General features: G+C 43.2%; 2 protein-coding genes and 1 non-coding gene across 3 annotated transcripts; 2 read left to right on the plus strand and 1 right to left on the minus strand.

The window, feature by feature from the left end:
* The first annotated feature begins 19,200 nt into the window (after positions 1-19,200).
* On the plus strand, positions 19,201-21,543 carry LOC111917862 (thaumatin-like protein 1). The gene is made up of 3 exons (XM_023913496.3): positions 19,201-19,416; positions 19,542-20,235; positions 20,914-21,543. Exons 1-3 carry the CDS (start codon positions 19,353-19,355, stop codon positions 21,083-21,085), a joined length of 930 nt encoding a protein of 309 aa, XP_023769264.1. The 5' UTR covers positions 19,201-19,352; the 3' UTR covers positions 21,086-21,543.
* A 5,154-nt stretch (positions 21,544-26,697) lies between these two features.
* LOC128132285 (uncharacterized) lies at positions 26,698-28,131 on the plus strand. The gene has a single exon (XM_052768798.1). The coding sequence runs from the start codon at positions 26,698-26,700 to the stop codon at positions 28,129-28,131; it is 1,434 nt and encodes a 477-aa protein (XP_052624758.1).
* On the minus strand, positions 27,037-27,143 carry LOC111917868 (small nucleolar RNA R71). The gene has a single exon (XR_002859044.1). It is a non-coding gene; the product is annotated as a small nucleolar RNA R71 (small nucleolar RNA).
* Positions 28,132-72,089: the final 43,958 nt, after the last annotated feature.

The raw sequence follows: 72,089 nt of genomic DNA on the forward strand, positions 1-72,089 counted from the left end.
CTAAATAAGATAATGGTACAGAACCGTTATCCATTCCCTAGGATTGATGATTTATTTGACTAGCTTCAGGGTGCATCTTGGTTTTCCAAGATTGATCTGCGTTCGGGTTATCACCGGATGAGGGTCAGAGAAGATGATGTGTATAAGACAGCCTTCCGGAATCGTTATGTTCGGTACGAGTTTGTGTTGATGCCCTTTGGTCTCACCAATTCTCCAACCACGTTCATGGATCTCATGAACCGCGTATGCAGGTCGATGTTGGATTGGTCTGTGATTGTGTTTATTGATGACATACTTGTCTATTCCAAGACCCAAGAGTTGCATGAGGAGCATCTGAGGGAGGTATTTGAGACTATGAGCAGGGAGACATTGTATGCGAAGATCTCCAAGTGTGAGTTTTGGTTGCGTAAGTTACAGTTTCTTGGGCGCCTTGTCAACCAGAATGGTATTTTGGTCAATCTGGCCAAGGTTGAGGCAGTGATGAGGTGGGAGGTTTCGAGGTCTCCATCTAAGATTCGGAGTTTCCTTGGATTGGCAGGATATTGTTAGAGATTCATTAATGATTTCTCTAAGATAGTGGTAGGCAGCTTTTGAGACCCTAAGATAGATATTGTGTGAGGCGCCGATTCTGACCCTGCCAGAGGGTGCTAAGGATTTTGTAGTTTATTGTGATGCATCGATCACGAGTTTGGATGTGGTTCTAATGCAGAGGGATCGCGTTATTGCTTACGCATCGAGGCAGTTGAAGCCTCGTGAGGCGAACTACCCTCCACATGATTTGAAGATGGGGGTTGTGGTGTTCGCCATCAAGATTTGGTGGCATTACCTTTATGGGGTCCGTTGTATTATATACACGGATCACAAGAGCCTGAGGTATTTGATGGATTAGTTGAATCTGAACATAAGGCAGTGTCGTTGGTTGGATGTGGTGAAGGATTATGATTGTGAGATCCTTTACCATCCAGGGAAGCCCTGTGTGGTGGCTGATGCTCTCAGTCGCAAGGAAGTCGTAGCTTCGATCAGAGATATTTGTTTGAGGATGAAAATGATTACTCCACTCTTGGAGCAGATTCAAGAGGCTCATGTTGAGGCTATGAAGGAAGATCACCTAAAGAGTGATCGTATAGTAGGTCAGGTGGCTTCTTTAGATTATGATAGTCGGGGGTTATTGAATCTCCATTGGAGGGTGTGATTACCTTACTGGAGTGGTGCGCGTCAGGTTCTGATGGAGGAGGCGCACAAGTCGAGGTTCTCTATCCATCCCGGAGCAAGAAAGATGTATAGAGATTCCATCCTAATTATTAGTGGCCCTATATAAAGCGCGATGTAGCTTGGTATGTAGAGAGGTGCTTGACTTGCAGGAAAGTCAAGGCCGACCATCAGCGACCTCACGACAAGATGCATCCGTTAGACATTCCCATTTGGAGTGGATTCGATATGAGTCATCATGGATCGATTGAACAACAGCGCGTATTTCATTCCGATTCAGGAGAGTATCTCTGCCGAGAAGTTGGCCGACACTTACATTAGGGAGGTTGTGGCACGAAATGGGGTGTCGGTTTCAGTGGTTTTACACAGGGATGTACGGTTTACTTCCATGTTTTGGAAGAGGTTTCATGAGGTGTTGGGTACTTATCTGCATTTCAGCACGACTTTCCACCCGCAGACTGATGGATAGAGTGAGCGAACTATCCAGACCTTGGAGCATATGCTTTGGGCGTGTGTATTAGATCTCGTTGGGAATTGGGATACGTATCTCCCTTTGGCGGAGTTTTCATATAAAAACAATTATCAAGCCAACATCGATCAACCTCCTTTCGAGATGCTCTATGGGAGGAAGTTGTGACAACCCGAAATTTCTATTCTGTACAACCCTTCACTTCAATAGAAGTCAGAACAGTTTCTGCTAATTTTCAAGCTTTTTGGAATAAGTTTGAGTATTTTAGGATTAGCACTTTGAGAGAAATCGGGAGAAAGGATGCCCTAGGGTTTATTGTGCATCAATAAAGTTCCAAAAACTCCAAGAGTTTGGAGTTTACGGTCCATATGGTATTAGGGTCGTAAACCCTATTGACTATATAAGTGACACTTAGTTATTTTTAGCTTTTTTTCACACTTACAAGTCTAGTACCAATTCTCTCTCAAGTATCATCCAAAGTTCTTCAAAAATCATCAAGAAAGTAAGTGTTTTCTTCCTTGTTTAGTTGATATCTATCTTAATCTAGTGATCTTACATGATTTCATCCATGAAATCATTCCAAATGTGTAGATCTTCAAGTTTCACCAAGAACACATACTAGTGTTCTTGGACTTTAAGCACCTTTTCAAGCTTCTACATAGTAAGTACTCTTACCTAGGCTTGTTATAAGACTTGTTACACTTCTAATCATCAAGAAAACACCAAGGAAAAACTAGATCAAAGGAGTTTACGGTCCAAGATGTTCTTGGACCGTAAACCCTAAAAAGGGTGCCAAAGTGTGATCTAGTCCCTCCTAAGCCTTGGAAACTTGCTTAGATCCCTTCCTTGATGAGTTAAGGGATTGAAAACATCAAAAGACCATAAACCATATGGGTTTACGGTCATAAACCTAAAGGAAAATGGTCTGAGGACCGTAAACTCCATTTTGGAGTGAAATGGTGCCCTAATACCTTCCCTAGGCTTATACTACAAGTAGAAATGCTTCTAAGGACTTATGAGGCTTCAAATCACAAAGTGGTCAAAGGAGCATGAGTTTACGGCTGTAAACTCATGGGTTTACAACCGTAAACTCAATGAGTTATGGTCACAAAACCGTAAACTCCCATATAGGGTCCTCTTGAACCCTAAACTCAATAGCCAAGTCCTACAAACCTTAGATGCAATCCTTAGGACTTATAGCACTTAAATCGAGTGTTTTACATGCCTTAGGATGTCTTACCTTGGTTAATTAGTTGTTTAATGACTAATTGAATACATATATGTGTTATTATGTGTTAATTAGGATCCTTGTGTGTGCTCAAGTCTTCACTTGACACTTAGCATCCTATTCAGTCCGTTCATCCAAACCACTCACTTCAGGTGAGTTCATACCCCTTAATTAACCTTTTAAATGTTTTGTAAATGTTTATAAATGCTTTATCGGGGGGAATACAAGTTGAATCATGTTTAGTTATTATATCAATCACATGTGATTAATAACTAGCATGCATATGGATTTACTATACGTTAACTATTTTACGAGACAGATTTCTTCAAATGACTTTCTTAAACGTTTTTATATGTTTAATACTCTTTATTAAACTGTCTTACATACTGTATGTTTCCTTTTAAACTCTTTTACAACTGAGTTTCAAACAAAGGTCTTCCTTATACTTAAACTGTCTTATCAAACAAAATACTTTCAAATCGTTTTATAAACTGACATCAAGTCATCGTTTCTTAGTATTAAACTTTTCAAAGGTTTTACAAAACTTCTTTAATGCTTCTATATTATCAAATGCATGCCCATGTATGTATAGTTATATAAGTAATGTTTAAAGGACTTAGGAAGGCTAGTTCACTTTATTTCCTTTTCCTCGTTTGGATGTTGCTTTAGGGTATCGGTTAGGTGTCCGAATGTCGTCTAAATATTAGTTATATATCATGTATACATATATAGACATAAAAGTTTCCTCAGTCAGTTCATTACCTTTGGGTAGCAAAGGCATACTTTTAGTAATACACGTACATTATTAGTAACTATTATAGGTATAGTTAGGAGATACTACTTACCATTCCAAGTACAAGGAATCACACAAGAGTCAGTTCATTCATGAGTCTATACTAGTACATTACATGTTACATGAATACGTTTACATAGATACGCTTACATAGATACACTTACATAGATATGCTTACATGAATACGTTTACATGAATACGCTTACATAAATGCGATTACAATACACGATAACAGAATAGACATAACAAGGTGCTATAGCATGGAACAATTTCAGGATCTAACTATACCAATGAATCACAATACATTGTGATAGTTATATTGGGTATACGTGATCATAGTAATGTGGATGTTCGCGGCTTGCAATCATTGCAGGGGTCACGTTTGGTTCCCATAATCTCTTGACAGGGAGCATTTAGCATGGGATCTAGCCATCACATTATGCCTTAACCCTCAATTAAGGCAAAATAGTACAAAAGTAGTCACTTATTAGAAATACTATAGTACTTACGACAATTACGAAAGGATATAAAACTCCAGTTAATATATTATTAATACCTTTACTATGTGGTATATTCACATGATCGATAAGGTAGATTAGAATAATATTAATAGTCGTACAGTCGGGGCTTGGTAGAAGGCTACTTTCAAAACAGTCGGGTCTTAGTAGAAGGCTACTTTCAAAACAGTCGGATCTTGGTAGAAGGCTACTTTCAAAACAGTTGGGTCTTGGTAGAAGGCTACTTTCAAAACAATCGGGTCTTGGTAGAAGACTACTTTCAAAACAGTTAGGTCTTGCTAGAGGATTACTTTTTATACTAGTAGGAAATATGGGATTTTCTAGGGTTTTTAAACGTTTACAATGACTTACAAACATTTCATACTTATACAAACTTTTCTTCAAACATTTACAAGTCTTTTCTTTACAAGTTTTACAAGACAAAGACACATAAATACTTATGAATTCACCAGCTTTTTGGCTGATACTCGCTTTCAAAATAACTTGTATTCTCAGGTCACAAATAGACAGGTACGACGACCAGTTTTTGTGAACGGAGCAGTCGAGACTCATCTTTTATTTTGAGCATTCATTATGTTGTTTATGATATGAAAGAACACACTTGTAATCAAAATTATACTATTAATGCAATGGATGATGTTGTTGCTTGTTTACTACTTTGCATTGTTGTGATACTTGACATGACGTCCTCCACCCCAGAACGTTTCCGCCGTTCTTGGTTTTGGGGTGTGACAGATTGGTATTAGAGCATTGTTTATAGTGAATTGAGTATATCAACTCGTAAAAGATATACTAACTATAAATACAATGGGATTAAAAATACTTTGACCAAGAGTTTATACTTTTAAATAATAAAATATTTAACTAAGTATACGTGCCTGCATTCATACTAAAATTCGTGTCATAATGACAAGAACAAAAGTATTATGATTGTTGAAAATCACAGGTAAGCTCAGGGATGTATGGTCAGTCCTGGGAGTGGCATAGCCTGATCAACTATGCTGGTCCAAGGAGTGATTAGCACATGCCCAAGAATGGTTGTGATGTGCCAACAAGTCTAAAAACTTACCAACATTACCACAATGAGAACATTATAACAGAACCTAAGTCTAAAATACTATGGGAGTATTTTGTGTTACTATAATTACTTACTTGAGAACTAAAAGTAATCTTCATTACAAAGTTGATAGTTGCTAAGTGGATACACTGAGGTTATATGTAACTAGGATGTCATAGACTTAGAATCTGTGAAATTTTTGCTTTACCCTGGTTCCTTGTGAATTTGGAGTTAAGGTCACTTATTTGAAGGCCTATCCTGTTTTGATTACATATAACTGGTATGCACTTTACAAATAGTGATGTAACTAATGAAGATTTTCTAATAATTATCTAGATAGTTTGTCTAATAAATATTTTCTTACCCTAATTCTCGCGTAGATAACATGGCTGGACTCCATCCCCACGGCAACCCGTACCTTCCGAACGAAGGCAATGCTGGATGGTTTAGAGAAGAACCCGAGAATGATCATCCAATCCCTTTAAATGATCACCATGCTGAAGACCTTTCGAATGATGATAACTCTGAACCCGAAGTTGAGAACCTACCCCTGGTAGCTCCCATTCCAAATCCTAACCCTCGTCCGGCTTTTCATGGCCCGACGCCTCCTTGGTTAGAATGCTTGGAAACATGGAGTGAATATCAAGATCAACCTATGCCGTTTAATGGAGACCGAAGCTTCTACAACGTAAACGAAGGGAGCTCAGCAGACAGAGTTCTACAAATCCTGATCCGTAGAGTTGCTCGAAACGAAATTCAGGGCAGGACGGCTCTCCAATGTATCGAAGAGGTTAATACCAATGCAAGAATGCATACCATTCGCACCAATCGCCTTGATCACACAAGTGAGAGATCTAAGAGAAACCATGAGACCCTGCTACAAGCACTAGCTGAAACCCAAGCTGAAGTCATAGAGCTCCGAGTAGGCCAGAGGGTGTACGAAAGACACCTGCTTGACATGGAACGTCAAGTGGCTAAACTAAGAGTTCACCAGAGGGATGACCGTCACCAATAGGAAATGATTTACCTTCCTTCCTTGTTAAAGGAATCGTTTTCCTGTCTATGTCCTATGTGGCATTTTTCTATGAAACTACCTTGTACTGTAAGTACTTTAGTTAGGTCTTTATGCTGTCAAAGACTTTTCTACTCCAGATGTGATGTAAGACCTACGACAAGGTCAATTTTTCCTAACTTATTACATCTTAAACATCAATGATATCGACAGTCGGCTAAATTCTGTGTCACTCCTTGTTCAAGTACTTTCATCCTACCTTCATTGGAGTCTATCTGAAACTTGCTTTAGTCAAGTCTTTGGACTATGGTAATTTAACTCCGGGATCATTTTCAATCCTCTTTCAAAGGTTGGATCATATTATCCACCAACCAATAATACCTCGGCTTGAACGACAAAACATCTTGAGACCATTCTACGAACTTACTTTTACTCTATACTAGGACTGCATCGTAGGGATGCAGGTCAAACCCCCGAGAACATACTTCTACTCCTTACATGAATGATCGAAATATATCTAAAGTCAACCTTAATCGCTCACGAACTCCTTATCTTTCATGTTACAGAATCATGTCGTCACCCGGAAATAGTCAACCGAACAACAAAACCCCTGCCTTTCCTATGGACGTCGCTATTTTCCAAGTCGCAGTTACAGCTGTCGTGGCAGCTGTCCTTGCAAACCGCAACGCTAACAACGCAAACAAGGCTAACAAAGGAATTGATAATTCCGATAGTGGTAACGATCCAGCAAATCAACAAATAGTAACAGTCGCAAACACCCAAAGCCACAACTCAGAGTTCAAGAAACGCAAGCGTCAAGCCCAAAAGGAACGCAAGCAATATGAGGGAACACTCCCGAAGTGTAACAAGTGTAGTTATCATCATAATGGAGCCTGTCGGGTATTGCAATGTATCAATTGCAATAGACTGGGACACATCGCCCATTTCTGTGGACCCACCCCCACCACCAGAGCCAGCCAGGGTTGCTATAATTATGGTGAGACTGGACACTATTAAAGGAATTGCCCGAAAAGGAAGAAAAACGAAAGCACCATCGTCCATGTAACCCCGACCCAGACGAAAGGATACTAAGGATCACTGCCGCAAAAAGGATTGTCCAATAACAAAGAACTCCGGCTCAGACGAAAGGATACTAAGGATCACTGCTGCAAGAGAGACTACTCCGGACCCTCGTTAAAGTATCCAAGGTGATCGTTGTAACAAACTTATAAACTGTTTAAAACTAGTACAACTTGAGTCTTATCTTTTGCGAGATCCCGTCAGTTAAGGGACCCTCGTGCTGCATATACTTGTCTTTTGTAGTATACCTAGTTCACAACAATAGTTTTGTAGTAAATCTATAGTACTGTAACTCTGTTAAAAGTTGCATTGTTGGGTTTTGTCTATAACGCCTTTATGATCAAGTCTAATCTCTTTGTTTCCAAGTAAGTCCGACATTATCGTACAAATTGATTCAATTCGATCCGCGCAATACCAGTGTCGTGCGCACATATCTTTCTCCGAAATCGCCTTTCTAGCGAAGACGTCATTCCAGAACTCCGAAGTACTCATGCGTAGAGTACCTCATGTTTGTTATCTATCCTGAAGAAACCTCAGAAAACCTCCCCGGAGTACCACTCGTATAGTACGTCAAGTTCAAACCAAGGACCCTTACTGTTGATCTATTGCTGAAGATTGTATACATAGGGGTAGTATATAATCAAGGTTCTACAGGTTTAGAATTGATGATTCCACTTTAACTTCTTTTCCTCATTGGGATGTGAGTTTAAAGAAGAATCATTTATTCGACTACCTTTTCAATCTTAATTATATACGACTCGTATACGCGAGACTGTGATTGATGAACCATGTATGACGTCTAATATGAACTTTAGGACGAAGACTGCCCAAGACTACGAGTAATCGCATCGTCATGCGAACAAACTTAGGACCCAGTACGACTCCTGCTACCAGATCGCCCTACAACCTAACACCTACGTAGATACAAGAACCGTCTGAACAACTTAACCTACCCCGCGAACTCAGTAATGTATGTTTTACCCTCCACGTCTCGAACTTGAAAAAGTATCAGTCCGACGAGACTCTTGTAATCCCACTCGATGAGATCGGGTCCAACGAGAGCCTCACCTTCGTAAAAGAACCGTAGTGACCATGGACAGAGAGGCCATGCGAATGATTTATATCCGTTTACCACTAGTGAAGGTTCGCTCGAATGCCAACAAAGGACCTGAATTCACTTGGGAGCACGAGAATCAATCGTTTAGGGAGTATCCCCACTTCTTGTCTCGATTATTCATGCCTACTCCTTTACCTGAATCCTAATTTCGGGACGAAATTCCTTCTAACGGAGGAAGTTGTGATAACCCGAAATTTCTATTCTGTACAACCCTTCACTTCAATAGAAGTCAGAACAGTTTCTGCTAATTTTCAAGCTTTTTGGAATAAGTTTGAGTATTTTAGGATTAGCACTTTGAGAGAAATCGGGAGAGAGGATGCCCTAGGGTTTATTGTGCATCAATAAAGTTCCAAAAACTCCAAGAGTTTGGAGTTTACGGCCCACATGGTATTAGGGTCGTAAACCCTATTGACTATATAAGTGACACTTAGTTATTTTTAGCTTTTTTTCACACTTCCAAGTCTAGTACCAATTCTCTCTCAATCATCCAAAGTTCTTCAAAAATCATCAAGAAAGTAAGTGTTTTCTTCCTTGTTTAGTTGATATCTATCTTAATCTAGTGATCTTACATGATTTCATCCATGAAATCATTCCAAATGTGTAGATCTTCAAGTTTCACCAAGAACACATACTAGTGTTCTTGGACTTTAAGCACCTTTTCAAGCTTCTACATAGTAAGTACTCTTACCTAGGCTTGTTATAAGACTTGTTACACTTCTAATCATCAAGAAAACACCAAGGAAACACTAGATCAAAGGAGTTTACGGTCCAAGATGTTCTTGGACCGTAAACCCTAAAAAGGGTGCCAAAGTGTGATCTAGTCCCTCCTAAGCCTTGGAAACTTGCTTAGATCCCTTCCTTGATGAGTTAAGGGATTGAAAACATCAAAAGACCATAAACCATATGGGTTTACGGTCATAAACCTAAAGGAAAATGGTTTGAGGACCGTAAACTCCATTTTGGAGTGAAATGGTGCCCTAATACCTTCCCTAGGCTTATACTACAAGTAGAAGTGCTTCTAAGGACTTATGAGGCTTCAAATCACAAAGTGGTCAAAGGAGCATGAGTTTACGGCTGTAAACTCATGGGTTTACAACCGTAAACTCAATGAGTTATGGTCACAAAACCGTAAACTCCCATATAGGGTCCTCTTGAACCCTAAACTCAATAGCCAAGTCCTACAAACCTTAGATGCAATCCTTAGGACTTATAGCACTTAAATCGAGTGTTTTACATGCCTTAGGATGTCTTACCTTGGTTAATTAGTTGTTTAATGACTAATTGAATACATATATGTGTTATTATGTGTTAATTAGGATCCTTGTGTGTGCTCAAGTCTTCACTTGACACTTAGCATCCTATTCAGTCCGTTCATCCAAACCACTCACTTCAGGTGAGTTCATACCCCTTAATTAACCTTTTAAATGTTTTGTAAATGTTTATAAATGCTTTATCGAGGGGAATACAAGTTGAATCATGTTTAGTTATTATATCAATCACATGTGATTAATAACTAGCATGCATATGGATTTACTATACGTTAACTATTTTACGAGACAGATTTCTTCAAATGACTTTCTTAAACGTTTTTATATGTTTAATACTCTTTATTAAACTGTCTTACATACTGTATGTTTCCTTTTAAACTCTTTTACAACTGAGTTTCAAACAAAGGTCTTCCTTATACTTAAACTGTCTTATCAAACAAAATACTTTCAAATCGTTTTATAAACTGACATCAAGTCATCGTTTCTTAGTATTAAACTTTTCAAAGGTTTTACAAAACTTCTTTTATGCTTTTATATTATGAAATGCATGCCCATATATGTATAGTTATATAAGTAATTTTTAAAGGACTTAGGAAGGCTAGTTCACTTTATTTCCTTTTCCTCGTTTGGATGTTGCTTTAGGGTATCGGTTAGGTGTCCGAATGTCGTCTAAATATTAGTTATATATCATGTATACATATATAGACATAAAAGTTTCCTCAGTCAGTTCATTACCTTTGGGTAGCAAAGGCATACTTTTAGTAATACACGTACATTATTAGTAACTATTATAGGTATAGTTAGGAGATACTACTTACCATTCCAAGTACAAGGAATCACACAAGAGTCAGTTCATTCATGAGTCTATACTAGTACATTACATGTTACATGAATACGTTTACATAGATACGCTTACATAGATACACTTACATAGATACGCTTACATGAATACGTTTACATAGATACGCTTACATGAATACGCTTACATTAATACGATTACAATACACGATAACAGAACAGACATAACAATGTGCTATAGCATGGAACAATTTCAGGATCTATCTGTACCAATGAATCACAATACATTGTGATAGTTATATTAGGTATACGTGATCATAATAATGTGGATATTCGCGGCTTGCAATCATTGCAGGGGTCGTGTTTGGTTCCCATAATCTCTTGACAGGGAGCGTTTAGCATGGGATCTAGCCATCACATTATGCCTTAACCCTCAATTAAGGCAAAATAGTACAAAAGTAGTCACTTATTACAAATACTACAGTACTTACGACAATTACAAAGGATATAAAACTCCAGTTAATATATTATTAATACCTTTACTATGTGGTATATTCACATGATCGATGAGGTAGATTAGAATAATAATAATAATAATAATAGTCGTACAGTCGGGTCTTGGTAGAAGGCTACTTTCAAAACAGTCGGGTCTTGGTAGAAGGCTACTTTCAAAACAATCGGGTATTGGTAGAACACTACTTTCAGAACAGTTAGGTCTTGCTAGAAGATTACTTTTTATACTAGTTGGAAATATGAGATTTTCTAGGGTTTTCAAACGTTTACAATTACTTACAAACATTTCATACTTATACAAACTTTTCTTCAAACATTTACAAGTCTTTTCTTTACAAGTTTTACAAGACAAAGACACATAAATACTTATGAATTCACCAGCTTTTTGGCTGATACTCGCTTTCAAAATAACTTGTATTCTCAGGTCACAAATAGACAGGTACGACGACCAGTTTTTGTGAACGGAGCAGTCGAGACTCGTCTTTTATTTTGAACATTCATTATGTTGTTTATGATATGAAAGAACACACTTGTAATCAAAATTATACTATTAATGCAATGTATGATGTTGTTGCTTGTTTACTACTTTGCATTGTTGTGATACTTGACATGACGTCCTCCACCCCAGAACGTTTCTGCCGTTCTTGGTTTTGGGGTGTGACAGAAGTGCATGACCTTGATATGAAGGGGTGAGGTCGGTCAGAGAGTCATGGGGAGTATCAAAGTGGTACTCAAGACTACCGAGTTGATTCAACAGTTTCGGGGTAGACTTCAGACAACATAGAGTTGGCAGAAGAGTTATGCCAACAAACGCCGATCAGATCTAGAGTTCCATGTTGGGGATATGGTTCTCCTGAAGGTGTCACTGTAAGTCTCAAAAATCACAACAAATTTAAACTTTTCGAAACAACCCAAAATCATGAAATGTTTACAAAATCATTGTTTCCAAAGTGTTTATCAATTTTAGAGTATCCCAGAATGATAAAGCCATAAAACAAGAGGATGTGTACGGTCACGCATTTGTCTTCCCGCGATCATCTGAAGTACCCGAAACAACAAACTAAAATTATAAGCCAAAGCTTAGTGAGCTTCCCCCAAAGTACCACCACACAAACATATGATCAAGTAGATAACGGTTCCACAACCTATCTGGTTGGATTAACCCTAGCCTATAACCTTACAGTTGGAATGCTCAACCCACAACCTTGCGGTTGGAATGCCCAATACATAACCTATCCGCAACCTCCTGGTTGGATTACCCCCAGCCCACAACCTTCCGGTTGGAATGCCCCGGCCCATAACCTTTCGGTTGGATTGCTCTGGTCTGTTCACTTACAACACAAAGCAGTACAGTCTCAACCCCAACATACCATGTCGACATGCGCATAACAAATAGCATATGTCCATCAACAAATAATCATATAACGTGTTAATAGACTAGCATGCAGATCTACATAAGGGGTTGGCATTGGTGCATTTGACCCACCAGAACAGTAAGGAAAAATCATGTCTCAATTTGAACAATAGCTGATGAGATCCTGACTCTGAATCTCAGCTCTAACCGGCACCTATCCAACCAAATAACCAATTCTCAAACACAATCCAAAATACCCAAAATACCCTTAAGTCAAACTTGTTAAACCTTAGTCAAAGTCGAAGTCGAAGTCAAACTCAACAACCAGTCGAGCCAACCCGACCGAGTTGACCAAGCTGAGTTTGTTGGGCGTACTCTTCTGTACGTAGGGCATACTCGGTGCTTGACCGACTTACGGGGCGTTGACTGCGTACGCATAGCATACCACGTGGTACGCCAAGTGTACGTGACCTATTCAACCCTTTTTCCATTAAGATCTTAATACTCCACATCTTCACGTCCAAAGTCAGATCCAATGCTAAAATATCCTTATGAGTCATAAAGTTTTGTCCATTAAGTGCTTAAAACACAAACCTTCAACATCTGAATGCATTAAGAATTTCTATAGATTGCATGGAGTGAAAATAACTCTCTAGACCACATTTTTATGACTCAAGACCCCTCATAAGGTCTGAAAGGAAAACTTATTGGGTCAAGAACATGCCATGCTCAAGAATCACCATTTTGGGACCAAAAAGTGTATTAAAAGAGGAAATGACTAGATCTACAAGATGGAGCGATCAAGATGCAAACTTTACCTTCTGGGGCTTGCTATCAAGAAGGAAATCTCAGATCCAAGGTGCTTCCCAAACTCCAAGCTCTTTTCACCACTCTCTTATTCTTCGAGAACACTTTTAAAACACTTCAAAGGCTCCACAAATGCACTCTTTCACTTAAGGTTGGCTTAGGGTCGGTTCTCGCAAAGGGAGGCTGAATAAGAATGCGATATGAGGCTATAATGAGATTTAAGTATGAGCCAAACCCTAAAAATTAGGGTTTGCATAAACCTCATGTACGCCCCGCGTACGAGGTGGACGCCTAGCATACACAACGTACGCTTAGCGTACTGCACTTGGGTGAAATTACCATATTGCCAATCTGGGCCATTTTGCAATCCTTTTTCAATCCCAAGGGCTAAAATACAATATTATTCAAACATAGGGTTAAAATTAGAAGTACCTCATCATTGGGATGTTACAATTACCTTGGAAAGGTGTCATCCGATTTAGGAAGAGTAGCAAGTTGGGCCCCAGGTACATCGATCCTTTCAGGGTTTTAGCATGTGTGGGTCGGGTTGCTTATCGCTTGGATATTCCCAAGGAGCTTAGTCAGGTCCATAGCACGTTTCATGTCTCTCAGTTGCAAAAGTGTTTTGGTGGACGATTCTGCGGTGGTTCCATTGGAGGATATTCAGGTGGATGATTACCTGAATTATATCAAGAGACTGGTGGCGATCCTTGATTGAAAGACAAAAAAACTTGAGGAACAAGGTTGTTAAGTTGGTGAAAGTCTAGTGCCAGCACCATAAGGGTTCAGAATGGACGTAGGAGCCGGAGGACAAGACGAAGGAGAATTACCCATAGTTATTTGCGGCAACGAACTTCGAGGACAAAGTCTGATTCAAGTGGGGGAGAATTGTAACATTCACAATTTATTGGTATTTTCCTTTTAACCCCTATTTGTAAATTCTTTTCATTATTGGTCCCTAGTCGAGTCCATTGAGCGTACTCTATGAGTACGTTATGTGTACTGGCTCGAAGAACGGACGCGGAGGCACCCACATACATTGGGCATATGCAGGAGTACGTTGAGCGTATGTTAAGTAGGGGAAAACCCTGTTTTTTAGGGTTTGTGCCCATTTATACAACTTAATATGCCTTTGGTGCATCTTATGGTCAACCTCCACTTCTCCAAACACTAAGAACGAAACCTTAATCTTAAGTGTTTGTGAGCCTTTGTGTGATTTTTGTGGTGTTTTTATGCCCCTTGAAGGAAGTGAAGCTTGGTGGAGAGGATTTGGTGGACTTGGAGCTTCAAGATCCAGGATCTTCATCAACTTTGCAAGCAATTTGAGGTATAAAGCTCCTAACTTGATAGTTCCTTATGCTAGATCTAGTTTAGGGCTTTAATTGTGCGCTTTTGGGTCCTTTAAGCCTTGTTTGGGAGTATGGGCTACTCCAACAGCTTGGGATTATAGATCTAGGATTTTTGAGGTCCCTTGTACATAAAAATGATAACTTGATGGGTTTAGCTCAACCATGCAATGTTGATGTTCTTCTTAATGGAGTTAAGATGCTAGAATTGAACTTTGGGGTCTTTTTAGCTATGCAAAGGCTTAAAGTCTTCAAATTTATGGTTTAGGACCTTAATATGATGTTAGTTTGTGGATTGGATGTTTAGTTCTTAAGTGATTAAGACTTTTTATCAAGAAATTGGAATCATGCCAGTACGCGGGCGTACTCCTGAGTACGTTGAGCGTACTGGGTGCGAGCCTCGTCTCCGGATCAATCGCGTACGCAAGGTGTACGAGCCTAGTACGCCGAGCGTACGCTAATTAGTGGGCCGATGGAGTTGTGGGCTTGGTTTATTTGGGCTTTGACGCTTAACTTATATGTAGGGCTGTTCACTATTTGGATAAAACCGAATTGTCTAATTGGATAATTTGGATTGGTTTTCAACAAAACCGAATTATTATTTTGAATTTCAGATTGGTTTTGGTTTATAAAATAAGAACCGAATAGTCCAAAAAAACCGAATACACATTTATTATATATATATATATATATATATATATATATATATATATATATATATATATGGCTATTTATTAATTTTGTAATTTATTTTTTCAAATAGGTTCAAAACGTTTCACCCGAAAAAAAAACATTAATATGCATTTTCTCTCAAAAGTTTTCTATCTATAAAATATTGAACTATAATATATCTTCTTAGTAATTGTTTATAAATTTCAAATCACAACTAAATAATTTGTTTTCGCTTCTTGTGTAAAGTTGCGTAATATTATAATTATATGTCGTTTTAAAATGTTTCGGTTTTTGAAAACCGAATTATAAAAACCGATCTAACCGAATTGTAATTGGATTGGATCGGATCGGATTTGAATTTAGTTTGGACTATTCGGATCCATGTTTTGAAAACCGAAATCAATTTGGATTCACTTGATTGGATCATATCAAACCGATCCATCCAAACGAACACCCCTACTTATATGGATCATTTCTGGACTTTAGGCTATTGTTGGACATTGGGCCTTCTTGGGCTCGGCCATAATGGGCTTTGGGTTCCATTTAGGATTTTAGGCTTTTGAAGCTATTGGGTTGGGCCTTAGCTATTAGGTCAAGTGAGCAAAGGGTAAAATGGTCTTTTACCCTAGGAGTTGGACTGATGAGTGAGATTCATAGCTTTGGTTTATGGCCCAAACTTATTAATTGGGTTTTATTTGATTGGTTAGCGCGGGGATTTTCCAAATCGGTAGTCCGAGCTTTTATTTAAATTATTTGGCAGCTTGAGGTCAGTTTCCTCACTATGCTTGATGTGTCGTAGGCACCAATGCTAGACCATGATTTATTATGATTAGGATGCTAGTTTTTTGTGTGACTCTTGCATGTATGTTATGTGATATGTATACCGGACGGGGTCCGATGCCAGGTGAGGTCTGATGAGTATATTGTATGTTATTTATCGTAGTGATTATTTCATGTGTTTTATGTGACTATATGTATATCGGGCGGGGCCTGATGAATGTGATGAAGCGAGGCCCATCTCATACTATTGACAGATCTGTTCCGAGCGGGGCTCGATGCCGGGCGGGGCCTAATGGTTGTTGGGCTTGGCCTAATGTATGTTTGATATGTATGGTATGAGGTATTTTGGGGAACTCACTAAGCTTCGTGCTTATGGTTTTTAGTTTCTATTTCAGGTACTTACGGATCGAAGGGGAATAGCTCGGGATGATCGCATCGCACACACCACATTGTTCCACTTGTTATTTGACTCTGATGTATCTGGATGATTATTGATATACTCTGATTTCATTATAGTTTTATGAAACGGTTTGGTTAATGGTTTTAATATTATAAAAATGAAATTTTTGGTCTTAAATTTTGGGACGTTACAATTTATGTCCCTTATGATATGACTTCTCGTTCTATAATTTCAATAGTATAAGTAGCAAAATATTGGAGATTTTAGAAAGATAAAAAGTCAGCATCGAAGTTCTAATGAGGGGTATTCAAAGTACGTCAATCGAGTAATTTACACTTTCGCTAAAGTACAACTGATAGGAAGAATACTTGTTGTCGTTATTATGAACCTGTCAAATAGATTAATCATTAATCTAGGTTTGTATATTGATTGATCTACTTACAGGTGTAGTGTCTAGGATATGCACATTGGCTTGACTGATAGATTTCAAAAAAGATATAAACCAAAATGATCCTGCCTCTTGACTGTCTTGATCGGCTAAACCTCATTTGATAGTCACTCAATATTATTAGGATTAGTGAAGGATCTAGTTTTTATCATCTGATTTCCTTATATATTGATTAGTTATAGTATTATACTTTAATACATGGTTGGCGTAGCTATTCGCCAGTTAAATTATTGATAGTCGCCTGAATAATTGTCCATATATATAGACACACACACACACATCAATGTATATTAGAATATAAGAAATGCTAGAGTAGAGTTATAAGCACGTACTAGTATAGTCTTTGTATGATTGGCTGTTTGGTTATATGATTCGTTCATTTGTACGTATGAAGAGTTGACGACAGAATGACAACGATCGTGAGCCTATAGACTCGTGTTGGCAATGGAACGACGACAAATTGTGAGTCTAGACACACATTATTATAGGAATAATTGTTAGTTTAGTTATATGTCTGTAAGAGGAGTTGAGGGTAGAACAACGATGGTCATGAGCCTATAGACTCGTATTGATGATGGAACGACGACATCACGTGAGTCTAGATACACATAATATTGGTAGAATGACGAAAGGTCGTAACCATTATTTGTATGCATGTATATATATTGTGGTATATGGTATTTTGGGAACTTACTAAACTTCGTACTTACCCAGTTGATTACAAATAATTTTAGGTACTTCTTCAGATCGGGAGAAGAGTAAGACTTGACCGTACACACGCATCAACATCATGTTTTAGTTTTGCATGTTTTATATTCTTGATTGAATAGTTAAGCTATGTTTTGACAATGATTAAATAAAAAGAGATTTTATAATACTGTTCGGTATAAGTATTATCGGTATACTAATTTATAAATGAAAATTTTGTTATGGAAATTGTGACGTTACAAGTTAGTATCAGAGCATTGGTTTGATGGATTTGGTTGAACACTGGTGTGATTAGACACTCAAACTAAGGATCTAAGATTTTTTACAAAAAAATTGGAAAATGTTTTTATACAAAAGAAAAAAGTTACAAACAGTTTTAGAAAAGTGTTTTATAGAGACTACTTTAGAACGAAATATTTTACAAACCTTTTTAGAAAAAGGTTTATATAAAAGGGAAATGATGTGGTGTGTACAGTCAGTCGGAGCTTATAAAGGAAAGTGTATTATATTTGTTGATATGTGATCTCTTAGAAATATATACTAGTAAATAGATTAATGATCTTTTTAAGAATTACATGGTAGGACTATTTGATATTTGAGACGCCTTATAACCAATGAATTGCTTTTTATATGCTGCTTGAAACCTATATTCAATGTTTTAAAAATCGGTTTTTTATTTGAACCGTTCGGGGGACGTTTTTCGATTCAACCGGTTTAACCGGTTCAACCGGATGATCAAACCGGTTCTATATTTTTATATGTTTTTAATTATCCTACATATATTGATTACAAAACTTGTCATCTTTTTAGTATTACAAATATAAATAGAATGCAACATATAAAAACAATCATTATAGAAGTCAAAATCAAACAAAAAAGCCCAAAACAAACACAAAAATCCAAGAATGTTCGGTTCAACCCGGTCCATTCCGGTTCAATTTAGCCGGTTGAACCGGTTTTTTTATCAAAACCGGCCGGTTCAATCCGGTCAGGAAATAATTATAAAACCGGTCCAAATCGAACCGTCCTGACCTCTGGTTTCCGGTTCGACCGGTTCAACCGGCCGGTTCGAACCGGTTTTTAAAACACTGCCTATATTGATATTTATTAGCTATTGCTCAGATACTTTGGGTTTCATGCTCCTGGAATTAAATGATTTTAGAATGCTTGATGCAACTCTTGTATTCGTCGGATAATTAGTTTTTTTTTTTAATAGATTATTAGTTAATAATGGTAAAAGTTTTTTCCTCGGCTACGATTATGTTTTTCGTGGCAAGAAACTGAATTTTACTAAAGAGCATCCCAACATTCCCATAAATGAGTAAATCACCTACAGTTTCCTTTACAAAATCGATTTTATTTATTTATTTATTTATATTCAACCACCAAACAAAAGACACTTCACAACACCATAGCCGAATTAGATGGTCTATGCTATCCTTGGCTAATTATATTTTGGCTAGTGAAAAATAATTAAGATTTTTTGTTAGTTTTCTCATAATATTATTATTATTATTATTATTATTATTATTATTGTTAAATATCTAACACATCTACTGTTAGTTTAAATATCTAACAAATCTACTGTTAGTTTACGATAGAAACGGCAAGTAAAAGGGACCCTCTATTAAGCAGCCATTTCTAGCCACCGCCACTGACCACCCTCATCTCTCTCTATATATATAATCTCCGACCGCCTTACCGATAACAAACTCTCCATTTTCAATCCTTGGAGACTGTGGCGCTTCAATTCATCGGTTTTCTACCTTCCAACAATGGCTAAATTATATACATCGATCTGTCTTATAATACTCGCTATCTCACAACTCTCCATACAAGGTAGCAATTAATACTTTGAATCTCTGCTACTCTCTTCTATTGTTAATTGTTCATCGAATTTTTGTTTTATTTTCTAATTTCCAATTGAATAGTGGTTTTGAGTTCAAGCTTTTGGCTAATTGTAGGAGTAATTTCGTCGGCGACGTTTACATTTGTGAACAAGTGTGATCAAACAGTTTGGCCAGGCATTTTATCGAACGCTGGGATTGCACCTCTTGAGCCTACAGGTTTCGCTCTTCAAAAAGGGGAATCGAAGGTACTCAACGCGCCGGCGTCTTGGGGTGGTCGGTTTTGGGGACGAACACACTGTTCCGAAGATTCAGACGGTAAATTCACCTGCGGCACCGGAGATTGCGGATCTGGAAAACTAGAATGTGCCGGTGCCGGCGCTACTCCTCCCGCCACCTTAGCTGAATTTACTCTCGATGGCGACGGTGGAATGGATTTTTTCGATGTCAGTTTGGTTGATGGATATAACCTCCCGATGCTGGTGGCTCCGAGCGGTGGATCTGGACGGAATTGCACTTACACCGGGTGTATGGTGGACCTAAACGGCGCGTGTCCGTCACCTTTGAAGGTGATGAACAGTGACGGAGAAGGTGTCGCGTGTAAAAGCGCGTGTGAGGCCTTTGGGAAACCAGAGGATTGTTGCAGCGGCGCGTATGGTGCACCTGATACCTGTAAACCATCTTCTTATTCACAGCTGTTCAAGACCGCCTGTCCACGCGCTTACAGTTATGCTTACGATGATAAAACCAGTACCTTCACCTGTATCGGCGCCGACTACCAGGTCACTTTCTGCCCACCTCCGACCACCAGGTGAATTTACATAAAACACCCTCCAACTTCTTCATATTTACCACACGTTCTCTCTTAATAACACGTGAAAAAGCCTGTCGTTGTGAGACGTTGATGTTTTATTCGCTAGTTCAACGGTCATTTGGAAACAATTACGATTCTAGTATTAAAAATGGTAAAAGGACAAAAAAATCAGCAACCTAAATCTATTAATTTATTTATTGATCAATTTTTTTTTTTAATATCATATATTATATATTTTTAAGAATCTATTAATCTAATTTAATAACATTTAAATATAAATATAAAATAATAATTTTTGCTAGGTTAGATAAAATTATATCATAATATCGTATAATTTTTTTATTTGTTTTTGCATGAGAAAAAATCAAATTTTGTTAGACGTTTTTACCCTCACGGTCAAGCCAACCGCCAACTTTAAGTTGCCCACACGAAATCTTTGACTTAAAATAGTCAAAACCCGATATTTTCTCACAGAGGGGTAATATCGTAATTTGGTATAAGATAATGGTGATCTGATATCTAGATATTTACGCCGCTAACGGCTCATTTTACCGTTACACTCAACGGTAACTTCAGAATAATACGACAAGAAAATATAGATATTTAGTTTTGTACACTGTGCATAAAAAGTTGTACCTTCTAGAAAAATATGAAAAATTAACCTTTTGTGTACAGCAAGAAATCAACGGAGGGGCAAGAAACTCCGGCGACTCCAGCGACGCCGGAGATTAGCACCGGAATGGTATACGAAGGAGCAGATGCAATGGAAACTGACGGAGCTCCGCCGTTGTACACCTACATTTATTCTGCCATTGCAGCAGTTACGGCGGCTGTGTTTTTATGGTAACCCGGTAACATCGAAAACGGATAGTCCATATAACATTATCGGGTCAGAAAGTGGGCCCATGTCCTTATCAACATTCATATTCTCTTTATATGTCCTCCGACCCGATTGGGCCCAGATGTGACGTGGATTTGTGTCATCTTGAAAAGTTACTCCCCACCCAAAACACTCTCACTTTATGCTTCCGGATCGGCTTTCTTTTTCGGATTCGATCCGAAAACAATATTATCATTTGGAGTTTTATAGTGCATGATTGGGTTGTACGGTACAAGTGGGGGAGAATTACGTGGCTGATATATATATATTTTTTAAGTTTTATATTTAGTTAGGATTTTTGGTTCTTTGTGGAATTATTAGGTGTAATGAAGCTACATGTAAACCACCACTCTATTTAGTGGGGAATCATGAAGAATTATTGATCCATTTTTTTTATTAAATAGTAAACTGATTGAATTTTAGAATGCATTGGATCTTATTATTCATTTAATTGTGTCATTGTATTGTAGTTTTTATTTATTTGTTATATATTTTGGGCATAAAACTAGCCAAAGGTCGAAAGTTTGTAGTTAAAGGTGCAACTTTTATTTATATGAAATGTTTGGTAAAAATAATTGTCGGTTTATAAATATATAAAATTATTTAGAAACTACAAACCAAAAGTTGTTTGAAATCATTTTTTTAATTTGAAGTTTTTTTAAAATAAAATCCAAAATGTTTTGTTGGAAAAAAATCATAAGTGTGAAGTTGTAGTTTAGAAAAAACTAGAAGTATAATGTGAATAAAATGGGTAGATCTTTTATTATTATTACGAAGGAATTATTGAGTAGATAGATAATTATGTAAAAAGCATGTTTGGTGAATAAACACAATTATGGAATGTAGAAATAATTGATGCTGACAAATCGTGCAAGGCACATTAAATTTGGGCATATAATTTGCTTTTTGATATTAGATAGCTTTCTTAATGTATATTTATTGTTTGAGTACTGCATATGTCAGATACAAAAAGCATGCTATTAGCCTATTCTTTGAAATGTATAGGATTTTTTATTGTATTTTTCTTTTTCACGTCTAAGACAGGAGGGAGTGGTACTATCGAAATCGCATTTTTTCTCCCGTCATATAAACGTCACGTTATTTTTACCACACAAGTATGTTTTATTGCCATACCAAAGGAGTGGTGCTACATTTTTATTTATTTATTCTTTTGTTTTTTTACTATTTTAATTTAATAAAACATTTTTTAATAAAAAACATAATTTTAAAAAGATAATATTTTATTAATTAAAATACAAATACCATACATTACTTAACTTAAAAAAAAAACTAAAAATTTAGAAAAGCAAATTAAACATAAAACCTACAACTTAAAACACACACACACACACCAAACGATTAAAAACTTGGAAAAAAACTAAAAATTAGCCACGATATACGTAACGTTTTTTCACTTTCTCATTCATCGCCAAAACTACTTCAAGCTCGTCCCCGGTCATATTCGACGTGTCCGTCGCTAGTATTCGAATGTCACTCTCCCTTTGTTTATGAAGCTATCTTTTAGAAGCAATTTGCAAAATTTTGTCCATTCTGTATTTTATACCCTTCATGTCGGCCCCCATTTCTTTCAACTCATCTGAATCCAACGCTTTGTCTTTGCCTTTGCTTTTTTGCTTTGTCTCTTCCCATTGGTCGGGAAGGTGGTGAAACTGGAACATGTTCATCTTCGTTCATGTCAAATTGAACGCGAACATATGATGTAGTGTGGTCGGACTCAGATGTTCTGTTGCGTTTTGAACCATTGTTGATATGCTCGTCTGCTGTTTTGCTACTTTGCCATTTCTTGTTATCTTTCACAAAATTCCAAACTTCAAGAAACTTGAAAGTCTTCAGATTTTCTTTTTGATACACTTTCAACGCTTTCTTCAAAATCACTTCATCGCTTTCTCCACTTTTCCATTGACGTTTCATGTTGTTCCACAAGTCATTAAACAACATGATTTCCTTGTTCATCTTTCCCCATTTGGGGTATACTTAATATTTTAAACGGTATTCTCCACGGTTCATTCCTTTATGGAACCTATGTAAAACGCGAATCCAAAAGCGGTCACGCTTTTGGTCTTTTCCAACCGTCGCATCTTCTGAAATATCGATCCAAGATTGTGCCAACTCTAACACTTCTAAAGGTTCCCAACATCTAACCTCTACCTTCTCTTTTCTTTTAGTTGCTACGCGAGTGGACTGAGTTTCTATAACGAATTCTGGTTCAGAATCAGAAATGATTATTTATGGTTGTGTTTGTGTTTGTTGAACAAACTCGGGTTGAGACAAAAAATCAAATGGATTAAAATCTGTGTCGGGTTGTGGTAGTGTTTGTTATAGTGGTGGTGTTTGTGGTAGTGGTTGCGCTGGTCATGTGGAAAATACAGAAGCTTACCGCCGTAGTGGTAATACGGAGGTGAAAAAATCGGTTGATCAAATGAAGGTATTGGGTGGTGGTGTTTCTGGTGGGTGTTTTTTCTTTGCTGGGCCTTCTGGAAGAAGACATTTTCCAAAAAAAAAAAGTTAGAGGAAAAGAGTATAAATTTTGGTTAAGGTTATATATGAAAGTTGTATAAATAATGGTAATATATATATATATATATATATATATATATATATATGTGTGTGTGTGTGTGTGTGTGTGTGTATAAATATATATATATATATATATATATATATATATAGATAGAGAGAGAGAGAGAGAGAGAGAGTAAAGGTAAAAAACAATTACGAAGTCAGCCTTGACCGTTCAACTGTCAAAAAGAAATTATGCAGTAACCAATCATAGGCCACGGTGCTCTACAGCCACAGTGCGGCCAAAACCATACAAGACTGCAGTCTGGAGGCGGTGTGTGCAGTCCAGGTGGCATATACTGCGGTCCCAGACAGCGGCCACACCCTCTAGCCCAATGTGTTTCGTCGTGCAACAAGTGTGATGGCTCATGTTAGTGAAGTTCGAAAAATATTAAAAAAAATATTATTATTGTTTTATTAATACAAAAGATACCGTTGAAGTATATACTTTGTAAACAAAATACCACTAAAGTATACATTTGTTAACATAAAACGTTCTTGGTAACCTGTTACCTTAGGTAAACTAATGACATGATATTTTTTAATGATTTGACTTATTTATTGTTTATTTGGTACTTTTGTTACTCACTCGTCAATAACAAATGATAGTATTTATAGCTTCACCAACCATTTTCTTCACAACCAACACCCACCATCGGACCTCCTTTTTCCTTCATAGCCACCATCGGACTTCCATCTTAAACACCGGACCTCAAAAACACCACTAGCTATGCTTACCACCCTATCCCCTGTTCATCACCTCCACCGGCTGGCTGACACCCACTTACCCGTTGCTACCACTAGCCAAGAGCAAAAATCATTACACAATCCTTCTGAAATCAAAACAACCACAAGACCAAGACTCGTTGCCACTACATTCATCATCAGAACATGAAACCATCACTTCCGTCTTCTACCATAAACACACTCATATCTACCTTACACCACGTTGAAACTCCCCGTCGAACGGATCATCACCGCCTGCTGATATTTGCATAATTAGTCATATGTTAGCATACATTTTTATACATTTTTAGCTAATTATGTGCATAATGTGGACAAAAGGTACTTAATAATGTTTAAATTTTGTTTTCAGTCCAAAAGACATGCTTGGAAGTAAAAGGGAACAAGGAGAAGCAATTAGAGACCAAAGAGTGAAGAATGAGGAACAAAAGCACACTAACTTGGCGAGTCCGCGAGCTTACTCGGCGAGTACCCAAGAATATTCCCGAAGATAAGTCAAGACTCCTGGCAATAGACGGATTGTACCTGTACTCCGCGAGTCCGCGAGTCTACTCGCCGAGTAGCTCCTGTTTTGTGATAATTATAAATATCGAACCTTTATCCGAATTGGGGATATCTATGGCGTTTTGGGAGTTGCACCTGCGATTGAAGAACCCTTTGGAGAGCTGAGAAACCCCAACCTTCGATCCTTTGAAGAATCAAGGCAATTTAGGTTATACATTCCACTTAATCTTAGGATTTAAGCATGTCTAGCCTAGTTGAACTTGTTTTTGAGTTTGTTTTTACTGTGACTATGAACTAAATTCGTTTTTTTTCTGTTTGGGAAGACCAAGTTACTCCTATGGTTTAATTATTACTCTTTGATTGATTGTTTATTGGTGATCTTATTATATTAAGTTTGTTAAAGAACCTTATGCATTAACCACAACTATTTTCTGTTAATTGGAAGATAATTAAGCTGCATGAACATCTCTTAGTTGTTAACCTCATATGTCTATGTGAACACTTTATCATATGCCTAGGAATAATGAATATGAAACTAGGATTAATAAGAGAATGGGTAAATTAATGTGTGAGCTTGTTTGAGAAACCAACAAACAAGAGGTTAATTGAAACACCAATTTGATTAACCAACTACAAATCTTATTTAATCCAAATAATTGAACTAGGGAATTAATTAGTTTAAACAATTGGCCACTGCTTGAATTGATTAATTGTCTAAGGGTTAGTAGTAATGAACATGAACCTAACCACTATAGTTGGTAACCAATAACAATTGATCTATCATATAAATAACCATAGGAGTGAATTGGTTGGACCTAAACAGAAACCCTTTATCAAATTTGGTGAATTTGTTACTTGTCTTAGTTGTTTAGTTAATTAAGTGTTTAAGTGGTATGTTTAAGTTTCTAGTCTTGTAAAACTAGAGAAAAACCCTTTTACTTTTATTGCTTGCTTAGTTAAAATTAGTTATTAGTTTAATTTCTGTTCCCTGAGTTCGACACCCTACTTGTCCAATTATACCACTAAAAGACAGGTTCACTGCCTTTGTGTGCTTAATTTATCAACTAAAAGTAGGAATAAAACCAGTGCATTTTACACACATCAAGTTTTTGGCGCCGTTGCCGGGGAACGGTTCCAAAATTAAGTCTAATTCCTAATTTTATCGATCCTTTGTGTGAGTTTTTCTTGCACAAAGTTATTTTTATGTAATACAGTAAGTAGGTTAGGTTTTAGAAATTATTGGTTTCTTTTTAGAAGTCTATTAATTAGTTTTAATTTTTAGTTTTAAACAGGCTACTCGCCGAGTGTATTCGCACCTACTCGGCGAGTACCCTGCTGTTTGCCAAACTATTTTTCTTTTTCGTTCTGTCTCAATTTTTGTTCTTTTTACGCGGTTTTTCTTGTTTTTTTGCAGTTGTTTCATGACCTGAGGATCTGATACACCCCTGGTTCCTCCTCTCGAAGACCCGAAATCCGCACTAAGGAGGAATAAAGGAAAAGCCGTTGGAGAATTTGCTTCTTCAAAGAATTCTCCACTAAAGAACCTCAAGTCCCTTTTCAGCAAGAAGAAGAGCAGCAAATCAGGAGCGTCCAGCGCCTCCTTAACAATCGAAGACCCAATTAAAGAAGACATCGAGTACGAGACCGAGGAAGAAGAAAAACCTACATACGAGCACGAATCCGATTTTGAGGACGATTTAGTTATCACTATGGCTAATATCGATGAAGTCTCCATGGGGGAATGGAAGAAGAGGATGCGCGATGACACTGGCCCGAGACTTGTGCAGCCCACAATTCCCGCAACTGCTAATTCTGAGCTTAAGGGTCATATCCTAGCTTTACTTAAAGAGATCCCTTTCACTGGCAAAGATCACGAAGACGCCTACAAGCACTTAGATGAAGTTAATGATGTAGGTGATTACTTCAATGTTCCCAACGTGCCTCGGGAAACTCAACTACTTCGCATGCTTCTGGTTACCTTGAAGGGTGCTGGAAAGGATTGGCTCAAGTCACTACCCCCCGGAACCATCACTACATGGGCTCAGCTGAAAGAAGAGTTCATTGATCAATTCTGCCCACCATCCAAGATATCTAAGCTCAAGAAAGCCATAGCCAACTTTGAACAACAAGCTGGAGAGTCACTATATGAAGCTTGGGAGAGGTACAAGAGCTTGTTAAGGAATTGCCCACACCACGACCTCAATAATCAGCAAGAAGTCTCCATCTTTTATGATGGAGTAAATATTACAACAAGGCAATTACTTGACTCGCAAGGTCCACTTACGAAGAAGGCACCTCCAGTGATAAAGCAGCTAATTGAAGAATTCTCTAAGCATTCTAGAGAATACCATAATCCAAGAAATGATGTAACAAGGGGGTCCGCCTATGCAGCTTCAGAAGACTTATCAGCAGTGATGGCCATGTTGAAAAACATGGATAGGAGGATGCACAAAATGGATCAAGCGATACATGCTATACGGGTGGGGTGTGAAAACTACAATGGGCCTCATCTTACTAGAGACTGCGACTTGGATGAAAATGGCAACAAGAAGGTGCAAGTATGTTACTCAAGTGGGGACCGATATGATGAAGATTGGCGAAAACCAAAGAAAGAGTGGCTCCCTTATGAAGAGTACAAGAAGGCTAAGGAGGAGAAGTATAGGCAGAAAGGAAGAGGTTTTTATCAAAAGGAGGATCTGACACAAGAAAGAAAACCAAGTTTGGAAGAAATGCTTACCAAATTTGTAGCTGCTTCAGAAAAGAGACATAGTGATCATGATGGTGCAATTCAAGAAACAAGGACCATGCTTAGAAACCAGCAAGCATCTATCCACAACATAGAAACGCAGCTAGGGCAACTTGCTCAACAAATCAACCAAAGATCACTGGGCGAACTTCCTAGTAAAACCGAAAATAACCCAGGAGGCGCGCACATAAACATACTCACAACAAGAAGTGGGAAGATAATCACTCCTCTAGCCCCTATTCAGAATGAAGCACCCAAAGAATTGCAGAAGGAGGATGCAGAAACTCAAGACCAAAATCAAAATCTTCAATCTGCAGAGCCTACTCGCCGAGTCCAGAATATGGACTCGACGAGTCCACTGCCAAACCTGAAAGAGCAGATTCCTAAAAAGCCCTTTCAGCCTCCATTGCCATATCTAGCCCGAGTTAAGAGAGAAAAGTAGGAAGAGGAGTACCAGAAGTTTCTTGATCATATCAAAGCTCTTCAAATCAACATACCCTTCATCGAAGCTGTCGCACAAATGCCAAAATATGCAAAATTCCTTAAGGAACTTCTCACGAATAGAAGGAAGATGGAGGAGGTGAAAAAGGTAGTTCTTAATGAAACTGCTCAGCTGCCATGCTAAATAAGCTACCAAAGAAGAAGGGTGACCCGGGGAGCTTGACTTTGCCTTGCCAATTTGGTAACGTGGCTACCATTCATGCTTTGGCCGATTCGGGAGCAAGTGTGAACCTCATGCCATATTCATTCTTCAAGAAGCTGGACCTCCCGGAACCAAGACCAATTCGTATGGCGATTCACTTAGAAAACAAGACAGTCACTTTTCCAAGAGGCATATGTGAAGACTTATTGGTCAAGGTGGACAAGTTTGTATTTCCAGCAGATTTCATAATTCTAGACATGGAGGCGGATCCTCAAGTCCCGATCATCTTTGGAAGACCTTTCCTCAACACGGCAAATGCTATAGTAGACATGAGGGACTCGAAGCTTACTTTACGGGTAGGAGATGATTCAGTCACTTTTGGTGTTGATCAAGCTATGAAGTATGCAAGGAATAGTGATGACATGACGCTCTCAATTGACATGCTTGATGAATTAATGGAGGAATGCGAAAGTGAAGATCCCAACAAGTCCACCATTTGTGATGAAGAATTTGATGTTGAAAAAGACTTAATGGAGATCGAGAGGCTGCTGGAAGAAGCTGAGTTTGAAGAATTGATGAAACAATCTGACAGGTCAACTCGCCGAGTCCATGCGAAGAAAAAATGGAATTCGTGAATTCAGCTGCCAACTCGCCGAGTCCCTTGCCTGCACTCGGCTATTACAACCAACAGAACCCAAAAACTGAGCTCAAAACGTTACCAGAACATTTGGAGTATGCTTTCCTTGAAGATGGCCATCAAAAGCCAGTTATCATAGCCTCTGACCTTTCTGAATCTGAAAAGGAAGAACTAGTTCAAGTTTTGAAGAAGCGAAAGCGGGCCATAGCATGGAGCATTACCGACATCAAGGGAATCAGCCCCTTTTATTGTTCTCACAAGATTAATCTGGAAGAAGGAGCAAAGCCGGTTGTGCAGCACCAAAGAAGATTAAACCCAAATATGCAAGAAGTGGTCAAGAAGGAAGTGGTCAAGCTTTTAGATGCGGGGATTATATATTACATTTCCGACAGTCCGTGGGTGAGTCCGGTCCAAGTGGTGCCCAAGAAAGGAGGGGTGACGGTCATAACGAACGAAAAGAATGAGCTTATTCCGACATGAACGGTAACCGGTTAGAGAGTGTGCATCGATTATCGAAAGCTAAACGATGCCACTCGTAAAGACCATTTCCCCTTACCTTTTATTGATCAAATGTTAGAAAGATTATTGGGCCATAGTTATTATTGCTTTCTAGATGGATTTTCGGGTTATTTCCAAATACCCATAGACCCAATGGACCAAGAAAAGAACACATTTACTTGCCCAAGTGGGACTTTTGCTTATCGACGCATGCCCCTTTGGGCTATGCAATGCACCCGCGACATTTCAAAGGTGCATGACAGCCATATTGCACGATATGGTGGAAAAATTGATGGAAGTCTTTATGGACGATTTTTCTGTTTTTGGATCTTCCTTCCATGATTGTCTCACAAATCTTGACTTAATGCTTGCTAGATGCGAAAAAACCGACTTAGTCCTTAATTGGGAGAAATGTCACTTTATGGTCAAGGAGGGTATAGTTTTAGGCCACAAGGTTTCCAAATTGAGAATTGAAGTGGATCGGGAAAAGATTGACACAATTGCCAAATTACCCCCACCAACTAATGTGAAGGGAATTAGAAGTTTTCTAGGACACGCGGATTTTTACCGGCGTTTTATAAAAGATTTTTCTAAAATAACTAGACCTCTAACACAATTGATTTTAAAGGATGCACCATTTAATTTTACTAAAGAGTGTTTAGAGGCATTTGAATTCTCAAAGGAAAATTTGACTAATGCCCCGATCATTATTGCTCCAAATTGGGATTTACCATTTGAAATAATGTGTGATGCTAGTGACTTTACATTAGGAGTTGTCCTTGGTCAAAGGGTTGATAAGCACTTTCGACCCATTTATTATGCTAGTAAAACTTTAAATCCAGCCCAAGAGAATTACACCACTACTGAAAAAGAATTATTAGCTGTGGTGTACGCTTTTGATAAATTCCGCCCTTATTTAGTTTTATCTAGAACAACTATGTTTACTGACCACTCTGCTATCAAGTATTTGTTTGCCAAGCAGGATGCCAAGCCAAGATTGATACGATGGGTTCTACTTCTTCAAGAGTTTGACATAGAGATACGCGTCAAAAAGGGAATGGAGAATGTAGCAGCCGACCACTTGTTAAGGCTTGAAAACCCGCAATTGCAAGAAGATAGAGTTGGAGATGACTTCCCGGACGAGTACATTATGGTGACCGTGGGAGAAGAGCCATGGTTCGCAGGCATAGCTAATTATTTAGCTAGCAAATACATCCCAAAAGATCTTACCAGCCAACAAAAGAAGAAATTCTTTTCTGAAATAAAGTATTACTTTTGGGATGAGCCATACCTTTTCCGAAGCTGTGCGGATGGAATCATATGAAGATGTGTGTTTGGTAAGGAAAGCCGACAGATTTTGGAGCATTGTCATAGCGGGCCCACGAGTGGACATCATGGAGCACATTACACTGCTAAGAAGATCTTTGACATTGGGTTTTACTGGCCCACGATTTTTAAAGTTGCAGCCCAATTTGTCAAAGAATGTGATGCATGTCAAAGAGCGGGGAACATTTCATCCCGGAATGAAATGCCACAACATAGTATTCAAGTGTGCGAAGTATTTGATGGGTGGGGGATTGATTTCATGGGACCATTTCCCATGTCCAAAGGTAACAAATACATCTTGGTGGCGGTGGATTATGTATCCAAGTAGGTGGAGGCACAAGCTTTGCCAACTAATGATGGTCGGGTGGTGGTGTGCTTTTTAAAGAAACTATTTTCAAGATTTGGAGTCCCGAAAGCCCTTATAAGTGACCGAGGCACTCATTTTGCCAATGATCAACTAGAGAAGGTGCTAAGGAAATATGGGGTAACCCATAAATTTTCTACATCCTACCATCCACAAACTAGTGGACAAACCGAAGTGACATACAGAGCCTTAAAGAGAATCTTGGAGAGATCGGTGGGGAGCAATCGGAAAGAATGGTCGGATAAGCTAGATGATACACTTTAGGCCTTCCGAACAGCTTTCAAAACACCTATTGGTACTACACCATATAGGCTAGTTTATGGAAAGCAATGTCATTTACCGGTGGAGATCGAGCATAAAGCTTTTTGGGCTTTAAAAATGTGCAACTTTAACATGATGGAGCCCAAGAACAACAGGTTAATGCAAATGAATGCTCTTGAGGAACTTAGGAATGATGCTTACACTAGTTCTCTAATTTCTAAAGAGAAAACCAAGATTATCGGGAGCTGAACAAGGTAATGGTGAAGAACCGTTACCCACTCCCGAGGATTGATGACCTCTTTGACCAGCTTCAGGGAGCATCTTGGTTCTCCAAGATTGATTTGCGTTCGGGTTATCATCAGATGAGGGTCAGGGAGGAGGATACACAGAAGACCGCGTTTCGGACGCGCTATGGCCATTATGAGTTCGTGGTGATGCCGTTTGGGCTCACCAATGCTCCTGCCGCGTTCATGGACCTCATGAACCGTGTATGTAGACCGATGCTGGATCGGTCTGTGATAGTCTTAATTGATGACATTTTGGTTTATTCCAAGACTCAGGAGGAGCATGAGGAGCATCTGAGAGAGGTGTTGGAGACCCTGAGGAGGGAGAGCTTGTACGCCAAGTTCTCCAAGTGTGAGTTTTGGTTGCGCGAGGTGCAATTTCTCGGACACCTCGTCAACCAGAACGGGATTCTAGTCGATCCAGCCAAGGTGGAGGCCGTGATGAGATGGGAGGTTCCGAAGTATCCATCTGAGATTTGGAGTTTCCTGGGATTAGCAGGCTACTATCGGAGATTTATTCAGGATTTCTCCAAGATAGTCGTACCCCTGACGCGGCTGACGAAGAAAGCCATGGTCTTTCGGTGGGGACCCGAGCAGCAGGCTGCGTTTGAGACGTTGAGACAGAGACTGTGCGAGGCGTCGATCTTAGCTCTGCCAGAGGGCGTAGCGGATTTTGTGGTTTACTGCGACGCGTCCATTTCTTGGTTGGGCGCGGTACTGATGCAAATGGGGCATGTCATTGCCTACGCTTCGAGGCAGCTCAAGCCTCATGAGGCGAACTAACCGATGCATGATTTTGAGTTAGGGGCGGTGGTTTTTTGCCATCAAGATTTGGCGGCATTACCTCTACGGGGTTGGATGTACCATCTGCACGGACCACAAGAGTTTGAGGTACCTCATGGATCAGCCGAATCTGAACATGAGGCAGCGTCGGTGGTTGGACATGGTGAAGGATTATGATTGTGAGATCCTTTACCACCCGGGGAAGGCCAACGTGGTGGCCGATGCACTTAGCCGCAAGGCGGCGCCGATCAGGGATATGTGCATGAGGATGACCGTAGTGACTCCCTTGTTGGAGCAGATTTGGGAGGCCCAACAGGAGGCTATCAAGGAGGAACATCGGAAGAGCGAGCGTGTGGTGGTTCAGGTTTCCTCCTTTGATTATGATAGCTGAGGACTATTGACACTACATCGTAGGGTGTGGGTGCCGTATCACGGAGGCGTGCGCCAGATTTTGATGGAGGAGGCGCACAAGTCTCGATTCTCTATTCATCCCGGGGCGACGAAGATGTATAGGGATCTTCGTCTAGACTATTGGTGGCCCTGCATGAAGCGGGATGTGGAATGGTACGTTGAGCGCTACTTGACGTGTAGGAAGGTCAAGGCCGAACATCAGAGACCGCATGGCAAGATGCATCCGTTGGACATTCCACTATGGAAATGCGAAGATATCACAATGGATTTTATCATGAAGCTTCCCAGGACCGCGCATGGTGTGGATTCGATTTGGGTCATCATGGTCCGATTGACCAAGAGCGCTCACTTCATCCCGATTCAGGAGAGCATATCGGCCGAGAAATTGGCTGACATCTATATCAGGGAGATTGTGGCGCGGCACGGGGTGCCAGTATCGGTTATCTCGGATAGAGATGTGCGTTTTACTTCCAGATTTTGGAAGAGATTTCATGACGAGTTGGGAACTCGTTTGCATTTTAGCACCGCCTTTCACCCGCAGAAGGATGGTCAGAGCGAGCGGACCATCCAGACTCTGGAGGATATGTTGCGGGCGTGCGTGCTAGACTTCGGTGGTAGCTGGGATACCTATCTTCCCCTGGCCGAGTTCTCCTACAACAACAGCTATCACGCGAGTATCGACCGCCCTCCCTTCGAGATGTTGTACGGATGGAGGTGTAGGACCCCGATATGCTGGGGTGAAGTTGGACAGAGAGTCAAGGGGAGCACCGAAGTGGTGCTCAAGACGACCGAGAGGATCCAGCAGGTTCGGAGCAGGCTTCAGACTGCACAGAGTCGACAGAAGAGTTACGCCGACAAACGTCGATCTGACTTCGAGTTCCAAGTCGGGGATATGGTTCTCCTGAAGGTGTCGCCTTGGAAAGGCGTCATTCGATTCAGGAAGCGGGGCAAGTTGGGCCCGAGATTCATCGGACCGTTCAGGGTTGTAGCCCGGGTGGGCAAGGTGGCGTATAGGCTGGATCTGCCAGCTGAGCTCAGCCAGATCCACAACACTTTCCATGTTTCTCAGCTGCGGAAGTGCCTAGTGGACGATTCAGCGGTTGTGCCGTTAGAGGATATTCAGGTTGATGACAGCCTGAATTACATTGAGCGCCCAGTAGCAATCCTCGACAGGAAGTCGAAGGATTTGAGGAACAAGAGGGTGGAGCTAGTGAAGGTGTAATGGCAGCACCGCAAGGGTTCGGAATGGACTTGGGAGCCGGTGGACGAGATGATGGAGCATTACCCCGAGCTGTTTCAGGATCGAGCAGCAGACTTCGAGGACGAAGTCTAAAACAAGTGGGGGAGATTTGTAGCACCTGGTTCCTGGTACGTAAATCTTATTTGAGTATTTTCCATTTTTATCCTTGGACTCGACGAGTCATAGGTCCGACTCGGCGAGTAGATACGGGACCCGGGACACGTTTAAGTTGGTGACTCGGCGAGTCCATATTCCGGACTCGGCGAGTCACCATTGTTGGATGAAACCCTAAGTTTCAGGGGTTTGCACCCTATTTAAACAACATATCCGCCCCAAGCCAGCCCCCATTCACCCCCCAGAGCTTCCAACCCTCGTCCTAAGTTGTTCATTGAGAGTTTGAAGCAATTGTTGTGTGTTCTTGAAGGTTTTGAGGCAAAAGGGAAGTAGATCAAGAGGAAGGGAAGGAATCCAAGCATCTTTGTGCTCTCTCAGCAGTTCCTTTGAGGTATAACCCGTTTTCCCCATGCTTCTATGCTTATTACTTCATTTAATTCATTCTTGAGCCAATCCCCAAGCTTGTATGTGCAATATAAGTCGTAATAGGTTGATTGGCCTTTAGATCTAGGCAAGATTGAGCTCCAGGAGCTCAGATCTGTTACCTTTATGGACCCATGTTGCTTGTTCACCCTAGATCTACCCTTTTGAGGCATTTTGAACCCTAAAACCCTTATTGGTGAATATCTACACGTAAAGTTGGAAACTTTACGTGTGATTCATGCTCTAGGAACCCAGATCTGTGAATGGCATGGACTGGAATCGAGCAAAATCGCGTATATAGTGATTGCATGGCGACGACTCGGCGAGTCGTTCATCAGACTCGACGAGTCTGCTCACGAGTCTTCGAGTTGTCCCCTTTTCGTAGGGTCGAGTGTGAGAAGTGAGTCACGGGGTGTGACTCAGTGAGTTGGAAGCTGAACTCATCCATGGAGGAACTCGGCGAGTCAATGCCCTGACTCGGCGGGTTCAAGGCAATATCCTTAGACCAAGAACAGACTCGGCGAGTTGTTCATACAACTCAGCGAGTCGCAGCATGAGTGTTCATCAGATGAAGATGAACTCGACGAGTTGTTCATTCAACTCGGCGAGTAGGATGAAGGACTTGAATATCAGTTTAGAAGGAGAACTCTTCGAGTCATCGCCTAACTCGACGAGTAGAAACGGGATTCAGGGCAATCGTTTGGGTAGCGACTCGGCGAGTTGGAAAGCCAACTCGGCGAGTCGGGTCAACTGAAAGTTGACTCTGACTTTGACTTAGGGCATGATCAGGGGTAAAATGGTCATTTTACCCAAAGGACAGTTAGCAGTGTTTGATTGAGTATGTTGTGGGATTTGCAGCCGGAGAATCTTCGGAGCAGCAGCAGCAGTAGACAGTCAGTTCCCGATCAGATCAGCAGCTACTTCGAGGTGAGTTACCTTCCAGTAGCGGTGGGTCTACGGCCACAATGCCGGCCCACCGGTAGGAGTCGTATGTTAGATGATTGTCTTTGTGATAACGTCTAGGTTTGCTACTACCTGATATGTTATATGCTAGCATGATATGTTATATGAGATAGAAGTAGAGATCAGTTGGTAGGGCCGAGGGGTAGTTCAGACACCCCAAAAATGTCTGACAGTACGTGATGATATATTTGCATGCTGGCTGGTTATGTATATGCGATAGAGTTAGTGGGAGGGGACTAGTCCCCGAGGATCGGTTGTTAGGACCGATGGGTAGTCAGCACCCCAGAATGGCTTGACACGGGTAGTCAGCACCACAAAATGGCTTGACACGGGTAGTCGGCACCCCAGAATGGCCGTACCGGGTAGTCAGGCACCCCAGAATAGCCTGACAGTATGTATGTTATGTGTTTGTATGGTATGTGGTACAGTGGGGGAACTCACTAAGCTTCGTGCTTACGGTTTTCAGTTTTGGTTTCAGGTACCTCCTCAGCTAGGGGAAAGGAGCCGGCGCGGTAGCAGCATGTCACACACACTCACTCTCTTGTTTCCGCAGTTACGAGTGTATTCTGGGATTGATACTCTGATATTTGATCGATCGAATGTTGTGGTTTTCAATTTGATTTTCGATGAGAATGGGTTAATCAAACAATGTTTTAACTTTTAATGCTCTTATGTAATGTTTTATAACGAAATTTTTTGGACATGAAAATTGGGTCGTTACAAGTTGGTAGCAGAGCCCTGGTTTGAGGGATTCGGACACACCTTCGGGGGTGTCTGAACTCAAATCAAGGGATTAAAAGATTTTCTAAAAGTAAATGTTTTCTAAAAATTGAGAAAAGAATTTCGAGAAAGAACGAAGTGTGTGATGTGCGCGACCGGCCGAGCTCAAGTAAGTATTCCCCAAAGTACCCATACGAGTTTATGTTATGTTTATCAGCTTTTGTAGAACAACATGCTAGAATAGGACTGAGGATCTAGGAGTGATGCCTTATGTGCCTGCTTAATGTGTTTCAGTTGTATGAGAATTGCATGCTAGTTATTGAGTAGACAGCAAGTAGGATAGCCTGATTAGGTTATGCCTGATAGTATGAGCTTAGCACTTTATGCTAATACAGTTCCTGTAAGCAGATAGAGTTGATTGAGATTGTTACCCTTGTCTGAATGCTACTTGCTTCGTGCTATGTGGGACTCTGAATAATGGAAGTTAGCCATTAGGCGAATACGTCACGTCTCATGTGATCAGGGTTGAATAATCTTAGAGTGTCGGATTTGATCCTACTGCGCAGCTCTTGTTTGAGTCCAACCGTTGTAGGGACAAGTCGGGTACTCGAAGGATTATCTGAGACTCGTCACATGTGATGGTATTCGGGTAATGGCTAATTGGCATTACAAGGAGGCCTGCAGCAGCTGAGGACTGGATAGAGTAGAATCAGAGATTTCCCTAGGGCAAGCCTAGGATGAGTATAGCAGTGATCAGCAGTAGTGAAAGGGATCTGGTGGAGTCAAGGCATTCCTTGAAGAAGGTACGGATAGATGTGGAAGGTAGTATGGGACCGTACTACTGAAAGCAGAGGATCCGTACCCGAACCAAGGAAGGCCAAGATAAGACCAGGGAACTTGTAAGCAGCAGTGATCCCTCAGGAAGTATCAGTATCACTAATGATTGTATTATGTATTGCAGAATGGTGGTACTTCGATCGAGGCCGGTAGATGGCGGTTGAGGAGAGGGGTCGGGTTCAGGATCAGGTTCCGAGCCGGTAGATGAGGGACTATGCGAGTTCATCGCGTCAGAGATCACCAGAGGTATCCTTGAGTCGTCTCCCATTATCTTCGGGTCGATCAAGGAAGGGATCATCGAGTTGATGGAGGATCGCCTCAGGGCGTTCAGGAGCGACATGGCATCTGGCCAGTCGGGTCCTCGCACACTGTCCTTTAAGGACTTCAGGGGCAGTGGTGCGCCAGATTTCCACAGGGTGAAAGACCCCATTGCTGCCAGGCGATGGATTGCAGATATTGAGTCTGCATAGTTGACTAGCTTCTGCCCCGAGGGAGAGGGAGATAGATTTGGAGCACATCCGGAAGCGGAAATCAGAGGAGGGACAGACAGGAGGGGCTTCGGGGAAGAAACCCAAAGGATCAGATGGTAGGACGAAAGGCCAGTCAGGACCGAGCCGCTGTAGGAAATGCGGCAGGCCGCACGAGGGGGCGTACAGGTTGGGACCATCAGGATGCTACAAGTGCGGCAAGTCTGGGCACATCAGCAGGGATTGCACTGCTCCGGCAGCAGTTATTCAGACATTAGAGTTGCTGTGTTTCCACTGCAACCAGAGGGCCACAAGAAGGCCAATTGCCCCCAGTTGATAGTTTCAGCGCCGGTGAAGGAGCCAGCTCCAGCGACCCTGCGGATCACAGATGGCCGACAGGGCAAGGCAGAGACTCCAGCGGTGAGGAGCCGAGCATTTCAGTTGACTACCGAGGAGGCACGCGCCGCACCCGATGTGGTGACGGGATCGTTCCATGTGAACGGTATCCCAGTTCAGGTGCTATTCGACTCGGGTGCATCCCGATCATTTGTGTCCCTTGCACTTAGCAAGAAGTTTCATGAGTCCTCGGGCATGTTGGATTGCCCTTTGGAGGTAGAGATTGCTAATGATCGATCGGTGCGGGCATCGATGGTATTTCGAGATTGCGTACTACGTTTGTTTGAGGAGCGTTACTTCGTAGACTTGGTTCCCATTCCATTGCGTGGGAACAAGGTGATTATAGGCATCGATTGGTTGATCCCTAATGGGGCAGTGATAGATTGCGCGCAGCAGCTAGTGCGAGTCAGGACCCCAGGTGGGGGAGAGTTAGTGATTCATGGCGAGAGTCCACATGGTGGAACCACTGTATGTTCAGCAGCGAGGGCTAGGCGCTATCTTCAGCAGGGATGCGCAAGATATGTTGCGTATGTGATGGATACCCGGGAGGCGGGTAAGGCGACAGTGAGCGAGGTTCCGGTGGTTCGAGATTTTGCAGATGTTTTCCCGAAGGAGCTTCCTGGGATACCTCTGGAGCGACAGGTGGAGTTCAGGATTGACCTTGTTCCTGGTGCGGCTCCGATAGCCAAGGCGCCGTATCGGTTGGCTCCTCCCGAGATGCAGGAGTTGTCTACGCAGCTGCAGGAGCTGCTAGACAAGGGATTTATTCGTCCGAGCAGTTCGCCCTGGGGAGCCCCGATTCTGTTTGTGAAGAAGAAGGACGGGTCGCATCGGATGTGTATAGATTACCAGGAGCTGAACAAGGTAGCAGTGAAGAACCGTTACCCACTCCCGAGGATTGATGACCTATTTGACCAGCTTCAGGGAGCATCTTGGTTCTCCAAGATGGATTTGCGTTCGGGTTATCATCAGATGAGGGTCAGTGAGGAGGATACGCAGAAGACCGCGTTTCGGACGCGCTATGGCCATTATGAGTTCGTGGTTATGCCGTTTGAGCTCACCAATGCTCCTGCCGCGTTCATGGACCTCATGAACCGCGTATGTAGACCGATGCTGGATCGGTCTGTGATAGTCTTAATTGATGACATTTTGGTTTATTCCAAGACTCAGGAGGAGCATGAGGAGCATCTGAGAGTGGTGTTGGAGACCCTGAGGAGGGAGAGCTTGTACGCCAAGTTCTCCAAGTGTGAGTTTTGGTTGCGCGAGGTGCAATTTCTTAGACACCTCGTCAACCAGAACGGGATTCTAGTCGATCCAGCCAAGGTCGAGGCCGTGATGAGATGGGAGGTTCCGAAGTATCCATCTGAGATTCGGAGTTTCCTGGGATTAGTAAGCTACTATCAGAGATTTATTCAGGATTTCTCCAAGATAGCCGTACCCCTGACGCGGCTGACGAAGAAAGTCGTGGTCTTTCGGTGGGGACCCGAGCAGCAGGCTGCGTTTGAGACGCTGAGACAGAGACTGTGCGAGGCGCCGATGTTAGCCCTGCCAGAGGGCGTAGAGGATTTTGTGGTTTACTGCGACGCGTCCATTTCTGGTTTGGGTGCGGTACTGATGCAGATGGGGCATGTCATTGCCTACGCTTCGAGGCAGCTCAAGCCTTACGAGGCGAACTACCCGACGCATGATTTGGAGTTGGGGGCGGTGGTTTTTGCCCTCAAGATTTGGCGGCATTACCTCTACGGGGTTCGATGTACCATCTACACGGACCACAAGAGTTTGAGGTACCTCATGGATCAGCCGAATCTGAACATGACACAGCGTCGGTGGTTGGACGTGGTGAAGGATTATGATTGGGAGATCCTTTACCACCCGGGGAAGGCCAACGTGGTGGCCGATGCGATTAGCCGAAAGGCGGCTCCGATCAGGGATATGTGCATGAGGATGACCGTAGTGACTCCCTTGTTGGAGCAGATTCGGGAGGCCCAACAGGAGGCTATCAAGGAGGAACATCGGAAGAGCGAGCGTGTGGTGGTTCAGGTTTCCTCCTTTGATTATGATAACCGAGGACTATTGACACTACACCGTAGGGTGTGGGTGCCGTATCACGGAGGCGTGCGCCAGATTTTGATGGAGGAGGCGCACTAGTCCCGATTCTCTATTCATCCCGGGGCGACGAAGATGTATAGGGATCTTCGTCTAGACTATTGGTGGCCCTGCATGAAGCGGGATGTGGCATGGTACGTTGAGCGCTGCTTGACCTGTAGGAAGGTCAAGGCCGAACATCAGAGACCGCATGGCAAGATGCAACCGTTGGACATTCCACTGTGGAAATGCGAAGATATCATGATGGATTTTATCATGAAGCTTCCCAGGAACGCGCGTGGTGTGGATTCGATTTGAGTCATCGTGGTCCGATTGACCAAGAGCGCTCACTTCATCCCGATTCAGGAGAGCATATCGGCCGAGAAATTGGATGACATCTATATCAGGGAGATTGTGGTGCGGCACGGGGTGCCAGTATCGGTTATCTCGGATAGAGATGTGCGTTTTACTTCCAGATTTTGGAAGAGATTTCATGACGAGTTGGGCACTCGTTTACATTTTAGCACCGCCTTTCACCCGCAGACGGATGGTCAGAGCGAGCGGACCATCCAGACTCTGGAGGATATGTTGCGGGCGTGCGTGCTAGACTTCGGTGGTAGCTGGGATACCTATCTTACCCTAGCGGAGTTCTCCTACAACAACAACTATCACGCGAGTATCGACCGCCCTCCCTTCGAGATGTTGTACGGACGGAGGTGTAGGACCCCGATATGCTGGGGTGAAGTTGGCCAGAGAGTCATGGGGAGCACCGAAGTGGTGCTCAAGACGACCGAGAGGATCCAGCAGGTTCGGAGCAGGCTTCAGACTGCTCAAAGTCGACAGAAGAGTTACGTCGACAAACGTCGATCTGACTTCGAGTTTCAAGTCGGGGATATGGTTCTCCAGAAGGTGTCGCCTTGGAAAGGCGTCATTCGATTCAGGAAGCGGGGCAAGTTGGGCCCAAGATTCATCGGACCGTTCAGGGTTGTAGCCCGGGTGGGCAAGGTGGCGTATAGGCTGGATCTGCCAGCTGAGCTCAGCCAGATCCACAACACTTTCCATGTTTCTCAGCTGCGGAAGTGCCTAGTGGACGATTCAGCGGTTGTGCCGTTAGAGGATATTCAGGTTGATGACAGCCTGAATTACATTGAGCACCCAGTAGCAATCCTCGACAGGAAGTCGAAGGATTTGAGAAACAAGAGGGTGGAGCTAGTGAAGGTGTAATGGCAGCACCGCAAGGGTTCGGAATGGACTTGGGAGCCGGTGGACGAGATGATGGAGCATTACCCCGAGCTGTTTCAGGATCGAGCAGCAGACTTCGAGGACGAAGTCTAAAACAAGTGGGGGAGATTTGTAGCACCTGGTTCCTGGTACGTAAATCTTATTTGAGTATTTTCCATTTTTATCCTTGGACTCGACGAGTCATAGGTCCGACTTGGCGAGTAGATACGGGACCCGGGACACGTTTAAGTTGGTGACTCGGCGAGTCCATATTCCGGACTCGGCGAGTCACCATTGTTGGATGAAACCCTAAGTTTCAGGGGTTTGCACCCTATTTAAACAACATATCCGCCCCAAGCCAGCCCCCATTCACCCCCCAGAGCTTCCAACCCTCGTCCTAAGTTGTTCATTGAGAGTTTGAAGCAATTATTCTGTGTTCTTGAAGGTTTTGAGGCAAAAGGGAAGTAGATCAAGAGGAAGGGAAGGAATCCAAGCATCTTTGTGCTCTCTCAGCAGTTCCTTTGAGGTATAACCCGTTTTCCCCATGCTTCTATGCTTATTACTTCATTTAAGTCATTCTTGAGCCAATCCCCAAGCTTGTATGTACAATATAAGTCGTAATAGGTTGATTGGCCTTTAGATCTAGGCAAGATTGAGCTCCAGGAGCTCAAATCTGTTACCTTTATGGACCCATGTTGCTTGTTCACCCTAGATCTACCCTTTTGAGGCATTTTGAGCCATAAAACCCTTATTGGTGAATATCTACATGTAAAGTTGGAAACTTTACGTGTGATTCATGCTTTAGGAACCCAGATCTGTGAATGGCATGGACTGGAATCGAGCAAAATCGCGTATATAGTGATTGCATGGCGACGACTCGGCGAGTCGTTCATCAGACTCGACGAGTCTACTCACGAGTCTTCGAGTTGTCCCCTTTTCGTAGGGTCGAGTGTGAGAAGTGAGTCACGGGGTGTGACTTAGTGAGTTGGAAGCTGAACTCATCCATGGAGGAACTCGGCGAGACAATGCCCTGACTCGGCGGGTTCAAGGCAATCTCCTTAGACCAAGAACAGACTCGGCGAGTTGTTCATACAACTCAGCGAGTCGCAGCATGAGTGTTCATCAGATGAAGATGAACTCGATGAGTAGGATGAAGGACTTGAATATCAGTTTAGAAGGAGAACTCGTCGAGTCATCGCCTAACTCGACGAGTAGAAACGGGATTCAGGGCAATTGTTTGGGTAGCGACTCGGCGAGTTGGAAAGCCAACTCGGCGAGTCGGGTCAACTGAAAGTTGACTCTGACATTGACTTAGGGCATGATCAGGGGTAAAATGGTCATTTTACCCAAAGGACAGTTAGCAGTGTTTGATTGAGTATGTTGTGGGATTTGCAGCCGGAGAATCTCCGGAGCAGCAGCAGCAGCAGTAGATAGTCAGTTCCCGATCAGATCAGCAGCTACTTCGAGGTGAGTTACCTTCCAGTAGCGGTGGGTCTACGGCCACAATGCCGGCCCACCGGTAGGAGTCATATGTTAGATAATTGTCTTTGTGATAACGTCTAGGTTTGCTACTACCTGATATGTTATATGCTAGCATGATATGTTATATGAGATAGAAGTAGAGATCAGTTAGTAGGGCCGAGGGGTAGTTCAGACACCCCAGAAATGTCTGACAGTACGTGATGATATATTTGCATGCTGGCTGGTTATGTATATGCGATAGAGTTAGTGGGAGGGGACTAGTCCCCGAGGATCGGTTGTTAGGACCGATGGGTAGTCAGCACCCCAGAATGGCTTGACACGGGTAGTCAGCACCACAAAATGGCTTGACACGGGTAGTCGGCACCCCAGAATGGCCGTACCGGGTAGTCAGGCACCCCAGAATAGCCTGACAGTATGTATGTTATGTGTTTGTATGGTATGTGGTACAGTGGGGGAACTCACTAAGCTTCGTGCTTACGGTTTTCAGTTTTGGTTTCAGGTACCTCCTCAGCTAGGGGAAAGGAGCCGGCGCGGTAGCAGCATGTCACACACACTCACTCTCTTGTTTCCGCAGTTACGAGTGTATTCTGGGATTGATACTCTGATATTTGATTGATCGAATGTTGTGGTTTTCAATTTGATTTTCGATGAGAATGGTTTAATCAAACAATGTTTTAACTTTTAATGCTCTTATGTAATGTTTTATAACGAAATTTTTTGGACATGAAAATTGGGTCGTTACAAGTTGGTATCAGAGCCCTAGTTTGAGGGATTCGGACACACCTTCGGGGGTGTCTGAACTCAAATCGAGGGATTAAAAGATTTTCTAAAAGAAAATGTTTTCTAAAAATTGAGAAAAGAGTTTTGAGAAAGAACGAAGTGTGTGATGTGCGCGACCGGCCGAGCTCAAGTAAGTATTCCCCAAAGTACCCATACGAGTTTATGTTATGTTTATCAGCTTTTGTAGAACAGCATGCTAGAATAGGACTGAGGATCTAGGAGTGATGCCTTATGTGCCTTCTTTTTGTGTTTCAGTTGTATGAGAATTGCATGCTAGTTATTGAGTAGACAACAAGTAGGATAGCCTGATTAGGTTATGCCTGATAGTATGAGCTTAGCACTTTATGCTAGTACGGTTCCTGTAAGCAGATATAGTTGATTGAGATTGTTACCCTTGTCTGAATGCCGCTTGCTTCGTGCTATGTGGGACTCTGAATAATGGAAGTTAGCCATTAGGCGAATACGTCACGTCTCATGTGATCAGGGTTGAATAATCTTAGAGTGCCGGATTTGATCCTACTGCGCAGCTCTTGTTTGAGTCCAACCGTTGTAGGGACAAGTCAGGTACTCGAAGGATTATCTGAGCCTCGTCACATGTGATGGTATTCGGGTAATGGCTAATTGGCATTACAAGGAGGCCTGCAGCAGCTGAGGACTGGATAGTGTAGAATCAGAGATTTTCCTAGGGCAAGCCTAGGATGAGTATCAGCAGTAGTGAAAGGGATCTGGTGGAGTCGAGACATTCCTTGAAGAAGGTACAGATAGATGTGGAAGGTAGTATGGGCCCGTACTACTGAAAGCAGAGGATCCGTACCCAAACCAAGGAAGGCCAAGATAAGACCAGGGAACTTGTAAGTAGCAGTGATCCCTCAGGAAGTATCAGTATCACTAATGATTGTATTATGTATTGCAGAATGGTGGTACTTCGATCAAAGCCGGTAGATGGTGGTTCAGGAGAGGGGTCGGGTTCGGGATCAGGTTCCGAGCCGGTAGATGAGGGACTACGCGAGTTCATCGCGTCAGAGATCACCAGAGGTATCCTTGAGTCGACTCCCATTATCTTCGGGTTGATCAAGGAAGGGATCATCGAGTTGATGGAGGATCGCCTCAGGGCGTTCAGGAGCGACATGGCATCTGGCCAGTCGGGTCCTCGCACACTGTTCTTTAAGGACTTCAGGGGCAGTGGTGCACCAGATTTCCACGGGGTGAAAGACCCCATTGCTGCCAGGCGATGGATTGCAGACATTGAGTCTGCACAGTTGACTAGCTTCTGCCCCAAGGGGTCGAAGGTGAGGTATGCAGCAGGGTGCTTGTGAGACCGAGCTCGTGATTGGTGGGAGTCAGTGGGTGACTCGTTGGGAGCCTCAGCTATCGAGGCTATGACTTGGTCAGATTTTGTGACCAGATTCAGGGCAGAGTTTGCACCGGTTGTTGAGCTTCAGCAGCTAGCTAGGGAGTTTTTAGACATGAGGCAGACGACTGAGACTGTGGCGGAGATCATCGCCAAGTTCTGGGAGAGGGCTTTGTTGGTGCCCCAGTATACTGGTGACGAGGATATGAGGAGGACCCGTTATCATGATATGCTACGAGCTGACATCCGGGAGCATGTTAGCTTTTCGGCTTGCCCTACCTTGGACTCTATGATTGCCAGGGCGAGGGAGAGGGAGATAGATTTGGAGCACATCCGGAAGCGGAAATCAGAGGATGGACAGACAGGAGGGGCTTCGGGGAAGAAGCCCAAAGGATCAGATGGTAGGACGAAAGGCCAGTCAGGACCGAGCCGCTGCAGGAAATGCGGCAGGCCACACGAGGGGGCGTGCAGGATGGGACCATCAGGCTGCTACAAGTGCGGCAAGTCTGGGCACATCAGCAGGGATTGCACTGCTCCGGCAGCAGTTATTCAGACATCAGAGTTGCTGTGTTTCCACTGCAACCAGAGGGGCCACAAGAAGGCTAATTGCCCCCAGTTGATAGTTTCAGCGCCGGTGAAGGCGCCAGCTCCAGCGACCATGCGGATCACGGATGGCCGACAGGGCAAGGCAGAGACTCCAGTGGTGAGGAGCCGAGCATTTCAGTTGACTACTGAGGAGGCACGCGCCACACCCGATGTGGTGACAGGATCGTTCCATGTGAACGGTATCCCAGTTCAGGTGTTATTCGACTCGGGTGCATCCCGATCATTTGTGTCCCTTACACTTAGCAAGAAGTTTCATGAGTCCTCGGGCATGTTGGATTACCCTTTGGAGGTAGAGATTGCTGATGATCGATCGGTGCGGGCATCGATGGTATTTCGAGATTGCGTACTGCGTTTGTTTGAGGAGCGTTACTTGGTAGACTTGGTTCCCATTCCATTGCGTGGGAACAAGGTGATTATAGGCATGGATTGGTTGAGCCCTAATAGGGCAGTGATAGATTGCACGCAGCAGCTAGAGCGAGTCAAGACCCCAAGTGGGGGAGAGTTAGTGATTTATGGCGCGAGTCCACATGGTGGACCCACTGTATGTTCAGCAGCGAGGGCTAGGCGCTATCTTCAGCAGGGATGCGCAGGATATGTCGCGTATGTGATGGATACCTGGGAGGCGGGTAAGGCGACAGTGAGCGAGGTTCCGGTGGTTCGAGATTTTGCAGATGTTTTCCCGGAGGAGCTTCCTGGGATACCTCCGGAGCGACAGGTGGAGTTCAAGATTGAACTTGCTCCTTGTGCGGCTCCGATAGCCAAGGTGCCGTATCGGTTGGCTCCTCCCGAGATGCAGGAGTTGTCTACGCAGCTGTAGGAGTTGCTAGACAAGGGATTTATTCGTCCGATCAGTTCGCCCTGGGGAGCCCCGATTCTGTTTGTGAAGAAGAAGGACGGGTCGCATCGGATGTGTATAGATTACCGGGAGCTGAACAAGGTAACGGTGAAGAACCGTTACCCACTCCCGAGGATTGATGACCTCTTTGACCAGCTTCAGGGAACATCTTGGTTCTCCAAGATTGATTTGCGTTTGGGTTATCATCAGATGAGGGTCAGGGAGGAGGATACGCAGAAGACCGTGTTTCGGACGAGCTATGGCCATTAAGAGTTCGTGGTGATGCCGTTTGGGCTCACCAATGCTCCTGCCGCGTTCATGGACCTCATGAACCGCGTATGTAGACCGATGCTGGATCGGTCTGTGATAGTCTTTATTGATGACATTTTGGTTTATTCCAAGACTCAGGAGGAGCATGAGGAGCATCTGAGAGAGGTGTTGGAGAGCCTGAGGAGGGAGAGCTTGTACGCTAAGTTCTCCAAGTGTGAGTTTTGGTTGCACGAGGTGCAATTTCTCGGACACCTCGTCAACCAGAACGGGATTCTGGTCGATCCGGCCATGGTCGAGGCTGTGATGAGATGGGAGGTTCCGAAGTCTCCATCAGAGATTCGAAGTTTCCTGGGATTAGCAGGCTACTATCGGAGATTTATTCAGGATTTCTCCAAGATAGCCGTACCCCTGACGCGGCTGACGAAGAAAGCCGTGGTCTTTCGGTGGGGACCCGAGCAGCAGGCTGCGTTTGAGACGCTGAGATAGAGACTGTGCGAGGCGCCGATGTTAGCCCTGCCAGAGGGCGTAGAGGATTTTGTGGTTTACTGCAACGCGTCCATTTCTGGGTTGGGCGCGGTACTGATGCAGAGGGGGCATGTCATTGCCTATGCTTCGAGGAAGCTCAAGCCTCACGAGGCGAACTACCCGACGCATGATTTGGAGTTGGGGGCGGTGGTTTTTGCCCTCAAGATTTGGCGGCATTACCTCTACGGGGTTCGATGTACCATCTACACGGACCACAAGAGTTTGAGGTACCTCATGGATCAGCCGAATCTGAACATGAGGCAGCGTCGGTGGTTGGACGTGGTGAAGGATTATGATTGTGAGGTCCTTTACCACCCGGGGAAGGCCAACGTGGTGGCCGATGCGCTTAGCCGCAAGGCGGCGCCGATTAGGGATATGTGCATGAGGATGACCGTAGTGACTCCCTTGTTGGAGCAGATTCGGGAGGCCCAACAGGAGGCTATCAAGGAGGAACATCGGAAGAGCGAGCGTGTGGTGGTTCAGGTTTCCTTCTTTGATTATGATAGCCGAGGACTATTGACACTACACCGTAGGGTGTGGGTGCCGTATCACGGAGGCGTGCGCCATATTTTGATGGAGGAGGCGCACAAGTCTCGATTCTCTATTCATCCCGGGGCGACGAAGATGTATAGGGATCTTCGTCTAGACTATTGGTGGCCCTGCATGAAGCGGGATGTGGCATGGTACGTTGAGCGCTGCTTGACCTGTAGGAAGGTCAAGGCCGAACATCAGAGACCGCATGGCAAGATGCAACCGTTGGACATTCCACTATGGAAATGGGAAGATATCATGATGGATTTTATCACGAAGCATCCCAGGACCGCGCGTGGTGTGGATTCGATTTGGGTCATCGTGGTCCGATTGACCAAGAGCGCTCACTTCATCCTGATTCAGGAGAGCATATCGGCCGAGAAATTGGCTGACATCTATATCAGGGAGATTGTGGCGCGGCACGGGGTGCCAGTATCGGTTATCTCGGACAGAGATGTGCGTTTTACTTCCAGATTTTGGAAGAGATTTCATGACAAGTTGGGCACTCGTTTGCATTTTAGCACCGCCTTTCACCCGCAGACGGATGGTCAGAGCGAGCGGACCATTCAGACTCTAGAGGATATGTTGCGGGCGTGCGTGCTAGACTTTGGTGGTAGCTGGGATACCTATCTTCCCCTGGCCGAGTTCTCCTACAACAACAGCTATCACGCGAGTATCGACCGCCCTCCCTTCGAGATGTTGTACGGACGGAGGTGCAGGACCCCGATATGATGGGGTGAAGTTGGCCAGAGAGTCATGGGGAGCACCGAAGTGGTGCTCAAGAGGACCGAGAGGATCCAGCAGGTTCGGAGCAGGCTTCAGATTGCTCAGAGTCGACAGAAGAGTTACGCCGACAAGCGTCGATCTGACTTGGAGTTCCAAGTAGGGGATATGGTTCTCCTGAAGGTGTCGACTTGGAAAGGCGTCATTCGATTCAGGAAGCGGGTCAAGTTGGGCCTGAGATTCATCGGACCGTTCAGGGTTGTAGCTCGGGTGGCCAAGGTGGCGTATAGGCTGGATCTGCCAGCCAGCTCAGCCAGATCCACAACACTTTCCATGTTTCTCAGCTGCGGAAGTGCCTAGTGGACGATTCAGCGGTTGTTCCGTTAGAGGATATTCAGGATGATGACAGCATGAATTACATTGAGCGCCCATTCGCAATCCTTGACAAGAAGTCGAAGGATTTGAGGAACAAGAGGGTGGAGCTAGTGAAGGTGCAATGGCAGCACCGCAAGGGTTCGTAATGGACTTGGGAGCCGGTGGACGAGATGATGGAGCATTACCCCGAGTTGTTTCAAGATCGAGCAGCAGACTTCGAGGACGAAGTCTAAAACAAGTGGGGGAGATTTTTAGCACCTGGTTCCTGGTACGTAAATCTTATTTGAGTATTTTCCATTTTTAGTCTTGGACTCGACGAGTCATAGGTCCGACTCGGCGAGTAGATACGGGACCCGGGACACGTTTAAGTTGGTGACTCGGCGAGTCCATATTCCAGACTCGGCGAGTCACCGCTGTTGGATGAAACCCTAAGTTTCAGGGGTTTGCACCCTATTTAAACAACATATCCGCCCCAAGCCAGCCCCCATTCACCCCCCAGAGCTTCCAACCCTCGTTCTAGGTTGTTCATTGAGAGTTTGAAGCAATTGTTGTGTGTTCTTGAAGGTTTTGAGGCAAAAGGGAAGTAGATCAAGAGGAAGGGAAGGAATCCAAGCATCTTTGTGCTCTCTCATCAGTTCCTTTGAGGTATAACCCGTTTTCCCCATGTTTCTATGCTTATTACTTCATTTAAGTCATTCTTGAGCCAATCCCCAAGCTTGTATGTGCAATATAAGTCGTAATTGGTTGATTGGCCTTTAGATCTAGGCAAGATTGAGCTCCAGGAGCTCAGATCTGTTACCTTTATGGACCCATGTTGCTTGTTCACCCTCGATCTACCCTTTTGAGGCATTTTGAACCCTAAAACCCTTATTGGTGAATATCTACACGTAAAGATGGAAACCTTACGTGTGATTCATGCTCTAGGAACCCAGATCTGTGAATGGCATGGACTGGAATCGAGCAAAATCGCGTATATAGTGATTGCATGGCGACGACTCGGCGAGTCGTTCATCAGACTCGACGAGTCTGCTCGCGAGTCTTCGAGTTGTCCCCTTTTCGTAGGGTCGAGTGTGAGAAGTGAGTCACGGGGTGTGACTCAGTGAGTTGGAAGCTGAACTCATCCATGGAGGAACTCGGCAAGTCAATGCCCTGACTCGGCGGGTTCAAGGCAATCTCCTTAGAGCAAGAACAGACTCAGCGAGTTGTTCATACAACTCGGCGAGTCGCAGCATGAGTGTTCATCGGATGAAGATGAACTCGATGAGTTGTTCATACAACTCGGCGAGTAGGATGAAGGACTTGAATATCAGTTTAGAAGGAGAACTCGTCAAGTCATCGCCTAACTCGACGAGTAGAAACGGGATTCAGGGCAATCGTTTGGGTAGGGACTCGGCGAGTTGGAAAGCCAACTCGGCGAGTCGGGTCAACTGAAAGTTGACTCTGACTTTGACTTAGGGCATGATCAGGAGTAAAATGGTCATTTTACCCAAAGGACAGTTAGCAGTGTTTGATTGAGTATGTTGTGGGATTTGCAGCCGGAGAATCTCCGGAGCAGCAGCAGCAGCAGTAGACAGTCAGTTCTCGATCAGATCAGCAGCTACTTCGAGGTGAGTTACCTTCCAGTAGCGGTGGGTCTACGGCCACAATGCCGGCGCACCGGTAGGAGTCGTATGTTAGACGATTGTCTTTGTGATAACGTCTAGGTTTGCTACTACTTGATATGTTATATGCTAGCATGATATGTTATATGAGATAGAAGTAGAGATCGGTTGGTAGGGCCGAGGGGTAGTTCAGACACCCCAGAAATGTCTGACAGTACGTGATGATATATTTGCATGCTGGCTTGTTTTGTATATGCGATAGAGGTAGTGGGAGGGGACTAGTCCCCGAGGATCGGTTGTTCGGACCGATGGGTAGTCAGCACCCTAGAATGGCTTGACACGGGTAGTCAGCACCCCAGAATGGCTTGTCGTGGGTAGTCGGCACCCCAGAATGGCCGTACCGGGTAGTCAGGCAACCCAGAATAGCCTGACAATATGTATGTTATGTGTTTGTATGGTATGTGGTACAGTGGGGGAACTCACTAAGCTTCGTGCTTACGGTTTTCAGTTTTGGTTTCAGGTACCTCCTCAGCTAGGGGAAAGGAGCCGGCGCGGTAGCAACATGTCACACACACTCACTATCTTGTTTCCGCAGTTACGAGTTTATTCTGGGATTGATAGTCTGATATTTGATTGATCGAATGTTGTGGTTTTCTATTTGATTTTCGATGAGAATGGTTTAATCAAACAATGTTTTAACTTTTAATGCTCTTATGTAATGTTTTATAACGAAAATTTTTGGACGTGAAAATTGGGTCGTTACATAATGACTCCCTAAAAAGATGCGCTTCCGGGAGGCAACCCGAGTTTAGAGTTTTCATTTCTTTTTCCTTTATTTTCTTTTTAATTTCTTAGGATATGTTTTATTTTCATTCTTCTTCTGAAAATATGTTCAAAATGATTGCTTGAGGTCAAGCAATGCTTAGAGTGTGGGGTGGTGGTTTAAAAATAAGAAAAAATTCAATTTTTGTTCAAACTGCAAGCTTTACTCGCCGAGTAGGGCCGATCTACTCGGCGAGTACTTGTCCGAATCCCTAGAAAACCGCGAATGCGCGGATCTACTCGGCGAGTAGACAACTTACACAAACAGTTTATAATCTGTAAATAAGGGTTTTCATTCTTTTTTACCCACACACTCGCCGTGCACAGCGACTCTCAAGCCATTTCTTCCATTTTTTTTTCTGAATCTTCGACTTTCAAGAGTAAAGGTATGATTTCTACACCCAATACTTGTCAAAGGTTAAAGCTTTATCACTTCTTAGCCCTTATTTTGTCTAAAATTCGGATTTGGGGGTTTCCTCAATTTCTAGGGTTTTGATTTTACTATGAATTAGGAGGTTTTAGGCAAAATTGCTTTTGGATTAGTGTTTATTGGACTCAGTACAACAAACCCCTATGAAAAATTGGGTGTTTTGAATGACCCATATATGTGCGGCATCAATCTGGTTCTGATGTTCATACTACTCGCCGAGTAGTTCATGAACACGGCGAGTAGGATGCTATACAGATCTGTGTTGTTCGATTTTAATTGTTGGGTGTTGTTTGTTTGTGCTTTCTTAATGTTATTTTGCAGGTACCATGTCCAGAAGAGGTCAAACTTCAAGAGGGGGAAGCCAAGGAGACATCCCATGGCTCTCTTTTCGCCAAATCACCTCTAAATCATCTCAAGCCCACGCCAAAAACAAATTAGAAGCTTTGAAGCAGAAAGAGATCCACTTGCCTAATGTAGTGGACTGGGATTGGCTGGGGAAGGTTGGGCTGGAAGAGGAATTGACACCATATTTGGTGAAGGAATGCAATGTGGGGGATTCTACCATCATATGTGATGGTTGGTTACAATTGTTCAAAATTCAAGAACCGGTCTTTGCTGAATTATGCTGGGAATTCTTCGCTACCATCTCATTCCGGGGTGGTAGTGAGTATTATAATCCCAATGTAATTTCCTTTTCTCTTGGTGCAGAGCTGTGACAATGCAGCATGGCTGAGTTTTCATGGAGGATTGGCATCTATGACCAAAGTAATATGTTGAATGAAGACTTTGAAGGTTTCCTTGGAAGATTGCCACAAAGATCTACCTGAAGCAGTGGTTGCTTCCACCTGGTGGAGTACTATTGCCAACCGGGTGTACATCCCATCTTCCGCGCAGGAGGGCCACATCCGTTCACCGATCCACCGTCTCATTCATCGTTTCTTCACCAGCACGATTAATATGCGGAAGGATGATGACAAGGTCCCGACCCTTGACATTTTCTATCTTTGGAGCATTATTACTCCCGATGTTTTTTGCAACCTACCTTATTGCATAGCCAAATATCTTGCGGAAGGGGCTGTTAAAGAGAAGGTGACCTCCAAAATCAATGGAGGAATGTTTGTGACAAGGCTTGCAAAATCATTTGGGATCTTGGATTTGCAAGAAGCAAGGGCGCCGACGGTCATTTCTCCCCCTCCTTTCAACACTACACTATATAGGAGGGCAAGGATTGTGGAGAAGTTTGGAGATTCTTATTCTATTCCACATGCGGATGAGTCGGTTATCCCCGAGGAGCCGGGACGGCAGGTGAGGCAACGGAGTGAGTGGGTACAAGAAAACCTACCGGTTATTCCGGTGGAGGAAGAGAACGATGGGTGGAACCAAGTTGAGTACCAGAGATACTTGGATGATATTGGGAGAGCTGTCAATTATAATAATCAATCATTTGAGTATCTTTTCCAACAAATGAATATCGCCCTGAGACCCGGACTCGGTTATCCCTACATTATGAATTGGGAGGAAAGGATGAGGAGAGGCAATGGAGGAGGAGGAAGTGGCGTTGGAGGAACCAACATGGATGAAGAAGAATGAAGAAGTTCTTGTTTTGTGTTTTTATTTATTTTTGTGGTATCTGATTTGGACAAATGTTGAACTTGGATGATGTTGTTTCTTTTAGGACTTTTATTGCTTTCACTTTTGGTTGCATATTTTTCAGGATTGGAAGGTTAGGATGCATATAGAAGTTTTAAGGGTCAAGGTTCAAGTGATGAAGTGAGGAATGTTCAAATAAGAGTGCGAAGTTTTGTCATTAAGGTTGAGTCCGTTAGAGTTGGGAGTGATAGAGAGTGTTGCTGCTGAAGTAATTAGAGGAAGAGTCACTGAATTATCCCAATTCAGAACCTTAATTAAGAAGAAAACGAGCTGGACAATTTTTTCTCAAAACAGCGCCTACTCGCCGAGTGCACAAATCCTACTCGGCGAGTACATGGGTAATTACACGATATAACTGCAAGTTGGCAATAAACTCGCCGAGTACTCGATACTACTCGCCGACTAGATCAACATTTTTCGAATTCCAGAGCTGTTTTGGGCACTTTCATTGCAGTACTTGTCCATTTTTCGTGAAGAGTCATTACTGGAGGTTTCTAGGAGCTTTGTCCTACATTTTTGAGTTAGTTGCATGTCTGCCACACGATATTTTGACACCCAAGACTTGGATGAGCTGTTCCCATGTCTAAAGTCAATTGAAGATGGAGTTGAAGAGAAGAGATATCAACCTAGCGACTGCTACCCCTGGGGAGTTTGTTCCAATTCTCTCTATATTTCATATTTTTATTTTTGCATGATATACAATGAGGGCATTGCATAAAATAAGTGTGGGGTAGGGGGTTGGTTAATTTATAGTGCATTTGTAGCCCCCTTATTCTAGTGAAATCATGGGACAAGAACACGACGTCGCTCAGCACGAAGGATGCAATATGTTTAGCATCGTGTACCAGAAATGTATCCAGGAAAATTATTATCGTTAGCCAATAAAGGTTGAAGTTGAACGCCCCTGCTTAAGCATGTAGGATTTTGAGTGAAAAAAGTAAGGTACATGTGAAAAAAAAGAAAAAAAAGAAGAAGAGAGAATTGCAAGAAAAGTTTGAAGAATTTTGGAGCAACTAAAGTGAAGATCAAAAGATCATAATTCCAACAAGTGCAAAAACTTGAAGATAGCAAAAATCAAACAACAAGGTGGTGAATTCAAAGAAATTAAAGATCAAATGCCGAAGAAATGAAGAATTCCAAAGAGCTCCAATGTGGTATCATAAATTGTAATTCTAGATTATGTATGCTTGGGTTGCTCAACCAAAAATACCTTGAGGATAGGAGGTTTTCTGCGGATAGATTCGGAGGGATGCATAAAATGAGCATTGTTCGGGATGAGTGGGCGAATGTTTATGAGGATTGTGAGTATTTAGAGTATGGGGGGTACTTAGGAAAATTTTAGACACAAATGCATGCGTTGCGGTCTTGGCATAATGGCTGGGTTAGATTGGAGTTATCATATGTGGTTCTAATGTGTTAAAATTCAGTTTTGCTTGGGGGCAAGCAAAAGTCAAGTGTGGGATATTTTGATATTTGCATAATTAGTCATAAGTTAGCATACATTTTTATTCATTTTTAGCTAATTATGTGCATAATGTGGACAAAAGGTACTTAATAATTTTTAAAATTTGTTTTCAGTCCAAAAGACATGCTTGGAAGTAAAAGGGAACAAGGAGAAGCAAATAGAGACCAAAGAGTGAAGAATGAGGAACAAAAGCACACTAACTTGGTGAGTCCGCGAGCTTACTCGGCGAGTACCCATGAATATTCCCGAAGATAAGTCAAGACTCCTGGCAATAGACGGATTGTACCTGTACTTGGCGAGTCCGCGAGTCTACTCACCGAGTAGCCCCTGTTTTGTGATAATTATAAATATCGAACCTTTATCTGAATGGGGGATATCTCTGGCGTTTTGGGAGCTGCACCTACGATTGAAGAACCCTTTAGAGAGCTGAGAAACCCCAACCTTCGATCCTTTGAAGAATCAAGTCAATTTAGGTTATACATTCCACTTAATCTTAGAATTTAAGCATGTCTAGCCTAGTTTAACTTGTTTTTGAGTTTGTTTTTACTGTGACTATGAGCTAAATTCGTTTTGTTTCTGTTTGGGAAGACCAAGTTACTCATATGGTTTAATTATTACTCTTTGATTGATTATTTATTGGTGATCTTATTAAATTAAGTTTGTTAAAGAACCTTATGCATTAACAACAACTATTTTCTGTTAATTGGAAGACAATTAAGCTTCATGAACATCTCTTAGTTGCTAACCTCATATGTCTATGTGAACACTTTATCATATGCCTAGTAATAATGAATATGAAACTAGGATTAATAAGAGAATGGGTAAATTAACGTGTGAGCTTGTTTGAGAAACCAACAAACAAGAGGTTAATTGAAACACCAATTTGATTAACCAACTACAAATCTTATTTAATCCAAATAATTGAACTAGGGAATTAATTACTTTAAACAATTGGCCACTGCTTGAATTGATTAATTGTCTAAGGGTTAGTAGTAATGAACATGAACCTAACCATTATAGTTGGTAACCAATAACAATTGGTCTATCATATAAATAACCATAGGAGTGAATTGGTTGGACCTCAACAGAAACCCTTTATCAAATTTGGTGAATTTGTTACTTGTCTTAGTTGTTTAGTTAATTAAGTGTTTAAGTGGTATGTTTAAGTTTCTAGTCTTGTAAAACTAGAGAAAACCCCTTTTACTTTTATTACTTGCTTAGTTAAAATTAGTTATTAGTTTAATTTCCGTTCCCTGAGTTCAACACCCTACTTGTCCAACTATACCACTAAAAAACAGGTTCACTGCCTTTGTGTGCTTAATTTATCAACTAAATGTAGGAATAAAACCAGTGCATTTTACACACATCACCTACATCAAAACCCACTTTAGCCCCTATGAACCGAACACCAAACTCACTCTCTATATTCCTTTGATTAGTGTAATCTCCAAGCAACAGGACATATTCCCTCGAAGGAAGAATATGACTAGGTTAACACAACCCACTAACCATATAACTAGCAAAGCAACTTGCAGATACGTAGGTGAAAGGAATACCAATATCTTGAACGACTTTTCTCACCACCATTTGCCATCAAAAGTCACTCACCCTGGTTCCAACGCGTCTTCCATTCTAGTCGGATCATTAGTAAACTCAGAAGGTGTGACAACCATCAAATTCTGCTCAAGTCAAAGTCAAACAAAGTCAACACGTCAAACCGGTCAACTTAGTTAATCCTTGTATACTAGGGTTTACGCTATGTAATTACTATACAACTCGCTATTCTAATGAGAAATCATCAATTGAAAAGTTCGTATATCTAGATTTCCTTAACCTGAAACTGCGGTAAGTAATGAACCAAACCGACAAAACAATGTGGCATACTCATCGGGAGTGTGTAAGACTCTTAAACATGACTAAATGGGGTTTTTGGACCTTGTGTTTCAAATCCAAACACTCAAAAGGGTCACAAAAGAAGTCTCTCCCAATCTCTTTCACTCTATCTCTCCCTAACTCAAATCTCTCCTAAATCTCTCTCTATATGGGAAATCTCTCAAAGAATGTGAATTCTCTCCCAAATTATCTCTATATGAGAAATCTCTCCAAGAATGTGAAATCTCTCCCAAATATCTCTCAAAACCTCTTTTAAGTTTTGTAAGCATTTGGGGCATCCCGACACTTGACTTGGTGAGAAACCATGCGAAAAGGGGTGATACCTTGGAAAATAGCCTTTTAGGGCTGAAGTATCTCTATAGAGACCAAACCCTCCTTGAGCCGAGGTCCCAAGAAGCAAGACTGAAGTCTCCTTGAGTAGCCACATCCATCTAGCCGTAGCCATCTAGCCGCAACCACCGAACCGAAGTCACCGAACCGCAGCCACCGAACCCGGAACTGAGCACCGCATCCGAACTTCGCCTTCGGTCCCTCCTGACGAGCCGCCTGTGGTACCTACTCGGACCGCAGTCCCCTCCCCCTCGCACCCAATTCAGTGACCAACCCACTCTAGTTCCAAGGCTGCTGAGACCGAACCCTCGCCCTGACTTCAGATTTTCCGTCTTTTTACCCGGTTTTCGATCACGACTCCGTTTTAAGCCCGTTTTTAATTATTTTAACGAGGGATTTTCACCCAAACTTATATTTTGACATATAAGGCCCCATATATTTATAAGTTCAACATATTTTTAAGGAAATCCTCATTTAAGAATAATATCCATTAAGTAAGATCTTGTGGTGGAGTGTTGACCTTGCCTTAGTGTTAGACATAAGCAACCACCCCCATACCCACTCCATGACCAACCCACACCCCTCCCCACCATACCTGGTCATTCAAGAGTACTTTTCCCACCCATTTCCCTGCCATTCCTACGCCCTAAGAGCTGGACAACCCACCCTCTCTCCTAACACTCCCTTCATTCTCTCATTTTTCCTCCAAGGATCACACTCCAAATCCTCTCACCATTCTCTCTAAATTTCGAGACTTCCACGGCTGATCATCAAGCTTTCTTCCACTCTTGGTAATTATAATGCATTCTTCTTATGATTATTACACATCCTTCTACTCAAAATCATAGGAATCTTACACAAACATCGTCACCTTCATGTTAGGTTCTCGATTCATCAAGACATCTTCTAAGTGTTCTTGAGTAGAACACTTCTTTTCTCCAACATCCATCCTCTAAGAACACATAAGGTGAGTTCATACCCCTATCTTTTCACGTTTTCTTAAAATTTAAGGGGGGGGGGGGATACAAGTTAAACCAACAAGAACACAACTAAACTCTTCCAACAACATTCATCAGAAAAGTTGGACTCCATTCACAGACTATTTTGGACGACTTAAAAATTTTAGTTTTCAAACTGTACTAGGTGCAAATATTTCAAGTTCTTAGCTTTAAAATGACTACTTGCTCATCTCCATAAGATTTTTCTACAATTTATGGTGATTTTTACAAAACTGCCTATCATTTCAAGAACACATGCGGACCAGTCTGTGATTTTGGCCCTTTTCACACAAGTTGGAAGTTACTAAAAATCATGAGAAAATTTATGAACAAACTAGACACATTTTCAAAACTCTCAGAATTTACAGATTTTGATTTGGACCTTTGATAATTTTTCTATAAGTTTTCTAAAAATAGCAATAGAAAATGTTAACAACAGAAAAATGCTATCAATTTCATTCCACCTTGTAACTTGTTGAGCAAGGTGTATTTCATTATGTGATCATATATTATTACATTATATGTCATTTTGTCTTGGTAATTAGACATACATCAGTAGACATATGGATTTTTACTACATTAGGCATGCTAAATGATAGACTATACAAACAATGTTTACATCCATAATACACATACATTTGGTAAACTATGACAAATATAGTTTATGAACACTACTACTACCCTTGTTGTGATAAACTATAATAGGTATAGTTTACGATACATTTACATAACGAACTCATTACTAAAGGGTATATTTATACAAAAAGGGTTTTATTACATTACACGTAAATTCGTTAATGACTTTTGTAAGACATTCGCTTCACTTTACAAATAAGTCTTGTATTGTAACCAGAGTCTCGTGGAGGGAGAGCATGATAGTTGTATATAGATCTATATTGGGTCTGACAAACTCACACCTTAGCTGCATGCAATAGCTAGACCGGCAGGTCTGGGGTGACAAATGTCATAACATTTCTGACGCCTGAAGAACGTCGTTTCAGGCCATCTAAGTCATAGCATGTTTATAATAACTCACATTAAGAATTAACAAACATAGGATTTACGGGGATTTCATTGAAGTCAAATGAGTTTATGTCAATTTAAACTTGCATTATTTACTATAAGTAAGGAACGTTACTTATACATTTTGGTATTGGGTTTTAAGACTACATTTTACATATTAAGGAAAATATTGGATTTTCTGAAACGAACACTACTTTTACAAGAAAAGGTTTTCATAACTACATGCCAATGCTTATGAACTCACCAACCTTTGTGTTGACACTTTTTCAAACAACTTGTATTCTCAGGAAATCACGAAACAGGTAACCAAGTGCTTTTGAGGATGGGACGTTAAGGCGTCAAACCTTTCATTTTTGTCAACATAATGTAATTGATTTGGAAACATGTAAAATCATACAATGATGTAACTCTTTCAATTATATTTATGTTGGTTGTGTTTACTTTAATCACTATTGTAATTGTTGTTATGATACTATACATGAAGTCCTCCACCCCCGGACATTTTCGCCATCCTTGGTTTGGGGGTGTGACAGAAGGCAAATATAAAATATTTTTAAAGTTAGTGAAATGTCAGATATACCAGTGATTTGTTACAAACTTCTAAAAAATTCATTAAAAAGTAATGATAATATGACTTATAACAGTATATACCTTGATGTTTCCAACCACTTTGATGGCATCGATAAGTTTGAGATGAAGGAGGATTTGATGGCTATAGATATGAACATCGGAGACTGCACATATCACCACGTCTACTTGCTTCAAAGATTCGACAAGGTTTCAATAATCACCCTTTAAACACCAGCCGACCACGTTCCCTTGCACCGTTGAACACCATCCTCGCCACCTCCTCCGTGAACCACAATTACCAACCATCATCGCTTCCATTACCACATAAACACCCGAGAAACAGAACCACTAAAATTGATACTGATTTTGAAAAAAGAAATGCAAATTTACTTACAATAAGAGGTCACTACAAGATTTTACCTGAGATAACCAGTTAAAAGGTATTTTTATACTAAAAAAATATCAATGGTATTTTTTGAACATTTTTAAAACTTTGTTACCTTTTATGTCATTAATCCTCTTCTTTATTCTTCCTTCTTCTTTATATACAAGGTAAATGCGACTTCACTTTGCAAGTACACCACCAGGATCGTGGAAAGGAGATGGTGGTAAGGTGGAGAGAGACAAGGAAAGTATACCCCATAGTGTAACATCTAGATTTCTAGGTATAAAATTTTCTAAGTAATTTAAAAAATTTGGATGGCCACGACATTGGTGAAGTGTCACCATGACGTTGCGTGACCCGCTTAAAGCACACGTCTCAATTGGCCACCACGACCTGGCAATATATTGGCCACGATTTGACAATTATTTTTTAGCAAACCCTAAATTATGGGCTTAAGGCTCTATTTAAAGAAAGTGATTGCTAGTGTTTCGTCTACCCTCATCCTCCATCACCTTTAAGAGCCTTGGAGAAACGCTAACCATCTCTTTCTCCCTCTCTAAGCTTATCTTTGGTGTATTGGTACTCTTTGAATGAAGAATGAGATTTTGTGCAAGGAGCAAACAAGCAACACCTTTCCATCTTTGAGATAGCCTTTTGGACCCTTTGTAAGGTTTCAAGATCTAATTTTTTTGGTTCATTCTTAGTAGATATAGGGTTTGTTTGCATGTTTGGGTCCTTTGATGAGTTTTGGTTGGTCCAATGAGATAAAGTTTTCAACTTTATGGCTCACATAGGTCCCTTGTGTAACACCAGTAAAAATTAGACAGTGTTGCAGAAATTAGCCTTGGCGGTCGATTAATCGGCGATTAATCGCTTGGTGGCCTTAAACCGAGTAGAATTAGGCTGCTTGGCGAAAATTGGTCAAATTCGGTCAAAGTCGGGCTTGGCGGTCCTTGGCAGTCTCGACAGTCATAGGCGGGAATTTTTTTAAAAATTCAAAAAAATTTGATTTTCAAATATTCCACCAAAATTTTAAATTTTCAAATCTTTATGCTTTCAAATTTTATTTAACATCCAGATTTCCCAGGTATATTATTTTATTTATTTATTTTGGAATTTGTGGAGGAACTCGGCGAGTTGGAGCCAAGACTCGCCGAGTAGGGTCGCAGATGTTCATCCGGATTCACGTCCAGACTCGGCAAGTCCATTAGTGGATTCGGTGAGTCCACGCTGTTTAAGGAAACCCTAATTCCCTGGGTTTGGAGCCTATTTAAAGGCACTTATAGCCTCCCATTGCGGCTACTAGTCCCTTGAGAGAACCCTAAGTGAGCTAAATTGTTGTGAGGGAGAAGAAGACACTTTTTGATCCTTGTACCTTTGATTTAGCAAGAAGAAGGTGACAAGATCAAAGAGGAGGTGCGATTCTAGCAGTTCCAGAGTTCAGAGACTTCATTTTGAGGTAATAGTTCGAACCTCCTTCAGTTTTGGTGTTAATCTTTAGAATTAGGGTTTTCTACCCCCTTTGGAGAGTGATTATGTGGGGGCAATTAGTCCTTCTTCGAGTTTGTGCCTTGGATCTGGACTCAAAGAGGTCCAGAGACCTTAACCCTTGGAGCTTTATGGATCAGTTTGGGGTTATTGGACTTAGGTTGCCATTTTTGGGACTAAATCTCCTTTTGATGCCTTGTTGTGCTTGTACAAGCATCAAGTTTCGAACGTTACGTGACATTCACGCTTGGGGAGGCCAAATCTATCGTTTGAGGAAACAGATCTGACATCAGGAGGTTAGTAGAGTTTGTGCATGGCATGAACTCGCCAAGTTGTTCTTGAGACTCGGCGAGTAGGGTTAGGGTTTCACGTAAATTGTTCAGTGAGTAGACTTGCCGAGTTAGGGGATGACTCAGTGAGTCAGGAGGGAATTAGAGGACTGGAGTTCAAGGCGGTACTCGCCGAGTTGTTCTTGAGACTCGGCGAGTTGAGTCAAGGTGGCCCCGCGACTCATTACTAGTATGACTCGTCGAGCATAGGGAGGGACTCGGTGTGTCAAGTGGGACAAAGAGTTAAAGGACATGTGAGAACTCGCCGAGTCACTAGGGTGCATTCGGCGAGTAGGGTCAAAGTGGGACCGTTGACTTTTGTTGACTTTTAGGGTTTGGTCATCAATGGAGTCCTTGTGACAAGAGGGGAGGGTAAAATTGTCTTTTACCTTTCTGAGGGTGCCAACGGCAGGTTGAGTCTAGTCTTGAGAGTTATATTTATAAGAGTATTTATTTATGTCAATAGGCAGAGGCTAGGCAATATTTTCCATCGAGTCAGAGATTTACCGAGACGCCTGAGGTGAGTCTTCTCACTATACTTTACCTAGTGTGGTAACAGAGTTATGTGACAGAGTACTATAGAGTTATATGCCAGTGTATTTGCATGTTATTTATGTGTTGTAATTTATTGTGATATGTGATATGCGTGATTCAGAGTTACAGAGTTGGGACTTTCTGGTCCCTAGAGTTAGGGTCAGAGGGCCCACAGAGAGTTGGGGCTGGAGGGCCCCACTGAGACACATTGACCAGAGGGTCGACAGAGTTTTAGCCTCGAGTGGCTATTATGTGCTAGAGTGGTATTTTGGGGAACTCACTAAGCTTATGCTTACAATGTTATGTGTTATGTGTTTCAGGTACCAGTGATGACCGTGGGAAGGCGCCGACTTGATTCGTACAGACACATGGGATTCTATGTATTTTGATCTTGGGAGATATTTTGTGAAACAAAGACATGATATTATGACATTTTATGAATGAATGAGTTTGTAAAAATGTGTTTGAAAATGCGAAAAATTGTTTTAGTTTTTACGGTGTTACAAGTTGGTATCAGAGCCTGGGTTTGAGGGAATCAGGTTCACCTTCGGGCGTATCTGAACTCAAACCGAGGATTTGAGGAAATTTTAATAACAAAATAAGTTTTCAAAAGAAGAACTTACGAGACAAACTGAGCAGAGTCATGTGTTCGAACAGCCAGCGCCCGAACGGTGATTTCCCAAAATACCATTACTATAAGTGTTATAAGATATGATGTGATATGTTATATGATGAGCTATGCTATTCATGCTAGAGTGGACTAGGTATTCTTATTAGGACTAGGAGTCTTGCTGCTAGGAATACTTCAGAGTGTTTAGGTAGCAGCGAGGAGGTTGTGAGAGATCTGCTAGCGAGTACCAGATGATCAGAGAGAGTAGAGTACTTGGGGCTTGGGACTCTGGGAGGAGGACTTGGGGTGAATGCTGATGCAGTGTGGACGGTAGTATTGGGCCCGTACTACTGAAGACACCGAGTCAGTGCACAGTCCAATTAAGAATCCTTGGAGTACCAAGGGACAAGTAGGGTAGAGTATTCGAGTGTGAGCTTACTAGAGCGAGTCCCTGATATTTATTCTTATGTTGTATTTCAGAGAGAGGGAGATCATGGTTAGGATGCGCCACACATCAGGGACCAGCAGTACGAGAGATGAGGAGATCCGTAGGATAATCCAGGAAGAGGTGGCTGCGGCCATCAGGGTTGAGATACCAAAGATGTTCGGGTCTATCAAGACCACGCTGATAGAGACATTTGATGAGAAGTACGCTGCTCTTTCTGAGGCTGTTGTTGCTGCAGCCACTGCAGCTATAGCTGCGACTAGGCCGCAGGGTGGTGATGCGTTACTGTTCCGAGAGTTCAGCAACACAAAACCACCGGAGTTTGACGGGACCCAGGACCCGATTGCGGCGATGAGATGGATTTTAGACATAGAGGGGTGTTTCTTTACTTGCTCATCTCCAGAGCATTTAAGAGTCCGGTTCGCGCTGAACCAGCTTCGATTGGGAGCCAAGGATTGGTGGAAGTTTGTGATGGCGCACTACACGCCTGCCGAGCTTGCAGCAGTTACCTGGGAGAGGTTCACTGCTATGTTCCGAGATGAGTACGTTCCCCAGGTGGAGAGGGAGCATTTGGCCTAGGAGTTTCTGACCCTCAAGCAGGGTACTGAGTTTGTTAAGGTGATTACGAGGATGTTTCATGAGCGAGCGATGTTCTGCCCAGAGCACGTGTCCTCCGAGGAGGCACGTATGAGCCGATACCTGAGCTTTTTGAGGAGGGATATACGAGAGTTCGTGGCGAACTAGACGTACCGGAAATTTGCCGAGCTTCATGCAAATGCCCGGAAGAGGGAGATAGAGCTGGAGACCCAGGCTAAGGAGGAGGCTGAATCTCAGGGGAGGGATCGGCGACCGGTACAGTCTCAACCGGTAGCCAAGCGGGCCAAGCCCGCTGATTCGAGATCAGGGAACCAGAGGGGCCGCACTTGTGGCAAGTGCGACAAGAGCCACATTGGGGTGTGCAGAGCAGGGTCTTGCTACAAATGTGGCAAGGAGGGGCATATGGCCAAGGACTGCCCCAAGGGGTTTGCAGTATGTTTTCACTGCAACCAGACCGGACACCAGAAGGCAGAGTGTCCGTAGCTGTGGGGATCAGCACAGGGAGCATCTCAGGGATCTGCCCTTACTGCCATCAGAGCTACTGAGATCCGGCCAGTGAAGGCCGAGACACCGAAGGCACGAGGGTGAGCCTTTTAGTTGACCGTGGAGGAGGTTCGCGCAGCGCCCGATGTCGTGGCTGGTATGTATTCTTTTGTGTATTTATTTTGATGTTGAGATATTGTGCTTATATTATGTTATGCGTAGGTACTTTTCTTGTGAGTTATGTACCTGCCTTGGTGTTCTTTGACTCGGGTGCGAGTCGGTCTTTTGTATCTTTGGCTTTTAGTCAGCTCATCAGTGTTAGTCGTGAGGCGTTGAGTCGACCTCTGAGAGTTTCCATAGCTGACGAGAGGGCGGTGTATGCCACAGAGGTGATCCGAAGGTGTGAGCTCGAGATTTTCAATGTTGGGTTCCCAATTGAATTAGTTCCTATTGCAATGGGGGATGTCTGTGTCATCGTGGGCATGGACTGGTTGAGCAGATTCGGAGCGGTTATCGACTGCAAGCGGCAGCTAGTGACCATACGAGACCCTAGTGGGGGAGTTCTTACAGTGTACGGCGAGAGTACACGTTCTAGGTCAGCATTTTGTTCGGCCGCTAGGGCAAGGTAGTGTCTACAACAGGGCTGTAGGGGTTTTGTAGCGTACGTGATGGATACACGGGTTGATTCAGAGAGACCGAGGTCAGTTGAGAGGTTCCGATAGTGCATGAGTTCTCGGACGTGTTTCCAGAGGAGTTGCCGGGCGTGCCTCCCGTGAGGCAAATGGAGTTCAGTATCGATTTGGTTCCGGGGGCCGCGCCTATCGCCAAGGCGCCCTATCGCCTTCCACCTCCAAAGATGCAGGAGTTGTCCTCGCAGCTTCAGGAGTTACTGGGAAAGGGGTTTATCCGGCCGTGCAGCTCACCGTGGGGAGCGCCTATCCTTTTTGTGAAGAAGAAGGATGGTTTACACTGGATGTGCATTGATTACCGGGAGTTGAACAAGCTGACGGTCAAGAACCGTTACCCGTTGCCGAGGATCGACGATTTGTTCGACCAGTTGCAGGGAGCATCTTGGTTCTCCAAGATCGATTTGAGGTCTGGGTACCATCAGGTGAGGGTGCGAGATGAGGACATTCAGAAGACATCGTTCAGGACTCGTTATGGGCATTACGAGTTGGTGGTGATTCCTTTCGGACTCACCAATGCCCCGACAGTGTTTATGGATCTCATGAACAGAGTGTGTAGGCCGATGTTGGATCGCTCGGTGATCGTATTCATCGACGACATTTTGGTGTATTCGAGATCTAGAGAGTAGCATGAGGAGCATTTGAGGGAGATCCTCGGAGTTCTTAGATCGGAGAGGCTTTATGCCAAATTCTTTAAGTGTGATTTTTGGTTGCGAGAGCTCCAGTTCCTAGGGCACCTCGTTAACCAGAAAGAGATATTGGTCGACCCGGCCAAAGTTGAGGCAATGATGAGTTGGGAGGTGCCGAGGTCACCCTCCGACATCAGGAGTTTCTTAGGGTTGGCAGGCTATTATTGGAGATTTATCAAGGATTTCTCCAAGATCGCCATGCCACTCACTAGGTTGACCGGAAGGGTGTTGCTTTTTCATGGGGCCCAGAGCAGCATGCCTCCTTTGAGACGCTTCGCCAGAGGCTATGCGAAGCCCCGGTGTTAGCCCTCCTAGAGGGAATGGAGGACTTTGTGGTGTATTGTGATGCGTCGATCTTGGGATTGGGAGCGGTGCTGATGTAGAGAGGGCATGCGATAGCATACGCATCGAGGCAGTTGAAGCCTCATGAGACGAGGTATCCCACCCACGATCTAGAGTTGGGGGCAGTAGTGTTCGCCCTCAAGATCTGGCGTCACTATCTGTACGGGGTTCGGTGTACGATATACACGGACCACAAGAGCTTGAAGTATTTGATGGATCAGGCCAACCTAAATATGCGGCAGAGGAGGTGGTTGGACGTGGTCAAGGATTATGATTGTGAGATCCTGTACCACCCGGGCAAGGCTAATGTTGTATCCGATGCACTGAGCCGTAGGGCGGAGAGCGCCCCATTGGGAGATGTATGTTTGAGATTGTCGGTGATGACCCCGATTTTGGATGCTATTCTTGGGGCCTAGGCTGAGGCTGTGCAGCCTGAGAGCCAGAAGAGAGAGCGAGTTGTCGGGACGGTATCGGAGTTCGTTACCGATAGCCGGGGGCTTATGACATTTCAGGGGCGTATCTGGGTACCGTTTGTGGGAGGGACGCGTTCCATTTTGATGGAAGAGGCTCATCGGTCGAAGTTCTCGATCCATCCTGGGGCCACTAAGATGTATTTAGATCTGAAGAGGGAGTATTGGTGGCCCTGTATGAAGAGGGATGTCGCGTGGTTTTTTGAGAGGTGCTTAACTTGTCGTAGGGTTAAGGCCGAGCACCAGAGACCGCATGGTAAGTTGCAGCCGTTGGAGGTTCCCGAATGGAATTGGGAACAAATTTCTATGGATTTTATCACTAAATTGACAAGGACTGCTAGGGGAGTCGATGCAATTTGGGTGATTGTGGACAGGTTGACGAAGAGTGCCCACTTCCTTGCTATCAGTGAGAGCTCTTCCGCAGAGAAGTTGGCAGAAATGTACGTGCAGGAGGTGGTATCGCTGCATGGAGTGCCGATCTCGATTGTCTCGGATCAAGATGTGCGTTTCACTCCCAGATTCTGGAAGAAATTTCATGACGAATTGGGTACTAGGCTGCACTTTAGTACCGCATACCACCCCCAGACAGACGGACAGAGCGAGCGGTCGATTCAGACGCTCGAGGATATGCTCCGGACATGTGTGTTGGATTTCGGTGGGAGTTGGGACACGTATTTGCCCTTGGCAGAGTTTTCCTACAACAACAGCCATCATTAGAGCATTGGTATGCCACCCTTTGAGCTGTTGTATGGGAGAAGGTGTCGGACCCCCATTTGCTGGGGAGAGGTCGGGCAGTGTGTTATGGGTAGTACCGAGATCGTGCTTCAGACGAATGGGCAGATACAACAGGTCAGGCAGAGGTTATTGACCGCTCAGAGCCGTTAGAAGAGTTATGCGGACAGGCGCCGGTCCGAGCTTGAGTTCCAGGTCGGCGACTTTGTACTCCTGAAGGTCTCTCCTTTGAAAGGAGTGATCCGATTCAGAAAGAGGGGCAAGTTGGGGCCCCAATATATCGGTCCTTTTCAGGTGATCGCAAGGATAGGCAGGGTAGCCTACCGGTTGGAGCTACCTGCAAAGCTAGGTCAGATCCATGACACTTTCCATGTGTCGCAGCTGCGGAAGTGTATAGCCGATGAGTCGACAGTGGTGCCATTAGAGGATATTCAGGTGGATGTGGGCCTGAACTACGTTGAGAGACCGGTGGCTATTCGGGATCGAAAGATCAAGGTTCTAAGGAACAAAGAGGTGCCTCTGGTGTAGGTCCAGTGGCAACACCGGAAAGGGTCAGAGCTTACCTGGGAGCCGGAGCGCGAGATGCGTGAGCAACATCCGAAGTTGTTTTCAGAATGAGACTTCGAGGGCGAAGTCTGATTCTAGTGGGGGAGAATTGTAACATCCTGATTTCCCAGGTATATTATTTTATTTATTTATTTTGGAATTTGTGGAGGAACTCGGCGAGTTGGAGCCAAGACTCGCCGAGTAGGGTCGCGGATGTTCATCCAGATTCACGTCCGGACTCGACGAGTCCACGTTGTTTAAGGAAACCCTAATTCCCCGGGTTTGGAGCCTATTTAAGGGCACTTATAGCCTCCCATTGCGGCTACTAGTCCCTTGAGAGAACCCTAAATGAGCTAAATCGTTGTGAGGGAGAAGAAGTCACTTTTTGATCCTTGTACCTTTGGTTTAGAAAGAAGAAGGTGACAAGAGCAAAGAGGAGGTGCATTTCAAGCAGTTCCAGAGTTCAGAGACTTCATTTTGAGGTAATAGTTCGAACCTCCTTCAGTTTTGGTGTTAATCTTTAGAGTTAGGGTTTTCTACCCCCTTTGGAGAGTGATTATGTGGGGGCAATTAGTCCCTCTTCGAGTTTGTGCCTTGGATCTGGACTCAAAGAGGTCCAGAGACCTTAACCCTTGGAGCTTTATGGATCAGTTTGGGGTTATTGGACTTAGGTTGCCATTTTTGGGACTAAATCTCCTTCTGATGCCTTGTTGTGGTTGTACAAGCATCAAGTTTCGAACTTTACGTGACATTAATGCTTGGGGAGGCCAGATCTATGGTTTGGGGAAACAGATCTGACCTGAGGAGGTCAGTAGAGTTTGTGCATGGCATGAACTCGCCGAGTTGTTCTTGAGACACGACGAGTAGGGTTAGGGTTTCTTGTAAATTGTTCAGTGAGTAAACTTGCCGAGTTGGGGGATGACTCAGTGAGTCAGGAGGGAATTAGAGGACTGGAGTTCAAGGCGGTATTCGCCGAGTTGTTCTTGAGACTCGGCAAGTTGAGTCGGGGTGGCCCCGCGACTCATTACTGGTATGACTCGTCGAGCATAGGGAGGGACTCGGCGTGTCAAGTGGGACAAAGAGTTAAAGGACATGTGAGAACTCGCCTAGTCACTAGGGTGCACTCGGCGAGTAGGGTCAAAGTGGGACCGTTGACTTTTGTTGACTTTTAGGGTTTGGTCATCAATGGAGTCCTTGTGACAAGAGGGGAGGGTAAAATAGTCTTTTACCTTTCTGAGGGTGCCAACGGCAGGTTGAGTCTAGTCTCGAGAGTTATATTTATAAGAGTATTTATTTATGTGAATAGGCGGAGGCTAGGCAATATTTTCCATCGAGTCAGAGATTTACCGAGACGCCTGAGGTGAGTCTTCTCACTATACTTTACCTAGTGTGGTAACAGAGTTATGTGACAGAGTACTATAGAGTTATATGCCAGTGTATTTGCATGTTATTTATGTGTTGTGATTTATTGTGATATTTGATATGCATGATTCAGAGTTACAGAGTTGGGACTTTCTGGTCCCTAGAGTTAGGGTCAGAGGGCCCACAAAGAGTTGGGGCTGGAGGGCCCCACTAAGACACATTGACCAGAGGGTCGACAGAGTTTTAGCCTCGAGTGGCTATTATGTGCTAGAGTGGTATTTTGGGGAACTCACTAAGCTTATGCTTACAGTGTTATGTGTTATGTGTTTCAGGTACCAGTGATGACCGTGGGAAGGCGCCGACTTGATTCGTACACACACATGGGATTCTATGTATTTTGATCTTGGGAGATATTTTGTGAAACAAAGACATGATATTATGACATTTTATGAATGAATGAGTTTGTAAAAATGTGTTTGAAAATGCGAAAAATTGTTATAATTTTTACGGTGTTACAAGTTGGTATTAGAGCCTAGGTTTGAGGGATTCGGGTGCACCTTCGGGCGTATCTGAACTCAAACCGAGGATTGAGGAAATTTTAATAATAAAATAAGTTTTCAAAAGAAGAACTTACGAGACAAACAGAGCAGAGTCGTGTGTACGACCAGCCTGCGCCCAAACGGTGATTTCCCAAAATACCATTACTATAAGTGCTATAAGATATGATGTGATATGTTATATGATGAGCTATGCTATGCATGCTAGAAGTGACTAGGTATTCTTATTAGGACTAGAGTGGCCTGATATGTGATGCCTGAGTCTAGGAGTCTTGCTACTAGGAATACTTCAGAGCGTTTAGGTAGCAGCAAGGAGGTTGTGAGAGATCTGCTAGCGAGTATCATATGATCAGAGAGAGTAGAGTACTTGGGGCTTGGGACTCTGGGAGGAGGACTTGGTGTGAATGCTGATGCGGTGTGGACGGTAGTATTGGGCCCATACTACTGAAGACACCGGGTCAGTGCACAGTCCAAGTAAGAATCCTTGGAGTACCAAGGGACAAGTAGGGTAGAGTATTTGAGTGTGAGCTTACTCGAGCGAGTCCCTGATATTTATTCTTATGTTGTATTTCAAAGAGAGGGAGATCATGGTTAGGACGCGCCACACAACAGGGACCAACGGTATGAGAGATGAGGAGATCCGTAGGATCATCCAGGAGGAGGTGGCTGCGGCCATCAGGGCAGAGATACCAAAGATGTTTGGGTCTATCAAGACCACGCTGATAGAGACATTTGATGAGAAGTACGCTGCTCTTTCTGAGGCTGCTGTTGCTGCAACCACTGCAGCTATAGCTGCGACTAGGCCGCAGGGTGGTGATGCGTTGCTGTTCTGAGAGTTCAGCAACACAAAACCACCGGAGTTTGACGGGACCCAAGATCCGATTGCGGCGATGAGATGGATTTCAGACATAGAGGGGTGTTTCTTTACTTGCTCATCTCTAGAGCATTTGAGAGTTCGGTTCGCGCTGAACCAGCTTCGCTTGGGAGTGAAGGATTGGTGGAAGTTTGTGACGGGGCACTACACGCCTGCCGAGCTTGCAGTAGTGACCTGGGAGAGGTTCACTGCTATGTTCCGAGATGAGTACGTTCTCCAGGTGGAGAGGGAGTGTTTGACCCATGAGTTTCTGACCCTCAAGAAGGGTACTGAGTCTGTTACGGTGATTACGAGGATGTTTCATGAGCGGGCGATGTTCTGCCCAGAGCACGTGTCCTCCGAGCAAGCACGTATGAGCCGATATCTGAGCATTTTGAGGAGAGATATACGAGAGTTCGTGGCGAACTCGACGTACCGGACATTTTCCGAGCTTCAGGCAAATGCTCGAAAGAGGAAGATAGAGCTGGAGACCTAGGCTAGGGAGGAGGCCGAGTCTCAGGGGAGGGATCGGCGACCGATACGGTCTCAACCGGTAGCCAAGCGGGCCAAGCCCGCTGAGTCGAAATCAGGGAACCAGAGGGCCCGCACTTGTGACAAGTGCGGCAAGAGCCACGATGGGGTGTGCAGAGTAGGATTTTGCTACAAATGTGGCAAGGAGGGGCATATGGCCAAGGACTGCCCCAAGGGGTTTGCAACATGTTTTTACTGCAACCAGACCGGACACTGGAAGGCAGAGTGTCCGCAGCTGCGGGGATCAGCACAGGGAGCATCTCAGGGATTTGCCCCTACTGCGATCAGAGCTACTGAGAGCCGTCCAGTTAAGGCCGAGGCACCGAAGGCACGAGGGAGAGCCTTTTAGTTGACCGCGGAGGAGGTCCGCGCAGCGCCCGATGTCGTGGCTGGTATGTATTCTTTCGTGTATTAATTTTGATGTTGAGATATTGTGCTTATATTATGTTATGCGTAGGTACTTTTCTTGTGAGTTATGTACCTGCCTTGGTGTTATTTGACTCGGGTGCGAGTCGGTCTTTTGTATCTTTGGCTTTTAGTCAGCTCATCAGTGTTAGTCGTGAGGCATTGAGTCGACCTCGAGAGTTTCCGTAGCTGACGAGAGGGCGGTGTATGCCACAGAGGTGATCCAAAGGTGTGAGCTCGAAATTTTCGGTCTTGGGTTCCCGATTGACTTAGTTCCTATTGCGATGGGGGATGTCTGTGTCATCGTGGGCATGGACTGGTTGGGCAGATTCGGAGCGGTTATCGACTACAAGCGGCAGCTGGTAACCATACGAGACCCTAGTGGGGGAGTTCTTACGGTGTACGGCGAGGGTACACGTTCTG

Source organism: Lactuca sativa, chromosome 2 (assembly GCF_002870075.4).
Source record: "Lactuca sativa cultivar Salinas chromosome 2, Lsat_Salinas_v11, whole genome shotgun sequence".
Classification (NCBI taxonomy): domain Eukaryota; kingdom Viridiplantae; phylum Streptophyta; class Magnoliopsida; order Asterales; family Asteraceae; genus Lactuca; species Lactuca sativa.

Bases quoted from the DNA above. Each gene is read 5' to 3' on its own strand.
- LOC111917862 (XM_023913496.3), top strand. From the start codon at position 19,353: ATGGCTAAATTATATACATCGATCTGTCTTATAATACTCGCTATCTCA. The intron at 19,417-19,541 runs GTAGCAATTAAT...GGCTAATTGTAG, and splicing joins CTCACAACTCTCCATACAAG to GAGTAATTTCGTCGGCGACG. The intron at 20,236-20,913 runs GTGAATTTACAT...TTTTGTGTACAG, and splicing joins TGCCCACCTCCGACCACCAG to CAAGAAATCAACGGAGGGGC.
- LOC128132285 (XM_052768798.1), top strand. From the start codon at position 26,698: ATGCGCGATGACACTGGCCCGAGACTTGTGCAGCCCACAATTCCCGCA.